This window comes from Peromyscus eremicus, unplaced genomic scaffold (assembly GCF_949786415.1).
Source record: "Peromyscus eremicus unplaced genomic scaffold, PerEre_H2_v1 PerEre#2#unplaced_46, whole genome shotgun sequence".
Classification (NCBI taxonomy): domain Eukaryota; kingdom Metazoa; phylum Chordata; class Mammalia; order Rodentia; family Cricetidae; genus Peromyscus; species Peromyscus eremicus.
The window spans coordinates 1,199,215-1,271,303 of NW_026734297.1; the positions used below are offsets into that span (position 1 = coordinate 1,199,215).

Consider the following 72,089-nt stretch of genomic DNA (forward strand, 5'->3'; position numbering starts at 1 on the left):
AGTATTTATTACCCTGAACAAAACTCAACTCCAAATGGATCATGAATCTCAAAATAAGACTAGATACCCTGAATATGACAGAAGAAAAAGTTTTTAACAGGCTTGAACTCACTGGTACAGGAAAGACTTCTGAACAGAACACCTGCAATACAGCACTAAGACCCAAATTTAGTAAATGGGACCACATGAAACCGAAAGCTTCTTTATGGCAAAGGACACCATCATCAGGCTACATAATAGGAAAAGAACTTAATCATTCAAACCTCTAATGTACAGTTAGTATCTAAAATACATAAAGAAGAAAAATTGGACTCCCAGGAAACAACTAACCCAATGATAATGGTGTTCGGGAATACAAAGACAATTTTTAAAAGATAAAACACAAACTGCTGACAAACTTTTAAAGAAATGCTCATCATCTTTCTTTATCAGGAGAATGCAAACCAAAAGTACTTTGAGATTTCATTTTTCTCCTGTCCAAAGGGCAAAGTTCAATTAAGCAAATGACAACTCATGCTTGTGAGGATATGACGAAAATGGAACACTTGCTCATTACTGATGAGAATGTAAACTTTTACAGCCATTAAGGAAATGACTCTGGCATTTTCTCAGGAAGCTGGCTACTAATCCTTCTCTAAAGCCACCTATACATCTATCTGGCATATACCCAAAGGACTCTATATCCTACTACAATAAATACCTGCTCATACATGCTCATTATTGAGTATTTAAAATAGCCAGATTTAGGGAACAGTTTAGATGTCCTTTAACTGGCAAATATATAATGAAAATATGGTGAACTTACACGATGGGGTGTTTTGCTTCTATCAAAAAAAGGAAATTTACATATAAGTGTAGGAAGCTAGAAAAAAATCCTCACCAATGAGGAGACCCAGATCCAAAAATCAAATACTGTATAATTTCCCTTATATGTGAGTGTTAGCATTTAAGTCTTCAACATGTATGCTAAAATCCATAGACTCTGCATCAAGTAAGGGACTGCTTGCGAGGATCATTCAAGTAAAGGGAAATAGAATATATAATTGTAAAGAGACAGTGGGGGGAAGGGCGATGCAAGTGAGAGGTTAGGGTAGGAATATGGGGATGGACAATTTACTAAAGTCCACGTGAAAAACCATATGGAAACATACTGCTGTAGAATATTTCTAAATACATATGCATATAAAATAAATCCAAATGGAGTCTCCAAATAAAAGAGGAGATAAAGCCCCAATTAGACATCTTTTGCTAAACATGAAACCTTCAGTTATACCTAGTTGAGTCAATGGACAAAGGGGCACCTTAGGTATCTCAGGTAGAAGAGAACTCAGAGATCCTTCTGGGAGTATCTCAATTTTACACATCGCTCATGCATATTAACATATGGGGCTTATTACCACTTTTGTTGTCTTTTATTTAAGTGTAAATTTATTCAGTGATTTCTTCTGGTAGCACAACATACCAGCATTTGTCTTACATAAAGTCTCTTCATGATGACTCTTACCTTGAATTATTTCATTTTCTTCTAGACCATTTCCTATGTTGGATGACTGGGCAGCTTTCTGCAGTGGATTAGGGTAAAAGACACTCCGTCACGTGATATTAGTAGTGTAATTTCAAAAGGTCTCATTTTCTATTTCTGAACATATCATGATATTGGACTTTAAGAAAATTGTTCATGAGAATATATGCAGTATATATCAAAAACCATGGTATTTGAATGGAGAATCTTACATACACAGTCAAGTTTAAGTCTTTCATTTCCCAATTACATACAAGAAATATAGAATAGAGGAAAAACATCCATAGACAGAGTAATGCCTGATGTGTATGTATCAATAGAAGTAATTATTTTATTTTACAATGCATAAAACTAATTTGTTCTTCTTAGTAAAGTTGGAGAATGTTAATGACACAAATGTTCACATCTTTAGTAAGGCCATTCCTCTAGGACACGATTAATATTAATCATGAGGTGTTATACAATGACATTATTTGTGTGGTTAGGCTTGATAGGAGATATGTATTATGTTAAAAGCATTCATGTTATATCATGCTGATTGTGTAGTGAAGAAGGCAGAATGTGCTTAATTTTGGTAAAAGTGAACAAACAAAACTGACATATTTCATTAATTTCTTATAGATGGTAAATCTGGATTAAAATGATAAGCAGACAAGTTATTTCCTATGTTACCTTTAGACAATAACATTAGACCATTATGCAGTTTTAATATTTTGCAAATGTTTCTCAATGAACAGAAATCTTCCCCAAACACCATTTCACATTTTTTGCATGTTTAATAGAGTAAACAAATCTTGCTTTCTCGTCATTCAAGAATTTTAAAAGTTATGAGAATATGTTGTCCACTATTCTATATGTACAGTAATGCCATCCTATTTGACAGTTACTGAGTGGACACTCCCTCATCTTCTAAAACATGTTAGGCTTCATACTTTGATCTCTGATGACAAAATACCATTCTCACTCCTACCCTGTATTAACGACAATCTTACCTAAATGTCTCTCTGTACCATATGTTTTCTTTATGACAAAATGCACCTATCTGAACTAAAACAGTTGCTTTTTACTTGTTTTCTGTTCTATTACTATAGCATATTAGGCTTTCCTCTGAAATTCTCAGTTCTTGATTTCTCAACATAGAGTAGATATTGACTATACAGATTTATGTAGGTTTAAAATATTAAAAATGTCTTCAGAACATACTCATACTTCAGTAAGTACCTAACATTGTGTAAAAGGGAAACTATAGTGTCTTGAATCTATTTGAATTCTCTATATTAACTCAACTCCCAATATATATATTAATTAAGCATATTGGACAATAATGTGGAAATAATTAATTTTCTTCATTGAATTGAGCAAAATAATTGAGTTTTTCCTTCACAATGAAGCCTCTTTTATGGAATCAAAAGTTCTTTCTGTTGGCAGATTAGTTGATTATATGTCCATATTATCTTCTCAAATGAGGACCTTGAAATAACCCAATGACCATAAGGAAAAAATTTCTCCTTGACATAACTGAGTATAATCATCACATAACAAATTTAGTTTCTGCAGGAAGAATCAACTTTATGAAATAAATCCAACTCTGAAGTCACAATTTTATATCATCCACTATTTTAAATAGAGAGCCATAAGACTCTCCAGCTACGTAAAGAGCTTAACATAAAGCACAAGTAATAATCACATAATTATTTACTAAATTACTTATAAAAGACAATGATTAGCTGTGTGACTGGATTCTAAGAATACCCTGTGTTTTATAATAGGTAAAAGACTTTCACTTCAATGTTAAGTCATCATTGATGGACTGAATATAGTAGCCTGAAGTGTAGTTTCTTTTGGTCTATGGTAAGATCATCAAACCAAACAGTAGTAAGTGAGAAATTTAAATTTAAATAGTTACATACCAACTTTTGATAGTCTTCATTCTTATTATAAGCATTTTCGTTTTCCAGTTTTAAATCCGGTATTGTTTCTAATTCTAGTTCTTCTGACATATCCACATATTTTATTTAAAAAATAAATATAACAATTAGATACACAATTTTCTATGACAATAGACTGAAATACATTCATAATTAGAATTTAGAAAAAAATGTACTCTTATCAAATATTTCAATTAAATGTACTTTATACATGAATATTTACATGCTTAGATAAATGCCCAAGTTGTAGAAATACCTGTATATCACTTGTACAGAAACTGCATGTTGCCAGCTTCAAGACATCCAAATACTTGACTAATTCATCTAGTAGTAACACACCTCTCATAAATGACCAAGCTCTCTAAAATCTACATTTTCAGACGTCATCGATTTTTCAGAACATTTATCATGTGCTCATACCCACAAGCACATTCAAAATTGTTCAAATTAAAGAAATTGGAGAAGGATTATGAAATAATTTTTTTATTGAAACTGGCAAAATAGTTTTAGTTATAAGGCCCTATTACTCAAGACTCCACACTTTAGACACAGAATTTGGAGTAATTTAGCTGGACCTTGTAGGGCCCTGGTCTCCTCCCATATTGAGTAAAGCCGTTGCCTGCTTGCCGACCTTGACCAGATGTCCTCCCTATTCTAATTCCCTGCCGGTATCCACCCTCCTGAATGCTTTAGGGAAGTTCCTTGTTTGTGTATCCTGCATATTGGGCGTTAACAGCTTAGATGCAAGAATGTAGAACATTCAGTAGCAAACTTCTGCCCTCCGGGGATCCGCCACTGTGCTGTAAGCCTGTATTTAAGGTTTCCTCCCTCTTTCAATAAACGGCATTCGGCTGGCACCCGGCTTACAGCCGTGGCGAATGACTCGCTGTTTCTTGTCTCTATTTTTTATCCGCAGCCCCTCGCTCGGACATGGTGAACGGGTGACAGTAACGCGGGCGTTACCGTTACAAATGGAGGTCCCACCGAGATTCTACCAAGACGTTACCGAGATCTGAGAAAGAAGGGACGAGCTGACGGACACCCAACAAGGCTGGCCAGCATTTTAAAGAAAAAAGGTACGGGTGAATTGTATTGAAATGGGTGCAGCTAGCTCACAGTCAGTTGATTGGACTGTTGAAGCAGGAAGGCACCGAAGTTAAGAAAGGGCAAGACAGCTAAAGATTTTAAATAAAAAAGGAAATCTTCCCAATAGAGAAGAGGGAAGGAAAGGAAATTTCCCCTTAGAAAAGGGAGAAAAATTTTAATCAAGAAAAAAGGATTTTCCCGGTAAAAAGGGGAAAAATTTTGAAACTAGGCCTAAAGATTGGGGCCCTGTAGAGGAAGGATGACCAAAAGAAAAAAGCCTCTTCCAAGTGATAATGGAGGAAGAAAAGACTTTTTCCAATTGTAGAATTTTCAGGATAGCTGAAACTCTGAGCTCTTTCTGCAGTGCAGCATCTGAATTACAAAGAATGGGCAGGTAGGCCTCATTGCTGCTGGCTGAACTAGCAAACAAGCCCAGAGCTTAAAGTTTTGCTGTCTGTTTGCTTAATTTTGGTTCAAATGTTTTTTATTTCTTTCCCTCAGAATGGGAATAATTCAATATTTAGGATCCCTTCATGGGAAATGTTTTTCTGTTTTTCCCTTATGGTGGGAATAACTCATTAGGTAGTCCCTTCATGGAAGTAAGAGAAAGTCTAAACGTGAGTGCGCTTGTGCGGGGCACGCAACCAGCATGGCAGTAAAGATGTGTGTGAGATAGCCCGGAGCAGCAGGCGGGAGGCTTAGCCACAAGGCCGATGAGGGGAACAGACTCGCGGGCAGGCAAACAGGCAAAGGCCAGGAGAGGGACTAGCACTAAAAGTCTAAACGGGCCTAACTTCTGGTGAAAAATGGTTTTGGTCAGACATGGAATGCTAAGTCAATGCTGTTGAATTTCCAGGGATATTAATTATTCATTGTATAAAGGATGTTCTGTTCTTTTGATTGTCTTAATAAATGTTTGGATTCTCATGGTAGATAAACTAAGGAACAGAATTCATAATTGTGAACTATGTATTAGGTATGCTCTTGTCTGTTGATCATTACTGAAAATTTGGCCCTGCAATTTAAGTTGCTTTCTGGAAATTCTTGGTTTAATTCTATAGAAATATAACACCTGAAATGTATTGGGTTGTTCGCTTATTAAATAATGTTGCTAACATAAACCCATAAATAATAATCTTTTACTGATAAAGAGGTTACAAAATTATTTTTCCAGTAAATAAAATACAGGTAAATTGTTTGGTCCACATTGTTAATAATTGGCAATTTACATTAATGTTACTTGGAATCTATAAAAAAGGATCCTAATTTTAACATTTTATAAAAATACTCAAGAGTATTACCTAAAGTTACCTCTTCAAATCCTTAGAGATTGTATTTAATCCTTTTATAATTGGTATATGTAAAAAGGACCATGAAAATAGAAGCTGGTGATAAAATTGCTCGATTAATATTGCTTTCATATTTTAATTGCAAAATGGCACCTATATGTAGAACTGGAGGCTTTGAAAGTATAGGAAAAAGGTGTTTTGACAAACAGTTATCAATGATAAACAGCCTAAATTAAAAATAAAATTATATGGGATTGAGATTAAAAGATTACTGGATTCTGGTGCTGGGCATATCTATAATTTCACAAGAATCCTGAGATCCCCACTGGCCTCTACAAGAAGTCAGGAAAATGGCGGCTATTACAGGATCTTAGAGCTGTAAATAAAACCATGCTTCTCATGGGAGCAACACAACCTGGCTTGCCTGCTCCTGTGGCAATTCCTAAACATTGGCATTTAATTGTGATTGACTCATATGGATGATATTTTAATGGCTGCTAAAGATAAAAAACTTGTTTTTGATGCCTTTTCTAAATTACAAGAGGTTCTTAGCCTGGCTAATTTACAGATTGCCCCAGAAAAGGTACAGATATCTTTTCCCTATCATTATTTAGGTCATGAATATTTTGTTTTTCTCATTCACCTACTGGAGCGTTTTGGCAAACAGGTTCTATTCTATGGGTACATTCCCCAGCTTCTCCAGCAAAAAACATCACTCCTTATCCACAGGCTATTGCTCAGATTATATTTAAGGGAATCAAGATCAGTGTTCAAACTTTCGGTAAGGAGCCAGATATTGTGGTGACCCCATACACCCAGTCTCAAATAGCATGGTTGCAAGCTAATGATAATGATTGGACCATATTAACATGCTCCATGCAGGGTCGGTTTGATACTCACTACCCCTCCAATGATGTGTGTCATTTTTTTAAATTGCATCCTGTTATATTTCCCAAGATAGTACAGATGACTCCTATTCCTCAGGCCCGTGTAGTATTTACTGATGGCACTTCACGTGGTTTTGCTGTGGTGGTTTCTGGTAACATAGTAAAGAGAATAAAAGTCCAGGGCACTTCTGCCCAAATGGCAGAGGTACAGGCGCTGTTGCTTGCTTTACAGATGTTTTCTGATGAGAGTGTAAATATTTATACTGATAGTCAATATGTGGCACATGCCATTATGCCTTTGGAGACAACAGCCTACATACCATCCATTTCTCCCATTCATGAATATTTATTGCAAGTGCAAGGACTTATATGGTCCCGCTCACATAACCTTTATGTGGGCCATATTAGAGCTCACACTCAATTGCCTGGACCTCTAAGTGAAGGTAATCAGAGGGCTGACGCCATTACTTGTATGGCTGTCACATTAATTTGCTCCACCTTTGATAAGGCTACTCAGTTGCATCAACGTTATCATCTTAATGCTGGATCTCTTCGTCATCATACAGGCATAACCCGGGAACAAGCCATCCAGATAGTTAAATCATGTCCTATTTGTGTTGAATTTTTACCTGTTCCTCATTTGGGAGTTAATCCCCGAGGACTTTTACCTAACCATGTGTGGCAGATGGACGTCACGCACGTGCCTTCCTTTGGAAAATTACAATATATCCATGTGTCTATTGATACATATTCTTCTCTAATTTTTGCTTCTGCTCATTCAGGGGAAAAGATTAAGGATGTAAAGAATCATTGCCTTAATGCTTTTGCTTACATGGGAGTGCCAAAATGCATAAAGACTGATAATGGTCCCGCCTACAGCAGTACGGGATTTTCAAAATTCTGCCAAGACTTTTCTATTGTTAATAAGACTGGTATTCCTTATAATCCTCAAGGACAGGCTATAGTAGAACGCTGCCATCGTACCTTAAAAACATATATTTCTAAAGTAAAAAGGGGGGAGCTAGGGGCTCATCTCTCCTCTCCACATTCTATTCTTTCCCTTGTTTTATATATTTTAAATTTTTTATCGGTGGATTCTGCTGGAGTATCCGCTGCAGATAAGCACTGGAGGGCTCCTGTTGCAAATCATCCTCTGGTGCGATGGAAAGATCTTTCTACTGGCAGTTGAAGGGGACCCGATCCGGTGTTGGTGTGGGCCCGGGGATCTGTTTGTGTCTTTCCACAGGACAATGAAGTTCCTCTTCGGGTTCCTGAGCACTGTGTGCGCCCTGTGGCTGCTGCTAAATCCCGACATGGCAGAGACCTATTGGGCCTTCATAAAAAACTCTCCCCTTCTGATGCCAATGGGGATTGAGAGCCCAATATGGCCAGCCTTGGCAAACATTATTGTAAGCCTAGGAAGTGTAGCCATGTGGTTGGATTCTTCAGAAGGTAATGTATGGTAACTTTTTTCAAAAATGTTAAGAATGTGTCACACCTTGGAGATTAAGGATAACCCCGAAGGTCAATGACCTTCATTTGTTAACAGTAACATGCCAGCTAAGCCTTTTCACATTTTTCAACCCTCTTCAAGCTGGTGTAGTACCTACTTTTCAGGAATGGCTCTGTGCAACATCTATTGGCCTCCTGAAATTCTTCTAGCCTCTTTTGAAGACACCTTAAAATTTGTGAGCCTGAATATAGCCATTTATGAGACCATTAGTTCTGCTCCTTGTTTGCTGTTTTTGTTTTTGTTTTCTTTATGGTTCTTAGTTCTTTTGCAGACCTGCCAGCCTAAGTAGTGCTGGGATCAAGAAAAATGGGCCTTGGTGGTTCATGTTCCTGGAGCTGCGTCCATGCCAGTGGACCATGGCAGTTAGACACAGATGATGCTAACACACTCCAGAAGAGACTGACATCACTGTTGCCGTTGTTGCTGTTATAGCGGTGGTGGCCACTGCTGCTACTATTTCTGGGATGGCTATTTCATAATTGGGTTCTACAGCTAGCACAATGGAGACCCTGGCAGCAAAAGTAGCTACCACAGTTAGTTAATCTTTTATTTTATTGGGCATGATAAATTTAATTCTACATTTATACATTTAAATTGGCTTTGAAAGTTGTAAAAATTATTTAAACTCAAGTTCCATTTGTTTTTGGGATACCACTTTACAAGGACTCCTATTTGCAGTAAGGCTCGTTTAAGAAGGGAATGGCTCAATCGCCTTTAGCCTCCTGGCTATGGGTGGGTTAGGACTACTGTTGGTCTTTTCTGGGTCGCACAGATTGCAAGCCCAGCGCCACTTTGAGATCTTTGGCAACAGTTTACTCTACAGCTCACGTGGTTGAGCCTGTATGATAATGAGTATTCAGAGACGGGTAATGCTTGGGGGGCGCTCACCAACCTAAGACAGAGCACTTGCGGGGCCTGGGCAGGTGTCTCCATGACGGGTAAGGTGACCTGCTGACGTCCCACGCAACCTAAGTCAGAAGCTCATTTTTTAGTAAAAAGGGGGGACCTGTAGGGCCCTGGTCTCCTCCCATATTGAGTAAAGCCGTTGCCTGCTTGCCGACCTTGACCAGATGTCCTCCCTATTCTAATTCCCTGCCGGTATCCACCCTCCTGAATGCTTTAGGGAAGTTCCTTGTTTGTGTATCCTGCATATTGGGTGTTAACAGCTTAGATGCAAGAATGTAGAACATTCAGTAGCAAACTTCTGCCCTCCGGGGATCCGCCACTGTGCTGTAAGCCTGTATTTAAGGTTTCCTCCCTCTTTCAATAAACGGCATTCGGCTGGCACCCCGGCTTACAGCCGTGGCGAATGACTCGCTGTTTCTTGTCTCTATTTTTTATCCGCAGCCCCTCGCTCGGATATGGTGAACGGGTGACAGTAACGCGGGCGTTACCGTTACAGGACCTGACATAGAAACCTGCTCTCCTACTATGAGAACATGCTATGCAAAGTGCCAAGGGAGATAAGCAATCAGTAATCCCACCACCAAGATGTTGAAAGGCCTGGCAAGATAACGCTCATGGTAGGATAGCGACACTTTTATTTTTGGGGTAACCAACAGCTGTCCTATCGGTCCAGAGACCCACTCAATGAGAAATTTATTCCTGGTACTGGGAAACTAATCAACTATCCATGGATGGAGAAATCATAAACACAAGGAGTCATCAATTACTCCCGTTTTCTTATAACAGTATACTTACTGTGTTCTAAATATGGTTTTTATAGTCACGGTTATACCACAGAAGAATGTAGCTGTCATTTCTCCTCAAAGAATTTACTTTACACAGTACATAAAAGTATTACAGTATATACAATTAATCAGACTCCAAGGAGTGACCATAATATGCCGCAACTCCACTTATAAAGTCCTAAATCTAAGGATCAGGAAAAATAGCAAGAATTGGGTAGATAGATTGTAAAATCAAAGTACCAGCACTCTTGAAGCTACACAGCATCTTCTATGCATGACTTAGATATTGCTACCATGAAATTTCAAAAGTATGATATCTGAAAAGACACCTGTATAAGGACAACACTTGATGAAATGCTACTGTGGGTGAAGTGAATCTCACAATGCACAACCCCTAGATGAAGATCTGTAGGCAATCAGTGACTGATAAACAAAGACAAATCAGGTGATTTTCCAGAGATGAGCTCATCCTAGTAGGATAATAGGTTGTGCAATTCCAGTGATCAGTCCTAAACACATGTACATACAAGCAACACACTAAACAAATACACACAAGCATGCATGCACTTACACACACTCACACACGCACAGAGACACAAACACGCATGCACACACATATTCACGCACGTACGCGCGCACACACACACACACACAAAAAAAATAGTGTGTCTTTACTAATAGTATAGAAGTCACACACATAGTTACTAACGACTTGAGCACAGGAAAGGTTGTAGGAATAGCCAGACACCTGAAAATGATGTAAATATAGTACACAAGCATGAAATTATCAAAAGCTAAATAAAATAAAAGGCAACTCTTTTACTGACATTCTTATTTCAAACTTTGGATGAAAGTTTTTCTTGTCTACCATTACATTTTTACTTTTGTTTGATTTAATATGTATTACGTGGGTTATTTTATTTGGCTAAGGTATTTGTTGCCATGTTTTAAGCAAACCTCTCTGCCAAGTGATCTTACAAGTTAAGCATGTGCATTACCTTCTTGTTCTTCTACATTTTCATATTGTTTGGAAGCTATTGGTAAGTCATCCACACCACTTTTCAGACTATTCTCAGGAATATCTTGCTAAAATAATGAAAATAATAATGAGAATATAGTTGAATTTCCTATTTTGAATTCAACTAAACTTAAAAATAGGATAGAATATTTTTGTAGATAACCTTTTGCATGCTGTTGAAATCAACCTGTCTTTTTACCCCATACAGTCACATATTCTAAAATCAAGCCTTGTAGCAGAAATAGAAAAAGATCATCTGCAGAATTCAATAAAGAACTAAACTCATAATATGAAACTTACATTCCTCACCAAAAATTAAACAGTTAAAGGATACATTTAAGTAATAACTGTTAATGTGCTTGCCATATCAAAGTATTTGATTTAAAAATCAATTCCTTGAGAAAATCATTTTAATATTATAATAAGGCCCTTTGGTTAGTATGAAAATACAAACTACGCCAGGTGGAAAAGAATTGAAATATTTTAGAATTAGTTTTGTTTATGAAAAGAAGGATGTACAAAAAATAGTTTTGTTAAAATCTTAGAGAGAAAATAGTTTCATAAAATTAAAAAGCAATTAGTGATTCTTCTTTGTTTATATAATGCATGTAATCTTTCGATGAAATCTTAAACTCTTTCACAGTAAAAAATGGGTATCATTAGAGCATAACAAGCATTAACATGAAGGGAAGCATCAGAACATTCATTCTATGTCTGGAATGTTCCTGGTGCTTTTTTATACTTGAAATAGTAGAGAGGTCCTTATGCAATTACACACTCAGCATTTTTAGTCATTTACTTGTGAGATAGGTAAGAAAATTTAAAGTTCACATAGATTCACTATTCTCTAAATGGCATAACACTAATGGTTATCACTTCATATTTAAGTCATATGAACTGGTAGTTTTAATTCAGAAAGATTCTGTGATGAAACATCAATGTCATTATGTCAGTTGAGGATTTGTAAGTCTTCAAATACTGTTGAAATATATGTCAGTCTGGTCCCAACATTCATAAAACACATGAAGAAAGGAATAAAAAGCCCTATTGACTATATGCTGAAATCCACATTTGAAGAATTTATGTATAGCTTATCACAATAAGACTCGAAGGACTGGGTGTGTGGTTGAGTGGTAAAGAATTTGCCTTGCATTCACTAATTTCATAGTTGATGTAATAAATGAAAAAACAAAAAAGAAAACTACAAAACTCTAATCACAAGTGATCTAGGACACCCAGAAACAGGAAGCCTAACCTCAGAGTGATTTTGGAGATTTAAATGAGCAATGTAACCACTGTGTAGATATCCTTTAAAATTTGAAGTGTTACATATGATGCAAAGAATCTCAGGTTACTTTTAAAGATTTTGAGTGCAAAAATAAGATGAAATTGAAATTTTGCCTTTAGCATTGGTTATCAAAGACCTTATTCTAGAACTTGCTACAATTAGGGGGAAACATGTATACCTCAATTATATGAAGAGTTTTTTCTTCTGTTTTTGATTTAAAAATTTGCATGTACAATATATTTTGAACATATTTTCCCAACCAAAATACTCCCAGATTATTCCCCATCTACCTACCCCCCAAGTTTATAATCTTTCTCTCTTAAATCTACCCCCAAATTGAAAATACAATCTTACAACCAATAAGACAAACATGCCACAAGAGAACAATCAGCCCCCAACAATACCACAAACACAAAATTGAACACTGCTTCCTTTGTGTTGATCAACTTCCCCTGGTCATAGTGTCTTCTCTGGAGTGCCTTTGATATACCCAGTGATGCTTCAAGTAGAACACTGATTTTTCCTTTTGCCAACAGCTATCAATTACAAACTGTGTCCTGGTTATGGATGGCAGCCTGTGTCTTCTTCTGCCTCTTAGTGCTGGCACCCTGTCTTGTTGGAACCTGGGCAAATCATCTGTCTATGGGCGTAGTCTCTGAGTTCATATGTGCATTGGTCTTGGTCCTGTTGTGTCTGGAAGCCAAAGTTTCCTTGACCTTATCCATAAGCACTGGCTCTTATAATCATTCTGCTTCCTTTTCTACATAAAAACTGAGCCTTGATGGAGGAGGTTTGATGAAGACATCCAATTTATGACTAGGTGGTCCAAAGTCTCTCACTCTGCATTTTGACCAGTTGTTGATCTCTGTGTTGATTCCCATGTACTGCAAGAGAAAACTTCTATAAGGAGGATTGGGAAAGGTATAGTGACATGTCTCTAGGACTCATTTTCTTGCTGTATTCATTCAGAAGAAGAGTAGCATTGGGCTTATCCATAGGCCCATACCCTACATTATCACGTTATTGGCCCCTTTGGCAGTGTTAGGTTTGTATTCCACCTTATGCAGTCTTTAAGTCCAATGAAAAAGTTATTTGTTATTCCCATAACATTTATGCTACTATGGGACCAGCATATGCTTCAGACAGGTCACTGTTGTAGGTCACAGGGTTGTAGTTGGTGATATCGATGATTACCTTTCTCCTCTGTGAGCAGGAGGTGTATCTTCTAGCACCACGAACATTAGTTAGAAGGTGTAATGATTCTATTTGGGCACAAATCCATCTACTTTATGTTTGGTTATTTAATATGTGTTTTTTTCACCAATAGGGTCTTTCTATTTGGTTGTGGAGTGAGACCAAAGGCCTTCACCATAGCCTGTTATGTTTGGATAATTCTATGTGCCTGTAGAATCATCAACAAATGGTTCAGGTCAAACTGGATGGCCACATGCAGAAGAACTAAGTAGATCCATATCTATCACCCTGCATACATCTCAACTACGAATGGATCAAAGACTTCAACATAAGACCATAAACTCTGATTAAGATAGAAGAAAATGTCTGGAAAAGGCTTGAATTCATTGTTACAGTCAATGACTGACTTTCTGAACCAGATACCAATAACACAGGCATTAGAACCAAAACTAGCAAGTGTAACTTCATGAAGATGAAAAGCTTCTCCTTAGAATAGAACAGCATCATGGAAAAATTTATGGCATGGAAAATGAATAAACCATTGCCAATTATACATCTGATAGGGGATTAGCATCTAAACCACAAAGAACTAATAAACTGAATATCAAGAAAACAAATAACATGTTCTAAAAAATGGGGTACAGAACAAAGCAGAGATACACAAATGCCTGAGAAACACTTCAGTAAATGTTCAACATCCTTAGTCATCAACGGAAATGTAAATCAATGCCCCTCTGAGATTTCATTTTACCTGAGTCAAAATGGTCAAGATCAATAAAACAAATGACAGCTCAGCTGGGGAGTATGCAAGGAAAGGGAAACACTTGTTCCTTCCTGAAGGAAGTGCAAACTTATACTAGGATGTGAAGAGCCTTCAAACATTCTTTTTGTACCTCATTATATACCCATTGGCAGCCTGAGACAGAACTCATTAGGAACATCCTTGAACTCTTGGAAAGTTCAACCTGCCTCTGTCATCTGAATTTTAGGATAAAGACTGTGCCATGATGACTGGATCCAATATTTTATGAGAATGAATAATGCAAAGCTACAATTATACTTACTTTGAGAGAAAGATTTTGTATTTCTACATTTTAATCACTTTAAATAATACTTTTTTCTAGATAAATTACCAAAATGCTGTGGGATGGTCTTTCTGTATGCTGTGAATATATGTTGCTCCCATGGGTTAATAAATAATGCTGCATTGGGCTATGGCAGGGCAGGATGGAGCCAGGCAGGAAAACCAAGAGAGATAGAGGAAGAAGAAGGGTGGAGTCAAGGAAGATGCTGCAAGCTGTCGGGGGAGCAAGATGTAATAAAATACAGGCAAAGCCACGAGGCACGTAGACTAATATAAATGGGTTAATTTAAGATATGATAGCAATAAGCCTGAGCCATATATCAAACAGTTTATAATTAATATAAACCTCTGTGTTTTTATTTGGGACCAAGTGGCTGCAGGACACAGGAAAACTTCCATCTACACCAGACTTGAAAAATTGTTTTTAAAAGTTAGTGTCATGAGTAAGAGGGTTTTTTGGGTATTTTTATTATTAAGAAATTTTCTATTCAGGTTACATAATAACCACAGATTCCCCTGTCCTCCCTCCTTGCACCCCCAGCCTTCCTCCCCAACCCACCCCCCATTCCCATCTCCTCCAAGGCAAGGTCTCCCATGGGGACTCAGCAGAGCCTAGTACATTTGGTTGAGGCAGGCCTAAGCCCCTCTTTCATGCACCAAGGCTGCTCAGGGTGTCCCACCACAGGCACTGGGCTCCAAAAAACACACTCACACACCAGCGACAGATCCCAATTCCACTGCCTGGGGGTCTGCTAACCAGTTCAAGGCAAACAACTGTCTCACCTATCCAGAGGGCCTAGTCCAGTCCCATGGGCCTCGACAACTATTGGTGCACACTTCATGAATTTCCAATAGTTTGACTGGCTCTCTCTGTACATTTTCCCATTGTGATCTCAATGTCCCTTGCTCATAGAATTCCTTCTCTCTCTTATCAATTGAACTACTGGAGCTTGGTCTGGTGCTTGGCCATGGATCTCTGCATCTGCTTCCATCAGTTACTGGATGAAGGCTCTATGATGACAGTTACGGTATTCACTAATCTGATTATCAGAGTAGGCCAGATCAGGCACACTCTCAACTATTGCTAGTAGTCTAAGGTGGGGTCATCCTTGTGGATTCCTGGAAACTTCCCTAGCACTCTGTTTCTCCCTGTTCCCATGATGTCTTCATTTATCATGGTATCTCTTTCCTTGCTATCCCATTCTGTCCCTGTTCCAGCTCAAACCTCCTATTGCCTTATGTTCTCATCCCCCATTCCTTGCCCTCCATTACTCCCCCTCACCCTCAGTTTGCTCATGTTGATCTCATCTATTTCGCCTTCACTGTTTGATCTATAGGGTCTTCCTTGTTAGCCAGCTTCTTTGGAGTTGTGGGTTGTAGTCTGGTTATTCTTTGCTTTACATTTAATATCCATTTACGAGTGAGTACATACCATATTTTTCCTCTTGAGTCTGGGTTTTCATCCATTTGCCTGCAAATTTAATAATATCATTGTTTTTACTGCTGACTAGTACTCCATTGTGGTATGTACCACATTTTCTTTATCCATTCTTCACCTGAGGGGCATTTAGATTGTTTCCAGTTTCTGGCTATTATGAATAATGATGCTATGAACATAGTTGAGCTTGTGTCCTTGTGGTATGATTGAGCATTCCTTGGGTATATGCCCAAGAGTGGTATAGCTGGGTATTGAAGAAGACTAACTCCAAATTTTCTAAGAAACCACCATACTGATTTCCAAAGTGGCTGTATCAGTTTGCACTACCACCAACAGTGGAGGAGTGTTCCCCTTCCTCCACATCCTCTCCAACATAAGCTGTCTTCAGTGTTTTTTATCATAGCCATTCTGACAGGTGTAAGATGGTATCTCAGAGTTATTTTGATTTGTATTTCCCTGATGGCTAAGGATGTTGAGCAATTTCTTAAAAGTCCTTTGGCCATTTGAGATTCTTCTGTTGAGAATTCTCTGTTTAGGCCTGTAGCCCATTTATTTGGATTGTTTGGAATTTTGATGTCCAGTTTATTGAATTCTTTTATATACTTTGGAGATCAGCCCTCTGTCAGATGTCAGGTGGGGTTGGTAAAGATCTTTTCCCATTCTGTAGGCTGTCGTTTTGTTTTATTGACTGTGTCCTTTGCCCTACAAAAGCTTCTCAGTTTCAGGAAGTCCCATTTATTAATTGTTTCTCTCAGTGTCTGTGTTATATTTAGGAAGTGGTCTCCTGTGCCAATGCATTCTAGGCTACTTCCTACTTTCTCTTCTCAAGTTCAGTGTAACTGGATTTATGTTGAGGTCTTGGATCCACTTGGACTTGAGTTCAGTGCATGGCGACAGATAGGGATCTATACGCAGTCTTCTGCATGTTGACATCCAGTTAACATGTAGTTGACATCCAGTTAACAGTTTTTAAAAGTTAGTATCATGAGTAAAAGATTTTTTAAAAGGTACTTTAAAAACTAATGCTAATTTCTGTGCCCTTCAATACATGGGTTGGATATGTAAGCTACCTTAAGTAACATAATGAATAGGTTAGTCTACATATTTAGAGAAGCCTGAAAATTATGTAAGTCATGCTATAAGAAATAAAAATAAAACTACTAATGTTTATTTGTCCAAATATTCCTGCCCGGTCCCGCGGGCCAGGTTATTTGATGAGACCCGAGGAGGCACCTCCTGAAAGATCAATGGGGGTGAGAGAGAAAGGAGACCAGGCGCGTAAAGGAAGACAGAGACATTCTGAGTTGCGTCGAGGTCTCCGTTTATTGACTGGGTATTGAGGCTTATAAACAGGGCTTCAGGCAGGGAGGGGGAACAGGGGAAGCATGGAGAGAAGGATGGAAAATTCCTAAGGGAGGGTGAGGTCGCTTTGGTCCCAGGCCCCTGCAGCTGGCTGATTAGCAGGTACTCCAGGAAGTTGTACAGCCCGAGGTTAGGCCAGGAACTTCCTGCCTTTGTAAGGTTTGATAAAGTAAGGACACCGCTGTCCGGAATCGGTCCCCAACAGTTCCCCCTCTTTTCTCAAAAATGGACTAAATTCATGTGACCGGGGTGGTCCGAGAGAGTCCCTGTCTTAGGCTACACAGGGGGCTTCCCACGCTCAGCAGCATGCCGTGTTGAGCCGGTCTCGGGTGACCTCTGTATGCTGTTGTCTCCGGCGTGGGCCCTGTACTATTCCCGTCATTGAGTACCCTCTAGCAGGACCGTGGGGACTTAGGACACTGAATTTGAGTCCTTGATGGGGCTCCTGGCCGGCCTCCTCGGAATCTACTCTGTGATAATGAATCGAGACGTGTTGTGGTAAGGCCGAATCAATCTGATTTTTGATAAACTGAGTCAACCGCTGAAAGGCCCAGGGACCAAAGGTCAAACCACCTGTGCTGATTTTCAAAGTCCTTTTTCTTTGAGCCAGCCTTTCCCTTAATTTTTCCATTGATTTCCTGACAATACCAGTATGGTCGGCATAAAAGCAGCATTCTCCCTTCAAGGCTGCACTTAATCCCCCCTCCTTTAAAAATAGTAAACCCAGACCTCTTATGTTTTGTAACACAACCTTAGAGAGCGAGGTTAAAGATTTCTCCAGAGCAGGAATGGATCTTTCTATGGCCTCTAGGTCAGTAGTCATAGCCATTTGTAACTGCATAAGGTGGTTGCTCTGCACGAGGGCAGTAGTTCCTGTACCAATTCCTGCAGTGATGCCCCAATACCTAACAAGAGGGCAATAGTCATAGACACAGGTTCTCGAGTGTATCTGCCTCTCTGCTCAAAGAATTTCATATCGGAGACTAATTGGACCAGAACATAAGAGTTTTCCCATTATCAATGGCAAAGCGAGCTTCCCCTTATTTAGTTTTTGCCATCTGCAAGTGTGTCATGGGTTCAGAGGTGGATATTGGAATTCTAGCATCCTCAGTTTAGTGGTACCCAGACATGAATCATCATTTAGTTAAGACATCAGTGATATAAGAGCCAACAGTAATTAGCAGAAGCACAAGGCCAAAAACCTTATGATGGCTGACAGAGTTCCTTATCCTTAAGGAACTTGGAACTTTATCTCAGGTTCCCTATGACAAGAAATTCCCTTTTGATCTAACATTCCAGGGTGGGGGGAAACAGGGGCGATGTTTTCTCTCTTCTATAATTACTTCCTGCTGACATTGGGACGTTGTTATCAAGGCCCTGGAAAGAAGTTCAGGGCTCACAGTCATTTGCAATAGGTTGTCACCAGCAAATGATGCTTGGATGTATCTGTCAGCCAAGTGGAAACCTGTTGAGATAGATATAAACTAGGAACAGGAGTTAAAACTTACGAACTTATTTGGAACTTTTAGACCCATAGTCTTAGTAATTGTAGTATTATCAATTTGCCCTGAAATCTATAGTGTCTTTTCTATCTAGAGAACCAAATATAGATTGGACTGAAATTTCCTTGGCCCAATGTAAAGCATCTGTAAGTCTATATTTAGAACCTGTTTATCTTTTTTAAAGAGACTTATTAGCTTTAATTAATTAATCCATTGATCAATCAATTACTAAGCTGAGAAAGCTATAGCTAGTCCAGTCATCAATGTCATCAAAGATCTGAGAAGGATAAACTTTACCTGAGTGCAGACTTTTAAGTCTATTTTAAAAAAAACAACATAGACTATCCATTACCCAGACTGTCATCATCCCAGGCTCCTATAGTCTTCATAGTGTTGGCAGGACAGGTGTCAGGACAGCATTGTCCACAATTCAGGTGGCATCTTCTTGTTATTGTTTCATATCTTTTTTGGAGACCTTGGGAGTCATTGCTAGGAGCTGGGGAGCTCAGAGTCTCTGTTTGCTATAGTAAGCTTTTTATCAAATAATGTAAATGCCATATTCATCAGATCTTTCACAGGTTTGAGGACCATTATCTATTAAATGTATCTGAGCCAAACAAATCTAGGCCTAATCTTGAAAATATCTCTGTTTGGTAACAATAACCAGGCCAATTTGTTCTCCTATAAACATATTAGTCAAATATACCTCTCAGTTTTTTTATTTAAATAGAACAGTTTATGTTTTAAACTAGTATCTGAATAGCCAGATGACTAGTATTAACTTGTATTTCTTAACACAAAGGACATACAAACTCAGACATTCAAAACCAAACATACATGTGGCCACATTTTTCATTCATACCTGTAGAGTAGACAGACATTTTTACAACTATGACCCTTTGGAGTCTCAATGTAACAGCAGAATAACAAGACAAAGAAATCTGAAACATGTTTTTGTTCTTTCTTATATATATATCTCAAGTCATTTTTTATAAAAACATTATTTTTTATCTTAACCAACAATAATTTGAAACCAATTCTCTTAAATGATGGCAAGTATTTGTAACCCACTGAACTCAAATGACCAAAACCCATGTAAATTTTTATTTTTCCTGTGGAAACAAAAGCATAATTTTCCCAGTATCTTGAACTGGTAATTTAACATTTCTTTTTAAGCAATATCAGGACAGAGAAGGGCTAACAAGAGAAGCTGCTGGCCAGCAGAAGAGACCTTGAAGTTATCACAGTAAAGGAAGGGAGGGTCAGATTCTCTCTTTAGTGTTCACACAGTTTTTGTCAATTGCAGGCAGTCCCCATTGCCCTGTCCAGAGCTCCCGTCTTTGCCCGCCTGTACCGAGAGCACGCACCCCCACCCTCGTGAGAGCAGCCAGCTGGCTGCAGTCCTGATAGCAAGAGAGCTAGGGAGGGACGGAGGTGGCCTTTGTTATGCCTCTCTCTCCTCCTCTTCCTCTAGGAAAATAAGGGAGGTTAGCAGACAGAAACAAATAACATTTATACAGACAATCCAAGAACCGGAACATCAGCACTGAGATGACGGCCTCATTCACAGCCAGCAAGCCCTCCTGCAGTATGCAAGCCCCACCTGGCAGGAGCTACCTGTTTATCTCAGTTCAATCAGGGAGTGGGGGTGGGGAACTCAGTTCCCTCCTTTGTGGCTCACACATCCTTCCAGTGGGCTAGGCAAAGGTCTAGTAGAGAAGAAGGGAACTGTCCCATAGCGTCCGTCACAGTCAAGTCAACAATGAGAACAATTAATACATTACACACAAGACCAAGGGCACACGAAAAAACTTTGCCCCAACAAGACAACCAACAAAGCTCCAAGAACAATGACAGCCTGACGTGCTCGGGGGGGGGGTAACCCTCCAGGCTCAATCACATCAAAAACAATCCAGACTCGAGGATCTCTGTCCTTGATCATACAGACATCAGGGGGCTTCCACATCCCTGTCAGTCAGACATGCACCTTTTGTTTTGTTTTGTTTTGTTCATACACTTTATTATTCTGTGACAGTTCTCTCTCTACACAGCTTTTATTCTGCTCTCATGTCTAGCTCCTTTCTTGCCTGATTTCTCTATATTTATCTACCTCTAGGTTCTATCTTAATTCCTTCATATAGTTCTGACCCTTCTAGGTTCTCATCTATCTAGTTCTTTCCTGCCCCGGCCAGCGGGGTATCAACGGGGGCGACCCACCTGTGGGAGAGAATGAGAGGGATGGGGAAGACACGAGAGAACGACAGCAAGACAGTGTGTTCTGATCAAGCTGCAAATTTTATTCTCCTCAGCAAGGCTTATATAGCATGGGAGGGGGCAGGAAGGAGGGAAGGGGTGCACGACGTGCAGTACGTGCAGGTGAAGAGGGACGTGCAGGTGAAGGGCTACGTGCAAGTCGTGCAAGTCGTGAGGCTGCTAGGTGGTAAGGTCACTGGTCAGGGCCCATTGTTCTGTTGCTATGCTACCTGACCTGCCTGACCTGTTCCTTATCTTTGGTTTAGGGTAGGGGCTTGTTCTCTGGCTTAGCTAGTACTTTTCCATGGTCCATGTTTGGTCCCTGACACTTTCCCCTATCAGCTCCTCTCCCATCTCCTTCTCTCTCATCTGGCTCTTTCTCATCTTGTTCTTCCCCATCTGGCTCTTCCTCATCTTTCATCTCGTTCCTCTAGTACTCTCTTTAGCCCTTCGATCTAGTTCTTCCCCATCTCAGTTTGTTCCTCTCAAGTTCTTACCCATCTAGTTCTTCCATTCTCTTTTTTCTTTTCCTTTCTGTGCCCTGGAAGTCCCGGTATATAAAAGGGAGGGTCCGAGCTAAACTGTGTAAAGCTATTACTTAACATCCACCTCTCCTAGGCGGTGTCTCCTTGTGGAATTTACCTTAAGTCAGGAGACTTGTATGTGGGTGGTTATCACTGTTAGTCCTCGGAAGTTGAGCGACCACCTGGGCGGTGTCTCCTTGTGGAATTTACCTTAAGTCAGGAGACTCGCCTGTGGGTGGTTATCACTGTTAGTCCTCGGAAGTTGGGTGACCACCTGGGTGGTGTCTCCTTTAGTCCTTGAAAATGGCTAGGGGAAATATCTGATTCCAGAGAAAGCCTTTCCTGGGGCTGTTCTCCAAATGCCTGGAATGTGTATGTCTAGAGAGTGATCAGTGCACATTGTTAGCCCTTCTTAGGGAAAAATCAATTGGGAAAACTATGAAGGCACACATGATTTTTATAACAGAATACAGCTGATATATAACAAGCCAAGTAACACCAAAAACTCCTTAGGATTTGGCTTCCTCTGGAGGAATTCCCTGATTCCTCCAGGTAGTGACTTTGCCATAACCAGCTGAGTTTTTATGATATATTCCTGCGGCCTGCAGCAGTTCCCCTTTTTTCGTTTAGTTAAAAAAATTTTTTTTCTTGGAAGAGAAGGAGAGACAGTAAAGTAACAATGATCACAACAAAACATACAAAAAAACCCACAAAATGGCTCTGACAAATTCCCGGGACAAAATACAAAGTGGCACTTCCTCCCACTGTGGGGGAAGATACCCAAAGATGCTCCTAAACCAAATCGTCACCTCTGAGGTGGCCTTAGGGCTCTGGGACGTCTCCCTTCGCCGCCAGGTTCACTGTCCAGACACGTCTGCCCCAGTGAGAGCCTGCAAAGTACAAATCGATCGACCGGTACAAAACAAAAGTAACATGACAGAGACACAGACAGGACAGAGAGCGCTCTTACCGGTAGATGTCAATAAACCTCTGGACCCTTGGGTGTCAGGCAGGGGGAGTTTGAGAGAAAATCCTCTGCAAGGGCTAGTAAATGTGAAACATGCCCATCTCCCTCTGCTTCCTTTAGAACATCTCTAATCACACCATAAAAACTAAAAAAGGCGTCGGGGACATTTTCCCCGTCTCTGAGTAATTTGTTAATATCTTTTCCAACCTTGTTCCAAGTCAGAGGGTGAATTCCTGGTCCATTAATCACTAACCAGGGACATTTCTCCTCCGCATATTGGAAGAATTTTATCAAATCCTTTTTCTTAACTCTTATTCCTCTCTCCCTAAGATTACCTTTTCATCTCCTTAGAAAAACAGCCTCTTTAGATAAATTTTTGCCCATGATTGATGGGACGACATACTTACCTCAAGACTCTCCCGCGTTGCACGAGTGATGCAGTCCGGGCGTCTCTACCCTGATCCTCTCCGGGGCCCCTTCTGTTGTCCGTCGTCCGGCAGGTCACCGTGCCTCGAGCCCCACGTTCGGGCGCCACTTGCCCGGTCCCGCGGGCCAGTTTATTTGATGAGACCCGAGGAGGCACCTCCTGAAAGATCAATGGGGGCGAGAGAGAAAGGAGACCAGGCGCGTAAAGGAAGACAAAGACATTCTGAGTTGCGTCGAGGTCTCCGTTTATTGACTGGGTATTGAGGCTTATAAACAGGGCTTCAGGCAGGGAGGGGGAACAGGGGAAGCATGGAGAGAAGGATGGAAAATTCCTAAGGGAGGGTGAGGTCGCTTTGGTCCCAGGCCCCTGCAGCTGGCTGATTAGCAGGTACTCCAGGAAGTTGTACAGCCCGAGGTTAGGCCAGGAACTTCCTGCCTTTGTAAGGTTTGATAAAGTAAGGACACCGCTGTCCGGAATCGGTCCCCAACATATTCCCAAATTTCAAATTCCCTCCACTGTGGTAAAACTATACAAACTAATTTTTCTGTGATTACTTATTTCTTATCTCATTTTTGGCTTTTAGAACCTTAAAGTAATTATTATGTTTTGGTACTTTTCAACATCAATATAGTAATATTGTCATAATTTTATAAAAAAATTCTAGCCAATTTTTCATCTAAAGTGATGACATTTTGACAACTGCTATATTATACCATTTCAAACTCCACAAAGAAGAAATTCAGCACAAGAATTTACCTCAAGAAGGCATTGATTACCTGAGTTTTCAAATTAGCTGTGTCCTCCATTGTTGCACACACGGAAATCAGTGATTGAGATTCAAAGTGATGTCTTTGAAGCAAAACACACAACAACAAATAAGTGAGTAGTGGACAAAAGCATTTGTCCTGAATGTTTAGTTATTTGAATAGCAGATGGTGTTTCTGTTGTTATTAGACATCTGTTTTATAAAATTTGTTCAGCTGTTAATTTCTGTCTCCACTTCTCCTAATCTCTGCATTTGTCAAGAAAGAGTTACACATAGTTCCACATCAAATAGTGTCAGTCAATATATTTGTGGAACCTGAAAATCATTTGTTTTGAAAACTGTCCTGATGATTGCATGCAAATTACAATGAATTGCTCACATACTCTTTAATCATTAATTTAAATAAAGGTAATAGCCCCAAATAAAGCAAAACAATAGTGTCCTCATTCTACTCTATTAATAAAGCACAAAACTATATAACTACTAAATGGCAACCTTCATTCTTGAGCATGGAAAATACCCATTGAAAGGAAACCATCACATCCATTCATTGTAAAACAACTAATAAAGTCATGAAAAAGATGTGAAATCCTTGAACATTAAAGTTATAAGTGAACAAACAAATGTGCACACTGAGGTTTGAAATCCTCTTATCATGGGTGTTCAAACATTAAAATGTAATAATTCAGTTATTACATTGATAGAGGCTGATTCAAAAACTACCAAGCACTTAAAAACCTTCATATGTGCTCGGTTGATGGCAGAGACTTCTGGAAAAGCAGATCCCTGGGACTTTTGCCTCTGTTTCCCTCTAGGTTCTCTAGATGTCTTCCTTATATAGGATACCACTCCTCGTTCCCTCTTTTGCAGTCTTCAGTGATGCTCTCTGGCCTTTCAATATTCATCCCAGGAAGGTGCAGATGCCTGAAAGTACAGGCTCAAAGAACCTGAAAGACAGCTAGTTCCCTGGTTCAGGCAAATAAGCTAAATGGAGGGTCAGCAACACACATCCCAAGCCTAGATATGTTACAAAATTCTATGACTATTTTCTGCAATTCCAATCTGAAAAGGACAGGAATTTGGCAAAGGTAACAGGAAAAGAAGCAGTGGCAGTGGATCACAGATATTTTTCATTTCAGCCCTTGGTTCTGAACATTCTCTAGCCCACCCTCTGTGATACCACATTCCTGTTTTCTATAAAGACTTCAGGTTGCTCAAGTAAGTTTCAACAGAGGAATCTATTTGTCATTTCTATCAATTAAGCACAAAAGTTAATATAGTTTCCAAATTACGTTCAACCCTATCCATTCTCAGATGATTTTCACCATCCTGTGTCTATGTAAATAACTTTATTGTCTTTAAAAAACTAATCACGAGGCCAAACTCTTAGTCCTATTGGCCTCCATGATTTTCCTTTCGAAATTGCCCTTCCCCTGTTAAAGTCATTCAAATCATCCACCATTAGGCTACTTTTAATACCATTCTTGGAACACTTGACTCATTCCCATATTTTCCTACAGAAATTCTCAATCAAATACTGGTCAGTAAGGACTGGTCTTTTAGTGAAGGAATGCATGGGAATCTAAATTGGGCCATTTGTATTTCCACATCCATAGAATACTGTGTTTTAGTTTTGGCTTCTCCCTCAGAGCAACTGTTTATGTATAACGTTGGATCTAGTTTTCTGTGCTCAGGATATTTTTATTAGTTTTCAAAATTCCTTAAAAACTACAAATTTTTCAGATCTGAGATTTTCTAATAAAACAAGAAGCAGTACCTGGCAGTCAAAAATTCTAAACTATAGGTCAAGAAACATGAGGAAAAATCAATGTACAATAAAAAATTTCAAAATGCTTAGTGTCATGGGGAAACAAAGACTTGATGAAATGAGAAAAAAACTCTCCTGTACCCAGGCAGTCCAGTAGTTTGAAGAGAAAACAAAACTGAGTATAAGGTCATAACGTCTCTTAAATAGATGCTCAGTTGTATCAACATAACATGGTATATGTGCACATGGACTACCATTCCAATAATGTAATTCCAAGCCTTCTGTCATCTTGCTCATTTCAAACCTATGGCACTACAGACACAATAAAGAGAGGTTTCCCCCTCCAATCTTGATAGCAGTGTAGTGTCTAAGAACAACTTTCAAAAGAAAAACTATGGAGTTATAGATAGGTTTCTCAGGAAAACTCTAATCCAGAGTTGACACATAAGGAAAACTGGCTTTCTACATGAGATCATCTCAGTGTAGTCACAGGAACAAGAGAGTGCACCGGCTGACAGTTCAGTCAAGAGCTGGCAACTTGTTACCTATGGGAATCATAGATTTAATCAAACTCTCTGGATGACCTTTGCTAAAGCAGTAAGACAGTCACAAGGATATGAAAGCTTTAAAACATATGATTATATTAATGCATCATGGACACTAAATAAATCAGATGGAATCAGTGAAGAACACAATATTCAATAAACATTAGTTCTTTTCCCTGGTTCTAATTATAAGTTAACATTCATATTCAAAGACCTTAAAATCTTACCCCGATAAAAAGACATCTTCAGGCTGATTTCCTATAATTGAATGAAAAGTAGACATATTTCAGTCGATTATATTAGTCTATAAAATACCATAGGGTAAATCTTCTAGAGTAAAAAATCTTCTAGGGTAAATAATAACTATGGTACTGGAATATAACAAATGCATCAGGAAATCTTCACCTCCTTTGGATTTATTGAATAAAAGAATGAAAGAAATTATCAGCACTTGATACCTCAAAGTAGGTGACCATGTATACTGACAACAAGTCCAACTAATGGCAAATAGTGCCGTTGCCAGAATCAGTGCCTATCATCAATAAATAGCAAAGAGAGTAGTTTTCTGGAAGAATGGTACCAGGATCAATTTGAAGACAGCATAAATATTTTGTTATAACACAACAAATATTCCCCAGATACACGGCTGCAATCCTTTAGGTAGGGATGAAACAACCTATCAGAGAGAACCTGAGGCAACGATCACTGTACTTATCAATCTCCTCTAAAATTATGGAAACCTATCTGGACAAGGTTTCTCATAAAGACTTGCAAGGTATCAGAAAAGAGAGGTAAGGTGAAATCAATGCTGCCCACCCTCCCAATCTCCTCTGTGGTTAGGTTCTAATGAGCTCTTTTAGATCTGGCTATAGTTTTCATTCTTACCTATGATGCAATAAGGTAGAACCTCAATTGCTATTGTCACCTTTGGACATAACTACTGGTAAGATCCCCTCCTAAAGAATATATCTATTCTGCACATGGCTAAAATACAGAAGATTAAAAGTATGTACTAGGAAGGCTAGGTCAGAGAAAGCTGCTTTGGAGGTTTGTTTATTATAAAACTATAAATCCATATGTAGGTATCTACATATATATCACTTAATAACTCACTTAAGATCTTTCTACTGGGATAGAAACATAGTTCCCTATGGTGGTATTTTATTTGTGCTGAAATGTGATTTTATTTGTATGTTAATAAAGATGCCTGGAGATCAGAAGTAAAACCGAGCCACTAAGCAGAAGTCAGGTGGTGGTGGCACATACCCTTAATCCAATCCCATGGCAGGTAGAGTCTCTGTGTGATCAAGGACACAGCCAAGGAGTGGTGACCTGAACCTTTAATCCCAGTACCAACCATAGAGACCTGGAGGTCTGTATAGACAGGCAGTGACAGAGAAGTCATGTGGTTGGGTTTAGAGACAATGAGAAGGCAGAACAGAAAGGCAATAAAAAGACAAGTCACACAGGAAGAAGGTCTCTCTCTCTAGAGAAGAGACAGCAGCCAGGTATTAAGATAAGGCTGTCTGGGCTCTTCACTAGTGCTCTGATCTCTTGGACTTTTAACTCTGTAGTTGGCTCTGTGTTTCTTATTTACTAAGACCATTTAGAATTTTGTCTACAGTTTTCCTTTTATATAAAATAAGAAAGACAACACATGGTGAGATCCTATTGACATTACCCTTGAGAAAGTATCTTCCCATGGAAAATGAATACTAGAAATGTGCCCAAGTGGCAGAGCACCTGTCTTGCGAAAATAGGGTAAAAGATAAAATGGGATTGTGGATGGATAGTCAAGTATTCTCTGGTGTATGAGTGGCTTCATATTTACTGATAAGCACTATAGATATTAATGACTCACAATAAAAACAGAATTTAAATCTGGAATTAGTAGACTAGTTTCTTCTTTTTTTCCCCAAAGAAGAGGTTCATTATTTGCTTCATCTACAGTATTCACATTCTAAAGGTTACTGCATATGGGAAAAAGCCATGTGAAAGACTTGACTACAGTTTGGAAAAGTATGACCTCTGGAGATTGCCTTTTGGCAGTCAAGAGTCAGTTTGGCAACACAAAGCAGGAAGACAAAAATAAACAAAAATAAAAATAAAAATAGGGTCATTGGAGTAGCAAACACATAGAGCACCTCCTTCTTAAAGTATGAAACCTTGAGTTCAACACCTCACAGATAAGAATATTAATTTCTAATTATACATTTAGGAACCAGACCATTGCCATACATTAGAGCCAGAAGTAATCACCGTGTATATAAACATTTCAGTAACACTATATGATGTATTTGTTTAAATGGAAGAATTTGAATACAAAATTACCATTATTTTAGGTTTTGTGCCACCTTTACTGAATAAGTCTCTTTTTGTCTGTCACCCCCCAAAAACTGCCATCAGTAAACTCACACCTGCTCCAGGTCCAAGCTGACAACCCTCTTTGTTTGTGAGCCACCATTGTTGGGCAATTCTCTTTTTCCATTTCCCATCCTATTATCCCCTACTACTATCTCCAAACCCACATGCCTTGCTTAAGAAATGCAGCAGGCATGGCCTCCATGTTTCCTAGCTACCTTTGCTAGCTAGGTGGCTACTTCATTTTTTCTGGAAGCCAACAATCCTATTCCAGACCCAAAGCTGTGAGCCCTCTGTTGCAGGAATCCTAAATGTTATTTTAATTAAAAAATGGAGCCAGATATTGGGGAAAATGCTGAAAGATCAGAGAGACAAAGAAACAAGTCATAGCCAAGTCTAACCTCGCCAACTCCAGGAATCCTCTGACTGAATGCCTCTGAGTCCTCAGCTGAAAGCGCTCCAGCTGAAAAGTCTCTAGACAAAAGGGGTTCCAGCCAAAAAGCCTTTAGTTCCTGTCTCCTCATGCCTTATATACCTTTCTCCACCCAGCCATCACTTCCTTCCTAGTGTTGGGATTAAAGGCATGTGACATCCCAGTAATGGGATTAAGGGTTGGTGCCACCACTGCTTGCCTCTGTTTCTCTCCTAGACTGATTAAATCTCATGTAGTCCAAGGTGGATATAACTCACAGAGATCCAGATGGATCTCTGCCTCCCGAGTGCTAGGATTAAAGATGTGTGGCACCACTGCCTGGCCTCTATATTTAATCTAGTGGCTTGTTCTGTCCTCTTACCTTCAAGCAAATTTTATTAGAGTACACAATATATCACAACCTTTTCTGGGTAAGTCACTTCTTCCCTGTTCTGCCCCCACATTTTTTGTTTGTGGCTGTCACCATACACAGAAGACTAGGTCCAGATCAATGGCTGCAATAGATATAATACTGAAAATTTCAGCATGCCAATTAGAAAGTTCAGAGAAAAACCTTACCAATATAACAAATCAAACAAAAGATAGAATATGAGAATGTAAAGAAAAAGTAGAAAAATCTATAATTAATTAGGAAATAATATAAAAAAAGAAAAAAAAAACCATGCTAGAAGACCAGGAAAGAAATTTGAGATACTATCAAAGGCTCAAATCTTTGAATTCTATTGGCATACATGAGGAAACAGTATTCTCAATCAATAGCATAGACAAGATTAATAAAAAGATCACAGAGGAATTCTTCATCCAAGTAAGGAAATATATACACACACTGATACAAGAATCAAACAAAATCCCAACCAGACAAGATTAGAAAAAGAAAACTCCAAAGCATATAATAGTAACACCACCAAATATACAGGACTAGGAAAAATATTGAAAGCTTAAGAAAAGAAAGTATACAAGTCATTTGGAAATGAACATACCCAGGGCAACAGCTGAATTATCAAATAAAACTCTGAAAAGCAGAAGAGCCTGAAGCAATGAACTTCAAATACTACAAGTCCATGCATGTCAACCAGGACTCGTGTGCCCAGTGAATCTGTCTGCCATAGCTGAAGAGGAAACACTTCCATGATACAAGCAGCCTGAAACAGTCATAGCAAATAATAAATTCTAAACAGACTACTAAATGTAATACTTCTAACTGAAGAGAGGAGTAAGTGTGAGAGGAGACTTTTAGAAAGAAAACAAGCAAATCTATAATTTAAGGAAATACAAAGGGCATCTAACAACACAAAACAACAGGAAAATAAAACACTGCAATCTAGGTACAACTTTCAATAATGAATCCAGATATCAATGGCCTCAACACTCCAGTCAAAAGACAAAGGCTACCTAAACAAATTAAGAAACAAAATCCAACTATCTATTGTCTATGAAAAATCCCATCTTAGTTTAAAAGTCAAGCACCCTCTTACAATGAATGGATGCAAAATGTATTCTCAAAATGTATTCTAAGCAAACACTGTCAGGAAGCAAGCAGGTATCGGCATCCTAGTACCTGAAAAATCATTTTCAAACTAAAATGAAGCAGAAGAGACAAAGATGTGCACTTCATACTAATTAAAGTATCAACAAATACAAAATAGAATACGTACACACACACACACACACACACACACACACACACACACAAGCAGGTGCACCCAACTTCACAAGAAACCTAATGGAACAAAAGGCACAGATCAACACAGACCCAATAACATTATGTGATTGCAAACACTGATTTTTCCAATTGATTGGTCATCCAGCCCAAGTACATACAATCTCAGAATTAAATGACATCTTCATTCAATTGACCTAACCAATAATTAAATATTCCACCTCAACACCAAAGAATATATATTCCACTCAGCAGCACAAAGAGGCTCCTCTTAAATAGAGCATATGCCTAGAGACAAAGGAAACTTTAAGAAATACAGAAAATTGAAATAATGCCATGTACAGTATGCAACCACTGAGTCATAAAAGTTAAAATTGGCAGCAAAATAAACTCCAGTATGCATATAAACAAATAAATGACCTAATGATCCAAGTCAAGAATTTGAAGAAAAAAAAAACAAGAACAAACCAAACCCCCAAACAGTAGATAGTAAGAAATAATAAAAAGTAAATGAATTAAATAGAAAAAAGAAAACTGTACAAAGAACTAATGAATCTAATAGCTATTTTTCTGAGAAGATAAAGATGACTCCTTCATCAAGATTCTCTTGAGTCTCACACCAGAATGTAGACATGAAGCAGAGATCAGCAGAGTCTAGGGATCCCAGTCTCAGTTGATAAATCAACATTTCAACTCCAGCATCTATAGCTCAGGGAACATCACAGAACAGGCAGATGGAAAGACTGCAAACATCAGGAAGTCTGCTGTGAAACAGTCTCTCATGGAAATGGCTACATTAACAAGATCTGAACAGAGACAATATCAATAGACATGCTAAGGAAGAAGTAGGGAGGAATCTCCGAGGGCCATGCTCCTGGACAAGGAACTGCAGGAAACTAATGACTGCTGAGATAGGGATAGTGAGTCTCTCTCAGACAGGAACCCCTAATTGCTTGACTGATGAAATTGTAGTCAGCACTGAAACCATGTAACTACAAACAAGAAAACTGAACTCAGTAGGTTGTAGTTACACATTTGTGTCTCTGTGTGTGAATGTGTGCGTTGAAGAGTAATTATAAGGGAAGAAGAGACTATCAATTTGAGACCTGCGGGGACATGGAAGAAGCGGGAGCATGGGGAGAGTGCCGGAGGGAAGAAAGGGAAGTGGGAAAGTGATCTAATTGTACTTTAGTTAAAATCTATAGAAAAGAAAACATTCTTTTAATAACAAACAGAGGAAAGGAAATCACAAAAGGATTGAATATTGTGTCTTGTTTAGCCATACAAATCATGTTTTCTATGATATGTATAACAAAGTAATTATGTTCACTTACTGCAATGCATTCATTTTTACTGTGAGAAAATAATGTGTTTTTTTTAATAATGTGTGTGGGTAGCTAAGAAGACAACTTAGAAGTTAACAGCATGCTTTGCTCTTCAAGAGGACCTGTGTTCTGTTCTCAGAACCTATGTGGTATTTTACAATCACCTGTCACTCCAGTTCCAAAGAATACAACACCATCTTCTCTCTCCCACAAGCACCAGACATGAACATGGTGCACATGCCTGGTGTACATGCAGGCAAACACTCACACATGAAATAAATTAAACAAATAAAATGAATTACAATACAGTGTAGTGGAACTATTAATGAAATAGGCACTATGTCAACATTTTTAGAAAAAGAAATGTATGAAGTAAACTAAAATGTGCTGTGGGCTGGGGAGAGGCTGGCATCTCACCACAGTATGGTAATTTAAAAAATATTTTTACATGCAAGTGTGTAATTCCGGTGCAAAACTGAGAAACTTTTTAACAAAGCAGTTTCATACAACTAATTTCTTAAACAATTCAGCCGTCAATAGACACTTGGTTTTTAAAACTGCCTAGGAGGAGCTGGAGAGAGGAATGTAAAGGGGGAAAGGATATTAATTCTATCATAATTTAAATGCATTTTAAAAATAAAAACTGCTCTTTGCGGGGGAAGGGGAAGGGGAACACTCATCCACTCGCCCAAAGGTAAGGGCAGTACAAACATATAACTACTATGGAAATCTGTTTGGCCATTATTTAAGAAGCTGGTTATGGATCTACCTCAAGATCCAGCTACACCATTCTTGGGTATATACCCAAATAATATCTAATTACAGAGAATTGAAAAATTCTAAATGCAACATTTTTAATCTAAAGAAGGGCTACAGAGAAGGAAACTTCAAAAGACTTACGTGTGAAGGTATTTTCTTGTCTCGAGAGGAGTAAGTCGTGCTGAATAATCACCATTTTTCTGCCAAGTATGGAAATGGTGGTAAACAACGTTATTATTTTAATATGGATGGAAAACCATTTATCAATATATTAAATATTTAAGATATTTCAAAGACAATATAAGATTCCATCAAGTCATCTGGGCATACCCTTCAAATTTATTAGTTCTAAAAGATTTTACAAAGTGTCTCATTTTAGAAAGAAAGAACAGAGTGAAATGGTGTAGATTTACTATGGTTCAAATCATCCAGATTATCTTGACAGGATAGAAAGTGCCCTAATATAGGAAGGAGTCCTAAGTATTCTTGCTCTGGGAAAGTGTTTCCTTAGGCTCCAACTTAAGTTTCCAAAACTCAGGATTTCCCTACTTTAGTTTAACAGTTTGCTATGAAAATTTCACCACCTAAAAACAGGCACAGAAATAGTAAAGCAGTATCTAACTTGCTTCTCAGTCTTGATCTGATTAGAATCCTAAATGAAAGCACTCTGTAATTCATGAATGGACCTATTATCAAATGCTACAGAATTCAGAATTTGATATTACTGAAATAAAGAGTAAGCCTATGGTGAGAACACTAATGAATTCCAAGACATAGGTTGCTCTATTTCTGGTCTTCCTTTAGCCAAGAAGGAAACAATGATCTGAGTTTTGTCATAATGATCCTGAATCGCGTGCTTACCATCTACCTACATGGAAGACAAAAATCATTTTTTATACATGTTATAAGTATACTCATGGGCTGTGATGGGGCTTAAATACTGAATACAGTTAATATAATTTAGATTCACAGAATTGTATTCAGTGTCTTCCTTCTGAGGCAGAGTTGTGAAATATCCTGAAATCTTGAGGTAAAGATTCAAGTATCTTGAAAAATGTTCCTTTACACAGAAAAAGCACTTAGTAGGCCAATCACTTTCTGTCATCTTCCCTGGGAAAGGTGCTAGAGATCTGTCACAAACACAGATTGTGCTACAGAGGATGATACAAAGGAACCCTTGCCTACAGATTACTATGAAAGAAAGAAAGCTCTGGCCTCTTTCTGCAAGTGCTTGGATTCATGTGATAATTTAGTATATCTGCAAACCCATTTGATGGCTGAAAAGAGAGACTCCTCCAAGGTATCTTGCCATGATTGTCTTCTAGGATACTGGAATGCTTTGAATAAGTGATAAGGTTCAGATGCCTAGCAACAGCTTTGGAGAAATCTTAAGAGTTTTAGCTGCCAGAGAACACTGTTATATTAGGAGAAAATTTGAATTTTCAAGCACATAGTTGAATTTTCAACTACCCTTTTCTCATGGCTCCATAACTATTATGATAAAGATACAGATCAGTAGGTACAACCTGATAATCAAGTTTATTTAACACTGGACTAAAAGACAGGTGTAATCACATTAAATCCCCATGAATAAATGCTTCCTAAGTTTTCCTCATGTATGCCATATCTATCTGATATATGTAGGAGTTTTTACTTTCTTGGACTGAGGGAGCATGTTAGACTGTTGAGCATTCAGGTAATAAGTTGGATGAAATATTTGGAAGAGAAGTGTCAAGATTTTCTGTCAAACTACACATGTTTAGATTCAAAGAAGTAACTCAAAAACTAAAATTCTGTGCCATGCATTGCTTTATTTTTGGAACGACCAGAGCATGCTGGGATCTTGAAAGACAAAGATATTAAGGCTTCCCAAAGAGACTTTAGCCATGAAGTTGAGTGGTAAAATAAACGCCTCATACATTCAAGTTCCTGAGTGTGATTCTCAGCATCATCATAGATCAGTCTTGAGATTAAGACTCTTGCACACCCGTTGCTATTCTGACAAATCTATCCCTTTGCTTGTCTCATGGCAAGTAGAGTTGACTAAAATGCTTCCATTCCAAAAGCATTTAAATAATGAAGTCACGCTTGGTTAAAATACTACATTGGTAAATATTTCATGTCTAAATTTAGTTTCAATTAGCATTTTAACTTCTGTACTTACGTTTTGCGTTTCCCCACAATGGCATAATAAAGAGCACTCCATCCAAATGTGTCCTTTAACTGGTGATCAACACCTTTCTTCAGTAAAATTTCAACAATATTTTCACAATCCCATCTAACTGCATACATGAGTGTTGTTCTAGAACGACAGAGGCAATTCAATTACTTAAATGGTGAACTGTATACATTTTACCATATAAGTATAAGGCCTTTGTGTGTAGAATTGCCCATTAACTAAGTAGCCTTAAGCATCCTGAAAGCACAGTTCAGATTCCTAAAATATGTCCAAGGCTAAAACTAGAAAACAAGCAGAAAACTTCTTAGCCCACTATGATACTTTATAGAGTAGAATTTGTATTTTAAATTGTTTATGGTGAATAACTGTTTAGAGAAAATTGACCAGAAGTACAGAAAGCTTTATATGAAAAAGAACACCATTTCCTTCCTATTCTATTATAATATAATTCACTGTTAAATATGGAATTGCAATTTGTGTAAAATGATAGTAATAATGTTATCAAATAATTTTAATGTTAAAAATGAATGTTTTCAATTCCTGATACTAATATCATGCCATATATGTAAGTTTACAACTACCATTCATGTATCATCCTTCTCTGCACACCACCAAAAGTATTTGAAGATTAAAGGGTGTTCACAAGGTTGTGTGATTGCAAACTTGAAAACTTTGGAACTGACACTGTAAATGTAAAACCTAAGATAAATGCTATCAACTCATATAAGATCATATGGCAGTCAAAATAAAAATCAAAATAAAATCCTCTCATTATGAAAGGGAATATGAACCTGACTATCATTCTTTGGCATAACCATTTCATGTAATAGATATTTTTTAGATATGTAACTGATGTTTTATTGACTTTTTCTAATCTATTCCCATAACACATTTGAAATGAATGATTTTTACTATTCTAGACTATTTTCAACACAAGTAGTGTTTTAAAAATGCAAAGTGTAGTACCTTTGATATTTATCACATACGTGAAGATTCGCACCGTGTGTGATTAGGTATGCTGCCATGCGGTGTTTCCTTTCTCGGAGTGCTAGCAGCAGAGGGGTCAACCCATCCTGTAATGATATCAATTAATCATTCACAATACCGCATATTTCACAACTAAACTGAAAATCATATATGTAGCCCTGTGATTGTAATGTTTACCATAGACTTGACCGCAGTAGACTTTTCCTTATTAGCCTAATGCACCTTCTAACGATCCTCAAGATTGCAATATTCTAACCATGGCTGCAGTTTTCACAAAGTCCTCTAGTCCATTACAGAACTCATGTGACACCCATGGACCTGTGGTCCCTGTCACAGAAGTTGTCATGGTACTTTGAAGCCATGGCACTCTCCCCTCAGAGTTTATCTGAAGAGACACACACCGACACACAGTGGCAAAGGCGTTAGATCCTAAGTTGCATGGATGAGCAAAATTGTCTTTTCTATGTCAGAAATTCTCCTGTATTTCTAAAGACAGTTATGTGGCAGATGTAGCATTTCCCAACAGAAAAATTCAATTAAGGACGATGACAAAACTATGGAATTGTCCAGTATTTAAAACCTGATTTCTGAAGTACTGTTTGGCAAATCTTCTGTGGGGCAAATATCAGCAACAGCAGAAGTTGTTTCACAGGCACAATTCTCAGAGTATTGTAATGATGTGGTATTTGCTGAGGACACAGAGGAAGCTCTTCGTGATTCTCCATTCAGGAAGGGCCAAGGGTAACAATGTCTGCCTCTTGCTCTGAACAGGTCACCAAAGAAATGACCTCAAAATGAGTAAGAAATCAAAGAATCTTTTTTTTTTTGAACTCACAAAGATCCGCCTGTCTCTGCCTCCCGAGTGCTGGAATTAAAGGCATGTGCCACCACCGCCCAACTCAAAGAATCTTTGATTGCTTACATTGAAATGTATTCTGTCCTGTTACAAGTTGAAAACTGTCTTAGTGTTTAGAAAATCCAGTACATTTTTTAAATGTTTTTATTTATATTATTTTTAGACAATTTCCTACATGAGATCTGTATTTACATAGTTTCTACACCCTCACTCCTCCAACTCCCCCTAACTCCCTCTGAAATTCAGGACCTGTTTTTTATTACACATGTGTATTATGTACAACCTACTGGTTCCATGTAATGTGAGCAGACTCTCTGTGTGCCTCTTTTTTATGTCTCTGCCTCTCCTTTTCTCTTTCCCTCCCCCTCTGTCTCTCTCTCTTCCTGTATGTGTGTTGGTTTGTGTGTGTGTCTGTGTGTGTCTGTGTGTCCATGTGTGTGCATGTGCATGTGTGTAAGTGTGTGTGTTTAAGCATGGCCACTGTGGTTAGATAAACTATTGAGGAGTTTAGAGTGTATCCCTGGAGAAAATTGAATTCTACTCTCAGCAGTTATGGATAATTGGCAACTCTTTATTTACGAGTGTAGTTTTGAAGTTTCCCCTATCAAGTGTTTGCATGTCAACTGGTGTTTTCCTTGTGCATGTCTTATTTAGGCAACCATATTATTAAGATTTCATAGATGAATTATCCCTTTTGTATCTAGAAGACACTTTTCTGCAACAGTCATCCTGGTCACTGGAACTCAGAGTTTTTTGTTTGTTTGTTTGTCTGTTTGTTTAGAACTTTCTTTCTCAGTGTCACCTGAAACTTAAGTGTGGGCATTGTATTGTAGATATAGGATTGTGGTAGGCACCCATGGTCCTTTGGTCTTTGCATTTTCACTAGTTGTGGATCTCTGTTATACTCTGTATTTGCTGCATTTTAATCATCATTGCATCTAACTCCAATTTACTGAGTGACTGTACTGTACTATAGCTAGTGCATACAGATCTGTGTAATGGAAGTTTTAGAGATGGGCAAGGCATTGCTTTCTTTCTGGTTTATATTTTGCTTAGAAAACAACCTAAGCAGGAATCAAAATAGAGCAATAATTTAAAAGTATTTTAAACATTAGAATTCAGAAATGAAGGCACAACTGTAATCCCATTAATAGAGTGCAGGGTATTATTGCAGGAGGATCGTGATTTCTAGGAGAGTCTGGGCTACATAGTGAAACCCTATCTAAAAAATTAATATTGGAAGTCTATGATGATTTTAGGATTATCAATATCAGTGAGATTAAGACGATGTATTGTAATTTACATGAAGTTACGCAACAAGGGGTGGAAAAGCCTTGCCCAACTCCACAGCTAACAAAATACACAGTGCCAGGCAGGTAAAAATTCCCTAGACTTTTTGGGAGTTCTAGAGATTTCCCAAACAGTATGAGCTACTGCCAGTGCTCTTGGATGCCTCCAGTCACTTAAGTGTAAGATCTTGCTACAAAAGACACCAAATCCTTTGGAGAAAAGACTAGCAGGAATAAAGCTGGAACTAACCCAGTGATTCCTATCCAAGTACTAGCTTCCTGTGGTGCTCTGCAAACTGCCAAGGGAGAAAAGGAATCTTCAGACATCCTAAATTTATATCAAACACTAAGAAATAAGGCTAGTAGACTGAAACACCTGTATCGGCAAAGCAGGTGAAATGGGATTTGTTAGCAAATAGAACACACTTGGAGGTTGGATTGTGGAAGTACCTGCAGGGAACCATTCCATCATAGGGGCTCAAAAGCAAAATGATTTGATTTGTTATAGTCAGGATGAAGCATAGTTTTTAAAATTCTCTTAGAGATTGAGCATGCACTGCATTCCTGGAGAAAATGGAGGTTATGAATGGACTGCGCTGTTCCATAGCCCTTGGGTTTGTTTACTAAAATTTTAACCTCTGCTGCATGCATACTAATGGATGTGTGGAAATCAAGTGCTTGTAGTGCAATGTACCATGCTTCAGTTGCAAATATTCAGTCTGTGATAGCATTTTGAAGGTGAAGTATCACCCACAGCCTGAAGTGATTTATATCCCAGCACAGCTTGTCAATATTTTGGGTAGGTGTTGAAGCTTTTGGAATTGGATATTTGATGGGTGTGATATTGGTATGTAGGCAGTTTTGGGGTACACGTACTATTCTGAGTTTTTCAAGAGGCCACTGATTCTGTTTCTGTGGAGATATGAGGAGGAAGGAAGGATTACAAGTTCCTGATACCACAGACAAAGCTATATCCAGCTGCCTATAGGAAGTTATCTTGATGGCTAACCAATGAAGAGAACCCAGCCCCTGGTGGGTGGCACCACAGCCTTGTTTCAGAACATGGCTGTGTAAGACTTTACAGAGATAGCTGCAGAGTAAGCAAACAGGCATCCTGGACTCATTCATTTCTCCCTCTCTTGAGGATAGATGATATGTCAACAGCTTTCTCAAGATCCTGATTCTGTGCTTTGCCCAGTAATACACAGTAACTTGGAAATGTAAGTCAAATAATCCTTTTAGTGCATTATCTATTTTTATAAATATTTTCCATGGCTCCATAAAAGTAAGCTAAATTCTCTAATGTTGATTTCAATAAATTAACATTTACTTCTCCCCCTTTGGAAATAATTTTGAGAGCTATATTCAGTGCAATTTAATCATATTCACCCCTTCCCTTTCACTACTTTCCAAATGCACCCCTCTTCTGTACCCACCCATCTTTCTAACCTTATTGATATAAACCTCCTCTCAAGTCTCTGGGGTCACTGTAGAAGATCAGGTTAAAGCTTGTAAGAGCCAGGTCCACTGGATGACCAAAAGCAAAGAGTGTCTCATGGGCACACCAGCGTAGATGTTCATATGACATCACAGTCACCGTGAAAACATTCAGAAGATGATGGTTGGAAGCTCAAGTGACACAAAATGTCATTATGCAAGCAGGAATTTAGCATGAAGTTCTGCTCTGAGCTGAGAACTTCTTGACAGTTATAGCTGCTAGGACTGGATAGTCATTTTCATTTAAAGGTGTGGCCTGGGTGGACTGAGCATGCTCCAGTGGATCGTCACATACCCAAGAGTATGTGGGCAGCACAAATTGGACTCAATGGGGTAAAAAACAAACTATAACAACATATCAATACTTAGATGGATACCGATCAAGTTATTTCAAAGTGCCAGTCAAGTAATACTTCAACTTCTAAACGTGAAAAAATTGGACCAAGATATGACAACTGTTAAAGCATATAGTTTTCAAATACTTGGGGATTCAATTTAGAAAATTTTTACCTTTGTAGTATCTTCAATGTTTCCCCCAAATTCAAGAAGACTGCTGGCAATATCTGGCCTGTCTACATACACTGCATGGTGGATTGCTGCTTCTCCATTGCAATCTTTAATATTGGGATCTGCTCCATGATCAAGTAGGACAGACACGATCTCTGTCTCCCAGCTTTGTACAGCCTGTGGATATCGTTACCAGGAAAACACTGTCAATTTAAAGAACACACAAGAAACTTCCCCCAGCTTTCACCATGATTTATATTTAAGTGATTTTAATTTTACTTTCATTCTAAACACTTAGATCAACTTAATTACTGAAATTGAAGTCTTTGAAATACCTTCATTAGTGGTGTGGACATTTGATTGTCAAGGGCATTAATCTCACAGTCCTTAAATAACAGTAAACAAACCAGATTGATATGGCCATAGAAGCATGCAAAGTGGAGCGCAGTTCTGTGGGAATGAGAGACATTTTGAAGGAAAACTGTAAGGCACTATTATCAACATACACAATCACTCTGGCATTTATAAATATTATATAGTATTTAAGTCCATAGACCCATAAAAATATTTAACTTTATTCAAAATTTATTTTTATTTGCTCTTATAATTTACTGTATTTAAAAATTTATTGCAACTACCATTTATCGCAGTGTGAATAATACACACAGCTGTTGCAGCCTAGATAAGTGCTCTATTAGTGAACTACGTAGTAAAGAGCAGCCTATTTGAGCAAAAAGAACATGACTATTGGGTGAACTCATTTTCAGTTTGAATCCTACTCTAGACACTACCATCAACCAACTACTTCTCAGCCTTCCTGTGTTGCGAATTCTTGTCCAGAAAATGGGTGTTAAAAGGAATACTTCTATCAAATTTGGATGACTCAATTAGATTCTTTGCAACTATTCAGAAAATATTCTTCAACAACAACTTAACAATCTTTTCGGTATTTAAGTTATGAATGTTAACACTATAATAAACATATTTCAAGTCAATGTTAGTTCCATTATCTCTATTTTGTAAATATATTAAGGAGTATAAATTTTAGAGTCTAAGGATATCTCTTCAAAACTTGAGACAAGTTCTGCAATAAACTTATGCTTCTGCTGCCTCAGCCTGCAAAGAGCTTGGATTGTAGATATGACACACCACTGAGCTTGAGATTTGGTTTTTCACGTATTTTAACTCAGCTAAAATTGAAATGTCATTTACAATTCATAATGTACAACAGTGACTGCCAAAACTTAAAGACAATTCTTAATACATAAGATAGCATGTCATTGTGCCATGCATGGTGTCTCTACTAAGTGAAATGTGATATATAATGTGATATACATATACATACATATATACATATCCATAAATATAAAACATTTCTAGACTTTTACTGGATTTTTTAAAGAAAGCTATGAAATGTACTATTGATAAAAACTGAAAATTATCAACAGCAAAATCTAAATGCACAGCAAACTTGGCTTTGATTTTTAAGGAACTTTAATTCAAAGGAAGTAAGTATGGAACTTCAAGTCAAATACATAAGAATGCCCATTTTTGATAATAGTTAAATTCATAGCATACAGAGAAATTAGATGTATGCTATGTCTAACGTCAGTATCTAATATCAATTTCACGAGGGAGATTTAGGACACTGTGGGCCACTTCGAGTAAACCTAAAATTGGGAAAGCAAGATAGTTTGTTGATTTGTAAATCATGAAATTCACTGCAAGTTCCATTCAACTCTATCAGAAGTAGGTAAAGATGTCAGAAGTAACTTTCAGGGAACTTGGAGCTTGTCAGCACATTGTGTTATTAAAATGGTGGTTGATCAAGGCCGCACTGAATAAACTTTCAGAAACATATGAAGTAATGAGTGAAGGAACTTAAGAGAAATTTACGGAGATGGGAGGGTGATATCCCCAGGAAACTAGTGAGAAACAACAAGAAAATGAAGGAGCAGCAGGAAGAGGAGCACACACCCATCTGTCAAGTTTAGATTATTTCTGTTATTTTCAGTGAGGAATATAAATGTTAGTACACACAGATAAAAGATCCATATTGAATGTTTTTGGGTGATTTTAGGTGGGAGGAAGACATTATGAGGAACACTACTTGATCTCTGTAGTTTCTACAGTTTACACAGCATTGTGTTTATTAGGTACATTGAAATTAATTCCCATTTCTTTATAGCTTGTTAGATTATTCTATTGTGTATTCGATGCTCCATAAGAAAATGCTCCATAGGGGAATTACGGGGTGACAGTAAACCTGCTGGAGCTTTAGTCTTATGGTTCTCCTTCTCCAGAAGAAGATCTGGACACTGGACCTGTGTGATCACGGGTACCAAGGAGACTGTAGTCCAGAAAGCACAGCTGGTCTCTCCTCACCCCTATTGCCCTCAATAGAGCTAGGAAAGGTAGGCTTCTCCCATCACCCGATTTCCTCAAGGCCCCTCATCCTTATCTTCCAAGTGTTCTTACCGTTTCCCTTCATCCTCATCATTCACATGAAATTGGTTCTTCCTGAGGAGTCGCACCACCACTTTGAGCTTTCCCATGCATACTGCCTCATGAAATTGGTTTTCAGGGTCATAAGGCTGGCGGTACCTGTCTTTAGTTCCACAGTGAAAGCAGGACAAGTATCCCTTTGCCCTGCTTGGGCCATCACAAAACCCCAAGGGGGTTTTCGGCTCCTTCTTAAAGCAGAAGAGCTTCCTCAGGGTGGACAGCATAGCTGTGACCACCTTTCTATCAACTCAACACTAAGTAATTTTATGAAATGATGAACTTTTAACCACTGACCGTCTAACAACCAGAGAGCCTAACCCTGCGACTCTCACAAGTGCGAGGCTACGGTTTGACCAGTCAAACCGAAGCATGCAGTTATAGAACAGTCGTTGCTAAGCAACACTGGTAAACAAAAGCATGCTCGTTCTTCCTCAGGCATAACTGACAGTTTATGGAGCAAATGGTGCTCACTGCGCATGTGTAATGTAAATGTGGCGGTCTCCTGCACTCGTATGCACATATCCTCAATCTCTTCCTCAGGTTTGGTGGATCCTTTCCTCCCCACTGTAATCTTGCTTGGTGCTTCTTTTCTTTTGGGACTGCAATTATTCATTATAAAATTTCTTCTTGGGTTTGTGGCTTGTTTTTATTTACATTTTTACTAAGAAGTCATGGATGGATTGCTTTCGTAAGGACATGGAATTTCTTGAAACTTCTCTCTGGTGTTTTTGGTTCTGTGTTTTTGCAATTTTCAGTGAGGTGAAAAGCTGTAAAATAACGATTTTTGTGTGCTTGGGAGTGATGGTACACACCTTTAATCCCAGTCCTTGGCAGGAGACAGAGACAAATGGATTTCTGTGAGTTTGAGGTCAGCCTGGACAAGTGAGCCAGAGCTGCATAGTGAGAACCTCCTCAAAAATGGCAAATTCTTTCTTTCTTTCTTCCTTTCTTTCTTTCTTTCTTTCTTTCTTTCTTTCTTTCTTTCTTTCTTTCTTTCTTTCTTTTATTAAGAGATTTTTCTATTCATTTTACATATCCATATCCACCAGGGATTCCCCTGTCCTCCCTCCTCCCACTCCCCGAGCCTTCCCTCACAACCCCCTCTCCCATTCCCACCTCCTCCAAAGCAAAGTCTCCCCTGGGGAGTCAGTAGAACCTGGTATGTTCAGATGAGGCAGGTCCAAGCTCCTCTTCCCTGCTTAATGTCTTTACAATACAATGTGGAGAAGTTATTATCCAGCCATGGCTGTTGTGGTTCTAAATGTCTTCTGTAGAGCTGGTTCATAAATTTCCTTAGATATGAGGAAATTTCTGCTATTGTTTCACAGAACTTGATTTTTATGCTCTGATTATCTCCACTCTATCTGCAATACCAGATATTTATATTTAGTCTCTGAGGTGTTTTTGAACAAGAATGTCCCCCACAGGTTTAGATAATTGAACACTTGGTCCCAGATGGTGGTACTAATTGGGGGATGTGGAACATCTGGGAGATGGAGCCTTAATAGATGACATCTATCCCTGGAGACAGGCCTTGAATGGTCATAGTCTCTGCCCTTGTGTTTGCTCTCTGCTTCCTGAGTGTGGTTGAGATGGAACCCCTAAGCTTCCTTTTCCTGCCCCCATGTGAGCCATTTGTGCTAAGTCTCCCCACCATGATAGACTCCTATGCCTTTGGATCTGGAAGCCCAAATACACTCTTCATTCTGTAAGATGCTTCTGGTCATGGTGTTTTATCACAGAAACAGAAAATTAACGAGTACAATATCTGAATAGCAGCATCCCAGAGATCTTGAATAATGTGTCAATTACATTTAATTTATTAATGCCTTAATATAATAATATGCCCACCTTTATTCCCAGCCCTGATGTTCTTCTGCTTGATTCTCTCTATTGCTGATGCATTTTAAAGTTTCTATACTTATTGCATAGAGATGTCCATGCAGAGAGTGAAGTCGTTTTCAAATTCTTTTGCCTGAGTTTCACATGCACAATCTGTGTTCTTTTTCTTATATATTCAGCTGTTTATGTTATCGTTGTGTTCTGTAAGCACATCGTCACTACTGTACAATTTTGACATGCTGGTAAAGTTATGTAAAATGCATATCAGAGCATTTAAATTATGTAGCTGGGTGAAAAAGTGGCTAATTCCTCCAATCCACAATGAAAGTTTATATCATCAACATTTCTTCTACAACAAGCAAATTCTATTTTACAAGTTCATATGGCCTCTGACTCAGTATAGGTATGTAAGTGTTATGGACAAGATCTTAGGTTCTCTTCTGTTTTTTATACAGAAGAAAGTAAGGAAGAACTGTACATTCAATTTGAGAAAATTATATTTGAATATTGCTTATCCAGAACAAAGAGATCTTTTTTCAAGCACATACTACCCATACATGATTATCAACCAAATTCCTTTCTGCAAGAAGACTTAGAGTTGATTCCTTAACAGAAGTTGTAAGGATTTGGCATTCTTTAAATACATGAGAGAAAGTCTATAATGAATAATTCAGCAGTATTCCATTTTACAGGTAGTTATTTCTATTGCTCATTATAGTTCTATGTGTATTTTATTAAAAATACTTTAGTTTAGAATTTATAAAATGCAGTTATTATACAGGTGGGTAAGAATGTGCATTTATTAATGCCTTAATATAATAATATGCCCACCTTGATTCCCAGCCCCTTTCCATTAGACAACAATTTGTATTATGCATTACTAACCTAGGAGAAACAGATCCCCCTTATGTGTATACATTCTCTATATCTACTTGTGATGACTTGATTTGGTGGAAAGGAGAATATATTTCTCAAGTGCAATAACAGAGATGAAACAAATTAGAAAACTTTCTATTTTGTGGGAGAAACTTTATGATGAATTTTCACCTAGAGAAAGAAAGGTGTATTTAATGTGTAATAAATAGCTCTTTATAGGTCGGTACACACTGATGTATAAGGAGATGGAGTATTCATAAATTGCAGCCTCATTTACATGTTTACATAACCCCACTTGAAACATCTACAACACAACTCCTACACCTGCATTTCAGTGAACATAGCTAGAAAAGAGGTGGAAAGATAAGGGTTGGAGTATCCAGAAATCTGCTAAAGGATTATGTCTTCCAGCTATGACAGGGAAGCTATGTCCATGAAGTCTCAGCACTATGGCTTCTTAAACAAGACCTGAGCAATGAAAATATCATTGATGTGCTATTTTGGATGAGGAAAATCTCATGCAGAATCATCGCTACATGTTGTTTAAGAAATGTTTCATGACTAATGAGAAAAAATTAGTTTTTCCAGAGATGTGCACCCTGATAGTTTATCCAATACCATGTATTTAGACCTAAAACATATACATATAAGCAATGCATAATGGACACAGCAAGTTGCATCTACATATTTTCTGTATATATGTAAGAATAATTAAATCAAATTTAATAAAAACACTAAAAATATAGTGTAATGAAAAAATATTAAAAGCTGCAAGGGAAAAAACAAGTATCAGATTAAGGAAGACCCATTAGAATATAAACCTGGCTTCTTAATGAAAACTCTTAAGTCAGAAGAACCTGAGCACAGGTGCTACAGAGTATAAGAGACCACAGATGCCAGCCCAGATTACTATATCCAGCAAAATCTTTAGTCATTAGTTTCTGCTCTGAGTTCATGCCCTGATTTCCAAGAAAATGGACTACACTACATAAGATGAAATAAACACTTTGTCCTCTGTGGAATAAAATGCTATACCAACTGGGAAGGCATCTGACATGCTCCTTGGTAGACATAACATGGTGAAGAGAGCCTGAGAAAATAAATAAATCTAAACCACAATAGAACCAGATGTGATTATCAGGAAAGGGAACAGAATATTCAAGAACTGTGGGCAACTGAACAGTGTGCAGTTTTTATGTAATCAGAATATCAGAAGACAAAAAAGAACCCAAAAGAAAGGAAGTATTTAGAGCTGGTTTGCTTCAGACACTGAACCACGGATCCCGGAAGTTGGGAGTGTGGGTGATGATTGGAGACTTAAAAGGAAATCCTGGCTATATAGTAAGAAAAAAAATCATATTCTAGAAATTAAAATATAAAAGAGGAAACATCCAGCAATAACCCCGAGGAAACAAGAATGCCTCACATATGAAAGAACAAGGAAAAGAATTTTCTCCAAGATCTCCTTACAAACACAGGAGAAAGACAGGAAGGAGGATACACAACGTGAGTGAATTCGCCAGCCAGACTGTCCCTCCTAATGAAAAAAGTAGGGCTTTCTCAGACCCCAAACAAGCAAATGAAAACAACAACAACAACAAAAACAAACCCTGAAAGTTTGTTCCCAGTAGCCTGCCATGTAAGAAGTGTCCATTGAATTGTTTAGAGAGCCATCCTTAGTTGTGGAGTTCTCAGCAGGTGATGGCTGCCCAGGGAGGGAGGGTCATTTCTTCACTAGTTCTCCTGCCCAGTGGACAGCCCGACGACCATGCCCATATGTCAGCACTGAGTGGTCCTGGCAGGCTGTCTTAGTTAGGGTTTCTGTTGCCATGGAGAGACACCGTGACCACAGAAGGCAACTCTTTAATTGAGGCTGGCTTACAGTTCAGAGGTTCAGTCCATTGCCATCATGGCTGGAAGCATGGTGGTGTGCAGGCAGACATGGTGCTGGAGAAGGAGCCAAGAGTTTGGAGAAGGAGCCAATCCAGCTCTATATCTGGATTGGCAGGCAGCAGGAAGAGAGAGTGAGCCACTAGACCTGGCTTGAGCTTCTGAAACCTCAAAGCCCATCCCCAGTGACACACTTCCTCCAACAAGGCCACATCTACTCTAACAAGATCATACCTCCTAATAGTGCTACTCACTATGGACCTATGCGGGTCATTTTATGCAAGCCACCACAGAGGCTATTACTATATTAAACATAAAAAGTAGACAGGCAGTTTAGAAGGAGACAGGTTGGTGGGTCCAAGAGAGGGCAGGAATTGAAGGGAAGAAATGAAGGGAGTAACATTAAGATATATTATGTATGTGTATGAAGTGTTCCAAGAATAAATTGAAAACTTTATTTAAAAATTTGTTAGGAAAAAACAAAAAGGATGTAGGTCAGAAATGCAGATTGTCATGCTGCAAAGATGGCTTCATGGTTAGGGGCACCAGCTGTCCTTGGTGAGGACTAGAGTTTAAATCCAAACACCCACATGGTGGCTCACAACCACTGTGACCCCAGCTCCAGTGGATCTGATGTTCTCTTCTGGCCTCCTCAACGCTGTACACATGTGAACCTACACAGGACAGAAATGTAGAGTGCATGAAGGTAAAATAAGTACTTGTTTTTATTCTTAGCTATGATACATGTTTATGCACAATAATAAAAGGAATGTAAGTATGCATGCACATATGCTTAGGTCTGTACTTAAAATTGAAAAAGGAAATGGCTGCATCACAAAACAAAAGGACTAGGAAGATTTTTATGTGAAAAAATTATGCTCTCAAGAAAATATCCTGGTGCTATTTGAAAGTGGATTTGTATTATCTATAGTGAAAACTGTAAACTCTAGAGTAAAACATGGAACACATGCAAGGAGAGAAAATGGAAGCACGTACGTGCTCAGTTGAAATGCTAAGAGACACAGAAGATTTAAGATTAATTAGGAACAGCAAATGGGGACAGCCGGACAACAGCACAAAAGCACAGCGGGTTTTGTTTGTCAAACTTTGTTACCATTGTTATTGTTTGGTCTCTTTTCTTGATGTGTTAAAGGTTCATTTTTCTTGTATGTGTTTGTGCGTTTGCCTGCATGTCTGTATGTGCACCATGTGCATGCCCAGTGCCCAAAGAAGCCAGGAGTGGGCATTGATTCTCATGGAACTAGAGTTAGAGAAGGTTATAAGTCTCCATGTGGCTACTGGGAACTGAAGCCTGGTCCCCTGAAAGAGCAACAGGTGCTCTTAACCATGGAGCCATGTCTCCAACCCTCTTGGTTTTGGTTTTTCTTTCTTTGTTGTTGTTTTGTTTTGTAGACAGGCTTTCGCTAGGTAGCCCTGGCTGGCCTGGAACTCTCCTTGTACACCAGGCTGGCTTTGAATTCCGAGAGCTCTGCCTGTCTCTGCCTCCTGAGTGCTGGGGTTAAAGGTGTAGCCACCAGGCTTGCTGTTTGCTGCTCTTTCACTGAGAACATTTGCATCTGAGTCCATCAGGGACATGGTCCTGTAGTTTTCAGACTTTGTGTCCTTGTCTGGACTTGGCCAGGGTAATATGGGCATCACAGAACGTTTTTGATAAATTTTCTTTACTCTTAGCTCTGTGGTGCAGCCTTAAAGCCTTAAATGTCATTAGCTCTTTAAGAGTTTGATATCAATCACCTGTGAAGTCGTCTGGACCGCAGCTTTTCTAGGGAGACTTTCCACTATTTGTTCAATCTGTTTATCCATTACTGATCTATTTATGTCCTGATGATTCAATTTTGGTAGGCCATACACATTCTAAAGTTCTTTCTTTTTTCTGACTTTCTAATTTGTGTGTGTGTGCACATATGCAGATATGTGTGGATGAACATTTGCGGTGTTCACGTGTGCTGTGTATGTGCATAGGAAGTCAGAGACCAGGCTGGGTGTCATTCCTTAGGTAATATCCACCTTTGAAATAATTAGTTTTGAACACAGTGTTCACTGGCCTGGGCCTCACCAAGGGGCTGGGCTGTACGGTCAGTGAGCCCCAGGAATCTGTTTGATTCCACATCCCCACAGCTGGATTGTGAATGAACACCACTATGACTTGTCTAAGGACTGAACTCAGATCAATGCGGCAAGTACTTCACACATGGATCCATCTTCCTAAGCCGGTTCTCCTCATTTGTTATCATATAAATGCTGTAACGACAACCATAGCATTTGTGGTTCTGTGACAGGGTCTCCATTCCCGTCTTTAGTTTTATTGGTTTGCATTTTTCCTTTCAGTCTTTATTGGTCTACTAAAAGTGTGTCTCTTTTCTTTATCTTTTTGAAAAGCTGACTTTATTTCCTTGTTCTTTTCACACACAGCGAAGGCTCTTCTCACTCTGTCCCCTGTTTGATCTGTCCTACCTCTTCCCGCCTGCTGATTTTGGATTCGGTTCTTGCTTTTTCTAATTCCTTGAAATGCGTCAGCAAGCCGCTCACCGGGTCCATTTCTACTTCTTCACTGTAGACACAGGCACTGGTCCCTCACAGGGCATTGCTGCTTCTGCACCCACAGCTCCGGTATGCTTTGCTTCCCTTTTCCTCTTGGTGTTCTGAGAACATTGAAATCTCCTCTGACTTCACAGTGTGTAGTCTCGGTCCCGACATCATGTGATTCATAAAATACCTTTCGTTGTTGACTTCTCATTCTATTTTATTACGGTCAGAAAAGATACAGGACGTGATTTCAAGTTTCAAAGTTTATTAAGATTTGTGGGCTAACATATGACTCTCTCTAGAGATGTCTCTCAGCTGGTACACAGATTGTCCTGTAGACGTCTGACGAGCCTGTGGTAGTTTGAGGTTGATATTTCCTTATTACTCTTCACTTGGATGACCTGTCTATTGGTAAAAATGGGTAATGAACAGCACATCATGATGATGTCCGAGTCCACTCCTCCCTTTAGCCTAATGGTGTTGGTCCTGTAAAACTCCTATAGCAATGTGAGACACAGATACTCTCATTCATATCTTCATGGTTAACTAATGCCTTGGCCTCTAGAGGAAAGCTCTCTTTTTCTTGCAGTTTTTGTCTTCCATTTGTCCTTGTGACCATAGCAGTTCCTGGTTACCTTGGGGTTCCTGTCAATCAGAACCTGATATCCACTCTTTATTTCCAGCCTGTGTGCATTTTTATTGGTGAGGTAGGCCATGCTTAGTAACTCATCAACATAATCTGTATTGTTTAATTTGAGAATTTATTCCATTTATTGCTGTGGGAGAGACTCTAGGCCTATAGGCTGAAAATGTATGCCCCAACGTTGCAGAGAAACTTTGGGTGACTGTCCAGGCAACCAGACATCTCTTGTTATTTCCAGAATTTTGGAAGTTGCTTATAATGTACTTCCTGTTTATTCAGGTAATATTATATCCTTCTGGGGTCTCGGATGGAGCTGAAGACTAGATAGTTATAATTATACTTTTTCTTGGTTATGATAAGAGGTAAATTAGCTATGAAATTTCAGACTCACAAATACAGAATAGATGATAAAATATTTTCTTTAATTTTGCCAAATACAAATAGACTAGATATTGTAACTGTAATTCTTGCTTGATAACTATTTTGTTACATATTAGTTTACTGTATTAAAATGAAAACCTTCCTTTTTGATTAGACAGAAAAGGTGGAGCACTGTGGGATGTCTTTCTGTGTACTGTGAATATGTGTTGCTCCCACTGGCTAATAAATAAAGCTACATTGGCCTTTGCCATCTTTTGTATTCCTTTACATTTAATGGCTTACTGTATGTTTAGTTACTGTTGTATTGATGTGAAAAGACACCACTACCAAGGCAACTCTTATAAAAGAAAGTAATTAAGTGGGGGCTTTCTTACAGTTTTAGAGGGTTAGTCCATTATCATCATGGCAGGAAGTAGACAGGCATGGTGCTAAATCAGTAGCTGAGAGCTTTACCATCCTGATCCACAGGCAGCAGGCAGAGGATGGGCAGAGGCAGAGAGAGATAAAGAGAGGCAGAGAGAGACAGGGAGAGATAAGAGACAGAGACATTGGACCTAGTATGGGTTTTTGAAACCTCAAAGCCCACCTCTAGTGACATAGTTCCTCCAATAAAGCCACACCTCTTTATCCTTCCCAAACAAATTTCCTCTCTGATGGCTAAGCATTCAAATCTACAAGTCTACGGGGTCCATTCTCATTCAAGCCTCAACACTCTACTATCTTAATTTTCACAGTGTCTTCTCTGTGTAGCTGCCTTCATCGTAGAATCCATGCTTTCATGACACTGGTTCCCTGTTTCTCACTTCTGGACACAGACTCCCACAAGTGTTAATTTTCAAGCTTGTTTGGTGGCCTATATTTCCTTCTGTTCTTGTTTCTCTTGAGAAGTTCCATTTGGTTTTGTTTTAATGGAGCTTAGTAATTCACAAAGCTCTGAAGATTCATTCTTTTTTGCATATTCATGGTTTGACTGCAACATCTTTTCCTGGCTTAGAAGAAACCTTGCTATTATGACATCCAACGGATTACCTGGCCTTTCCTTCCAACATTTGCCCCTTCTCCTTTGGGCATTCCATGACTTTGTATGATTGTTGTTGACTGTATTCTTAAGCCCTTAGATGCTCTCTTTCTCTCTCTCTCTCTCTCTCTCTCTCTCTCTCTCTCTCTCTCTCTCTCTCTCTTTTAAAAATATATTTATTTATTATTTATACAGTGTTCTGCCTGCATGTATGTCTGCAGGCTAGAAGAGGGCACCTGATCTCTTTATAGATGGTTGGGAGTCACCATGTGGGTTCTGGGAATCAATCTCAGCATCTTTGGAAGAGCAGCCAGTGCTCTTAACCCCTGAGCCATCTTTCCAGCCCCCCTCCCCACATTATCTTGAAGGTCAGTTTTCTTTTTTTATTATACTTCTTTTCTCTTTTCTTTTTCTTTCTTTCTTTTCTTTTTTTATTTAAAAAAAGGCTGAAGCCAATCGCCAAACAGTTTTTGTTTTAGTTTGATTTGTTGAAATCTTTATTTCCGGGATTTCTACTTGATTCATTTTCAAAATCTCCACCCCTCTGTCTCTCTCTGTCTCTTTGTCTCTTTCTCTCTCCCTGGTGCAATGAGAATGAAGGGCAATGCTCTTGGGTCCCTATAGTGTAATTTCTTTAATATTTTGTTTTATATCTTGGGATATTTATGCTTTGGTTTTTGGTTTTCTTCATTTTCATTTAAGGTTTTGTTAACTTTTATTATTACTTTTATTCTTGTCATTGTTTTAATAGTTTGCTAAGGCTATACACTGTATATAATGATGCTGTTTTAAAGGCCCCATTGAGTAAAATGAATGTATTTTATGAATAAAATACAATTTCAAACTTTTCACTCTGAGAAACATGCTGTTTTTTCTAATCCAGCACAGTGTGTATTTTCCAGATCAACTTCTATCAGTTTTTAAAAGTTGAGAAAAAATCCTGCCCAGTAGCTCTCTGACACTTTTCCCTCTTCTTTAGTCAGGTGAGGTTTCACACTCCTGTAAACCCAGAACTCACAGGCTTGGATGTATCTCAGTAAGTTCTAGGAAGCTCGGGCTGCACAAGGATTTCCCAGTTATGAGTCTCAGGACTACACAGGGGGATGGCACCTTGGATGTGGATGGCATAGCCTACTCCATGGATAACAACTACATAAGAGAAAAACTAGACATATTGTATCTTTGAGGTCATATATTTAGCTACCAGTTAAGTGTGGTACACTGTATACACATGTTAACAAAATCATCATGTAGACCAAATTAAGGGAAACAAAAATATATTGCTCCAGGCCTCTCAGGAAATAAGAATGTTCATTAAAATTGTATAAAAGAAATCAGGAAATGAAAAGCAATATGCCTCTAGTTTTCTTGAAATATATCATGAGTGATAACAGATCAGTAGAGATAATTTCTTGTAAGACATGCTGGGATATTTTGTGGTGTTTTCTTTATACTTAGGGGTGTTTTACCACCACATACATGCAATTCCTACAGAGGCCAGGTGAGGACAGAGTCCACCTGGAATTTAAGTTAAAGAGGTTTGTTAGCTGTCCTGTGGGTTCTCTGAGACAGCAATAAATGCTCTTAATGGATGAGACATCTCCCCAGTCCCTGCAATTGACCTTTATCCTCCCAGCCACGTGTGCTGTATTAGGTGGATTGAATCACTCCCAAACAAAGACTGAAGTTTATTGAAAACTGTAGGGAGAGGCATGCTAATTGTCTTAGGCTGCTACACATCCATTCAGGGCTCTCATAGGTTCAGGATCCTGCCCCAGTCTCACTGACTGTCAGAATGGAACAGATTTGTTAGATCTCTTCTAGGTTGACAACACCTATTAAGCCTGTCTGATGAAATGCAGAATTGAGAAGACCCTGCTGGGGGTGGAGGTAGGATGAGGAATCCCTCTTGATGGTCCAGATAAGCAATGTTGGGAGGAACCTCATGACTAGAGGGAGTGGATGGAGCCTGCATCAGAGCCACAATGTCTCTGGTGTAGAGTGATTCTGGGCAAAACTATAAAAGGAGAGAAGTGGTTGAAGGTGCTCTGCTACCACAGCAGATCTCGATTATATCGAGAAAGTTCTTCAAGATGACTGATTTACTCTGGTGAAGCTCCTCTGGGATAGATCTGAGTTCTGAGACTGAGAGTGAGGCAGAGATTTAATGTGTAAAGGAAGTAATTCCGTGTGCCTCCAGGCTAGAACTATCACTATCAAGAGCAAAAGGTACCTACTGTCTCCTGATCTTAGTGTGCATGCGTGTGTGTGTGTGTGTGTGTGTGTGTGTGTGTGTGTGTGTGTGTGTGTGTGTTGTCAGTTCTTGTCCCACAATAGCTAAGACATCTGGTTTTTCATTCCTCACTTAAGCTAGATTCTTTCCATCTCATAAAATTACTCATTTAATTTGATTACTGTGTGTTCTATTTGAGAAATTTCAGACCTGTGTTATTTTATTTTCTTGCCCAGTGATTCTGTGCAATTCATAACTGAGATAATGTTCTTGTGAGGACCAAACTACTCTAAAAGTTCTATCCCTGTCTGGTGTATTGGTCAGGGTTCTATGGGGTAACAACTTCTAGAATGCATTTCTATACATACAAAAGCCCACTTTTTAGAATGACTTAGAGGCTGTGGTCCAGGTAATTGAACATTGGCTGGCTATAATGGCAAAGTCCAAGAATCCAGTAGTTGCTCAGTCCACAATGCTTCATGTCTCAGCCCATCAGTAGTATAGTCTGGAATCTCAAAAAGATGGCTCCAATGCCAGTGAAGGAATGGACTTGCTAGCAAGGTGAGAGCAAGCAGTTAAAGAGCAAAAGCTCCCTTCTTCCATTTCTGTATATGGGCTTCCAGCACAAGGCCTGGCTCAGATTACAGGTGAGGTTTTGGGGCTCAAAACGTCTGAGTTAAAGGTGTTTCTTTCCTCATTAACATCCAGATAATGTCTTCCAACTACAAAGAGCTGGATTCTATGTGGATCTTCTCTCTTCAAATTAAGCAAAAATACCTCACAGGTGTGCCCCTCCATTTTTGGGTCTTAGTTAATTCCAGATGTAATAAAATTGATAACTAAAAATATCTATCACAACTTCACCCCATGTCAACTTGACACACAATTATATCTTTTTATATCATGATTAATTTCTAAATGTAAAACAATAACCAGGTCATAATAATGCCTAAACATGATATAATTATTCCAAGTACAAAGCAAACACATTATGTATTAGACCAGCTCAAAAATATGCCTAGCATGATTTAACTATCCCTGTACAACTATAAACACAATAAAAAGTTAGAATAAGTGGCAATGTCCCTTGAGGGACATTTTTTAGTATCTCATATTTAAATATGATAAACATCAATATTCTCCCTTCTTTTAGAATGAATGTTTTTATTTATTTGTTTACTTTTGTTTTTACATCTTAACCAAAATTTCACCTCCATCCTCTCCTCTCAACCCTCTGCCCACCTCCACTCTTCCTGATCCACATCCATTCCTCTTTCTCTTTCTTCTCTTCAGAAATGTGCAGGCCTCCTACAGATATCTGCCTGCCATGTCATATCAAGTTGTGGTGGGACTAGGCATGACTTCTCCTATTAAGGCTGGATACAGCAATTCAGTAGGAGGAATGGGTCCCAAAAGCAGGAATTAGAGACAAGCCCTGCTCCCACTGTTAGGAGTCTCAAAAGAAGACCAAGTTATACAACTGAAAATATATGCAGAGGGCCTAGGTCAGTCCCATGCATGTTCCCTGGTTGGTGGTTCAGGCTCTGAGTCACTATGAGCCTAGGTTATTTAGTTCTGTGGCATGCTTGTGGGGCTTCTGACCCCACTATCACCTACAAAAATTTAATTTTTTATTCACTAATTTAAATGCATTGGTGTTTTGCCGTCATGTATGCCTGTGTGAGGGTGTCAAATCCTCTGGAAAAGAAGTTACAAACAGTTGTGAGCTGCATCGATTTCTTTCATTATTTTAAAAATTAATTATTTCATATGAATAGGGTATGGAAATCTACTGATTGGAATTTAAAATAATAACATATATCCATTTACTTATTTTGAGAGGGGGAAATATATACATACATACATATATACATACATACATATGATAGAGAGAGAATGAACATACAATGCACACCATGCCATTTTGACATTCTGTTTATATGGAGGTCAATGAACAAATTTGTAGGAGTAAGCTCTTTCCTCCCACCCAACTAGGCATCTCATTGGCCCTTCCCTGGTACTTTTCATGATCAACTCGTGGCTTTCTGCCTTAGAGGATTTTCTTGTGGTTCTGAAACTTAGAGAATATTTTAATATTAAAGTGCATTGGAAAATTTGTGCAGAATTTTGTTTCAAATGATTGATACTCTTAATAAAAGTTCACCCTAGGGGTAAGAATTCTTGATGGGATGAGGGTTGCTGTGTGTCTAGCTTGAAGAAACTGCTTGTCCAGAGTAATTCATGGGAAAAAGCAAAAGTGAAGTTACTCTGGCATACAGGTAAGTGAGTTCACTGAAAATAACCAGTGAAAAAGCACCAAGGAAGGTTCCAGGGTGAGTCATTGAGATGCCATGTTCCTTCTTGGCATTGTGCCTTTGAGAGTCTGTCCTATGTGCCCCATGCACTTGTCAGGTCTAAGGTTATTAGTCATTAGTGATCTGAGACCACTGTGGATACTTCAGGTTTCAGCATTTAACCACTTACAGCAATCATCACATACTTTTCCCAATATAACATTCTTACAAGGATCAAAATTTCCAAGGTACTTCTGAACTTAGATAGCCTTTGTTGTTACTGCATGTTTTAGCATACTAATGTCTCGAAGACTCAGAGAAAAACATTCCACTTAGATGAAGTACCTTGTACATTTCAATCTCTAGATACTTTTAAAAGAAGAATCAATGAAAAGTTGATGCAAAATGACATGCACAGAACATGATATACTGAGATGCATCTTTAAATTTATATAAAAGTTACACTTCAGGATCAAATATGAGCAGAGTCATTAATTATACCCAGACTTTTGCTTTATTGCATACTTGTTGGCATTCAGAATATGCTATATCAAAACATGGGGATTGACATAGGAAGTTATTTGAGTGGGTAAATGAATGTGAGGAAGGACTCAGATCTTCTTCTGAAACTGCTCATAAAACCTAGAAAGGACTTCCTGACAATTTCCTGAAGCAGGTCAGAAGCACCACATGTCCCTCCATGGAGGAAACATGCAGCCTCATATCTGAAGACTGATGAAGGCACACAGAGAGGACATGATCCAAAAGCCCTCACTATTTGCCATTCATCTGCTTGTCTCCTATTGCTTTCATTTTGACACACATTTCATATTTCCATCAACTTCCACTTTCACATTCCACTTTCCATCAACTCTAGAATAAAACCTCAGGTCTACTACATACTCTCAGAGGCGCAGTGCTGGCTCTGAGCCATGGTGCATGTCCACAGCTCAATACCATGCTGCATGGGTAAAATGACTGGACCTACCAGGAGTTGAGTATCAGAAAAGCTAAGAAGGGTAGGGATACTGGGAAACATGGGAGATACATAAAGGCATCATTTTGTGGTAGGAAGGAACTCTGGTGAACATGAAGGCTTTAGCCCACTCCAAGGATCAGGACCATAATGAAATCTAGAGTAAGGGCCCATAATTTTGGGGCCATGTGCACCTCTGTGCCTACACATTGTAGAATTTGGAGACAGAAGCCTGATATGAGACCAGATGAGTGTTTGGAAGACTCCCTTTCATTGGTAGCCTTGTCCTGGTTTCTAGCAGCCTGCAGGGTCAGTAATTCCTCTTGAGATGATCTCCACAGCAGGATTGATGCCCTTTCACCATCTCCATGTGCTCCATGGGTCACTCGACCTGCACCTGGGATGTTACCCCACTTCTAAACTAAGGAGTGTTCTGCAGCTGTTGGGACAGTTTTTGGCAGGAGTCTGTGAAGCTTCTGGTGGCTGCCATTTGGAAGAGGCATGTAGACTTCTGGGGATGAATTAATTCTGTTTGCTTGCTCTTCCTGTTGAAACTTTAGGCACAAGTGTCAAAGGCTTTGTTCTTGTCTTTCATGCTTGGTAGCCTGACTAGGGGTGGCATAGACCAGGGAATGAGACCTGTTCAAAGACAGCGCAGGCATGTACATTGGTAGCAGTTGCTCTTATACTTTCATAGGTATCAAACAGTTTTAGTGAGAGATATCTCTTTCCATCTTTTACCTGATAGCTGGAAGCTCATTAAGTTGGGTCTAAGAGGGAACTCTCCAAATGAGTATGGTGCCTGGCTGGGTGCACGGGGGTCTGGGATTCAGGGTTAGAGGCTCCCCAGGGCAAATGACAGTGAGGTGGGGATGGATGGCAGCTGATGATGCTATGTTCACCTTCTCCCAACTCCCTTGCTCACTAAGTGGCTGGGCATCAATACTATATGCTTTTATGATTAAGTAATTTGATACTGATTAAGTGAAGTCAAAATGTTGCTACTAATGTACATTTAAAGTACCTGACTCTTTCAATTGTAAATTAGAATATTTACTTAATATTATGTGAAAATATGCACACTTAAGGATTACTTCTTAAGCACAAGATATTCTATGTAATGACAATTAATTCTGGATGAAAACAATCTTGAAAAAATTATCTCATGTCTAAGCAATTTTGGTTTTTTTTTTCTACCTTAGGAAGACTTGTGCTGTGAAAGTTTGCACTAGGTAAGTAAATATGCTTTTCTTTTGGTAATCTCTGTTTTGTTGTGGAGTCTTTAAAAAGAAACCTAAGATGGGTAGAAATAAATGATAAGACTCTCCTCTTTTTAAAAAAAGTACTCTCCTCTCAAAAACATCTTCTATTAGCCCACCATAATCTGTTTTATTATGCCTTTTAAGGATATCTTGGAAGTTTGTTAATTTGAATGCAATAAGCCCCCATAATCTCATAGGGATTGGCACTATTAGGGAGTGTGGCTTTGTTGGAGAGAGTGTGGCCTTGTTGGAGGATTATGTTACAGTGGGGAGGGCTGAGATGTCTTATGCTCATGCCATCCCTAGTGTCTCAGAACAATTTTTTGCTCCCGGTGGATCAAGATGTAGCTTCATCTCCACATTTTTCTCCTTCTCCAGCACCATGTCTGCCTGCATGCCTCCATGTCCTGCCATGATCATAATGAAGTAAACCTCTCAAACTGTAAGCCACCTGATTAAATGTTTTCTTTTAAAATTGTTGCTGTGGTCATTGTGTCCCTTCACAGCAATGAAACCCTAACTAAGACAGTAGGTATCCAACATAATCACAGAGGACAATGGACTCAGGAAAGAATTCTACTTCTGGACAACCCTTTGAGCATGGACTTTGGTATAAACCAGCTCTGATGCAGAATACCTTGTAAGGGGTTGTACATTTAGGTGTATTTGTTACAAATGCTTTTAGACCTGTATCATCTTTATAGACACCACTGTAGAGCAAGCCAAGGACAATTATTTCACCATGCTAAGTAGAAATCTGGGACAGCCATGTGTCATGCAGTGGGTAAGAGCTGATCTGTTGTTCTACGCTGAGTAGCAGCATCCAGAGTCAGAAATACCTTTCTCTTGTCTTCTGCCTTTTTGCCTCCTATTACTTTAGACATGACCTTTCACCCATTTAACTAGAACTTTCCCAACACATGCAGACAGCCCACCCAAGCCATCTCCTTCCCATGCTACTCACCCTAGTTACCTCTGTGTCTAAAAAGCCTAGTGTAATAAATGTTTCCTAAGTCTACACAGAAACATAAACAAGTCCATGAAGGAATTAACAACTCGACTTCTAGGCAACTAGAAGATGTTTTAGATAGAGAGAGTAGTGGCCACTACCATCACGAAGAATGATACCTCATGACTTATATATATTGAAGACTGCATTATTCAGGTGAGAAAAAATTTAAAAAAAAATAAGATTAATATTAAAGTATTGAAATGATATAAGGTTACAGAAAAAAGTGTTGAAGGAAGTTTTGATATTCATTTCTAGATACTGAAAGCAAAGATTATTTATCATGTTTCTATTTTTTGAAAGTTACATTTTATATATTTTCTAATAAGGCAAAAAAGTGTCTCTGTTGTGAATTAAAAAGTTATGCCTTTCAAACAAACATAACAGGTACTCAGAGTTGAAGGTAGAAAAGAGCTAACACAGCAAGGTGGCCACTCGGAAAGTTCTGTTGCCTCCTTGGCGGGTGTCTGGGAGTTGGGATTTCAGTTTATCTTTATATTTATATACACATGTATATGCTGTTAGATATGGTTGTACATATTATGTATACCATATAGGTACTTATAAAAACATGCACATAACTATACCCATAGCTCTGCGTACAACATGCATACCATACACATGCTTACCTGTAGCTTGAGTTTTTCTGCCTGGCCCACAATCAGGACAAATCTCTCTCATCTGCCAGTCCCACAGCCACTCAAACCCGACCAAGTAAACACAGAAACTTATATTGGTTACAAACTGTATGGCCGTGGCAGGCTTCTTGCTAACTGTTCTTACAGCTTAAATTAATCCATTTCCATTAATCTATACCTTGCCACATGGCTCATGGCTTACCGGCATCTTCACATGCTGTTTGTCATCCTGGCAGCTGGCAGTGTCTCTCTGACTCAGCCTTCCACTTCCCAGCTTTATTCTCCTCCTTGTCCTGCCTACACTTCCTGCCTAGCCAATGGCCAATCAGTGTTTTATTTATTGACTAATTAGCAACACATTTGACATACAGAACATCCCATAGCACATACCAATACCACAAAGATTGTTTGTTTCTTTTTAATTTTGTTATGCCAAATTATTGTACATCTAATTAATTTAATGTATATTTCTATGTGTCTGCATGTGGGTGTGTGGGTGTGTGTGCATGCGAAGGTGTAGACAAAAAAAATGTTTCTAAATGTATGAAAGTGGGCTCATATATGTGAGTATAGTGTGTAAAAAAGCATGTGTGTATTGTGGCACAACAATGATGGTGCCCTCATCCTTTATGATGGGCTAGTGGCACTATTACTTTTGGGTGGGGCATGCTTGAACATGCTGCATTCTGTGCATGGAATTTTCACGCATCTAGAATACTGATGTTGTCTAAGATGTTGCTAACAATGTGTAGATGTTTCAGGTTCTTTCTTAGATGGATATCTACAATCTATGTCACATGTTAAGCCCTTCAGATAACATTTGACACCAAGCATATGTAAGTTTTCAGTTTCTCCTTCCTCTTCTACTGCACTTTCAGATTACAGTAAATCATCACCATCAAGTAAAAGTAAAAACACTTACTGGCTATCTAGAACTTGGTGAAGACCAGGAAATTGTGGGTTCCCAGGATACAATGATGTCCACTGGAAGACTTGCAGGAGGGGCGTTACTGCTGCAACTGTTATAACAGGCATCCAAGCTGAGACAGCAAAGAGACATCCCTGCTGGCCAACCGTGTAAGTTCTCTTCTTCTGGATTCAGCTGCTGCAGACAGGAAAAGTATTTCAAGCTCTGTGATTAGATAGCTGGTTTTATTGAGTCCACCCTCCCAAAATCCTGTTTGGCTTTGAGAATAGCATAATGCTTACGCTGCATCTAGAAATAACAGGAAGACATTCCCAAGAGTTTCTCTTTTATAATTGAGATTTTATTGGTTGAGGACCAGTAGAAAAACATGTTAATTCAGTTTGGTTTTCTTTCTTTTTGCATGCCACAATTCTTAAGTGTAGGATTCCATCCTCATAAGATAGAGGAATGGAACACTGTGATACCTTGACTAACTCCTCAGATCTCTAAGATGCCTCCTTCCCACTATCCTTAAATGTCATATTATGGCAAGAAAAAAGCATCTATGATAAAAATAAATAAATAAATAAATAAATAAATAAATAAATAAATAAATAGGAAACCCAACAAAAAGGAGAGTGAGTTAGAAGAATCGCTGGAAATCTGAGACCAGCCTTGAGAGATAAACTTTCAAGGAAGGAGAGAGTCATGAAGGCAAAGGACAATGGGAGATTGGGAAGGGGTTTTCTCAAAGTGGGATATGACCATTATTTTCTACTACTAATCTCCACTAGCATTTGTTAGAAAAAATGACAACAGCTGAGGCAGAGTCAGCACCTGTCCCAGGACTCCACTTTCCAAAATGGGACAGGATAAACTGCTGTTACACTGCTATCCAGTGAGTGACAGCCTCAGAAGTCATCAACTACCATAATGAGAGGAGGTAGGGACAGCCTCATGGCTTTCTGCTTTCTGGTCAATCCCACTTCAAGTTGTGTTTAATGATGGTGAAGGGACAGGCTGGAGGGCAAATTTCAAACAGCTCTGTTCCCCAAGCCCCAGGTACCGCAGATGGCACAATACAAGCCTCATGACAAGAGAATCTTGAAGACAAACTGAGTCCCAGAAATGATAGACGAGTATTTGAAATGTGTACATATGGCCTGAGACTGCCCCATCCCCAATGACCTTCTTCCACTCTGTAGTGAACTTCTGTGGTAGGAGAGGATGACTGAATGGGAAGTTGTCCCCAAGCAATGATGATAACTGTAGCCTTCAGGCACCTTCCCTAATTACCAGTCCAAAAACATCTGCATAGCTTGACCATCTTTGTGCTTCCCTGAGCAGAGTGAGGCCTGACCTCTGTAACACTCTTTAAGGAATCACTGTCATAATTATATTTGTGCCTTTGACAGGTTGGCAGCTCACTCTATTAAAGTGGCCTGTGATCCATAACAATAATAATGTGAGCAGGAAACAATTTCTGTTAAGTCAGTGCAGACATTCTTTGTGGGAAGACCTGATCGCACGTCAGTGAATGGACACGACAAGGAGCTTTCTTACAAGGGATCACAAAGGCATGGTTCATTGTTCCAGGGGTTTTCAAGGTATAAGACAAATGACATTTTGAGAAGTTTTTACATAGCAAAGACCAGGGGAACAGCCTTATTAGTGCATGCCATGAATGACATACAGGAAAGGACACCATGCCCACACTACATAAAAGGCTCCATGAAGATCTTCATAACCCTCGCGTGCCTATCAAGGCAGCCTCTAGATCAATGGAGGGCCAGCCTCTGTTGTTGTATTAACTGCCTGTGAGATGCCTTCATGGGAGCAGACCACAGAAGGAAGGAAAGGCAGTAGGGGCCTTGTTGGGACTCTAGGTTGTTATCTTTACTGAGAAGCAACAATTTTCCACATGAGCTCATGGTTCCTCTTTACCATGCCCACAGTCACCAATGCAGCAGCAAGGACTCTTCCAAGCACCACTGTCTCGTTCCTACTTCACCTTTCTATTTGTGTAATATGTAGTTTATTTCATCTGGACTCTGTGCTGTGTGTATTGGTGTCTGTACCCATTTCCCTTGGAAAGAGACAATGTTTCTCATAATATACTTGAGAAGAAAGGGAAGGGCAATAAATACAGTCCTCTATCAATATCCACATGTTATTTTTATTTCAGAATGGCTGAGCATAATCCAAGGCTAATTATAAATTACAAAGCAGCTTCAGGCAAACCTGGACTCAAAAGTATCCACTGCTTCAACCCTAAAAAGAAACAAGTACCAGCCACTCCTATCAATGTAACCAGCCTTAAATCTAACACAAAAACTGCCTGGACACAGCCATACCCTGAAGTAGCCCAGGCCAACATGGTCCCTGAAAAAGCCCAGGATAAGAACCTAAAGTGAAAGAAGATCAGGATTAACCATTAAACCATGATGTCAAGAGAGAAGTATTCCAAGGCCTGAGGATGAACCTGATGAAGACCCAGGAATAAAGCCTAAATTAGCAATGGCTTTCCCTCATCCAGAAAGGCCAGGGACCAACCATAAGAATAAAAGTGCCAAACCATGACCTAAGAGAGGCCTGCACCAAAACCTGAAGTTGAATAAGCTCTGACCCAGAGGAAAAACAGAGGTATCCCTGGGTCAGTCCATTAAATGGAAGAGCCAAGGCCAAAGGAGAAAAGTAAAAGTAACAAAATGAAATAAAACAAAAAGAAAAGAACACTCATGCCTAACCTTGGCCATGAAGAATGTTGGCCCCAACTAAGAGGGAAATGAGTTCTACTCTATCCCTTAGACGAAAAATACCTGGACTGAAAAAAGAAAAGGAGAATATCCATGCCTAACATTCACCTGGACTCTCATGAAGATGAGAAGTTGGCCTCAGCATAACTCTGACCCTGAAGACTGGGCCAAATGAAGAAAGGACACAGGCCCAGACCAATCCCTCAAATAAAAGAGTCCAGGGCAAAGCAGGAAAAGGAGAACACAGGGGCCTAACACTTACCCTGACAAAAGCCTGAGAAAAAACAAGGAGAGAAGAAGACCTGGGTCATTCTCTTAAATGAAAGAGGCCAAGAACAAGGCAAAAAAAATTGGTCTGCCTATAATCCTTACCCTGACCAAGTATGGACCTAAGGAAGAAGAGATTTGGGCCACATCATAACCTTAATGCTGACAAAGACCAGGCCAAAACCAAGAAAAGTAGTGGGACAGAGTCCCATTCTAGCTATGAATATGCCTGGGCCCTAATCAAGAAGAGAAGTGGGACTGGGCCATCCCCTAAATAAAGAACACCCAGAAAAAAACAAGAAAACAGCCATGCCCAGCTCTAATCCTTAATCTGAGGACACCAAGGACCAAATGCAGAAGCAGGTCTGGGACAAATATTGACTTGGAAGAATTCAGAGTTCATACAAAGCTCATAGAACAAACCAGGCAAAATCAAAAGTGGAAATGTTACAGGACAACCACAGACCTTGATGAAGAAAAACAACAAACCCTAAAATCAAGGGAGCTCCTGCCAACCCAATAGAGATATGTGGTCACACTTAATGTTGACCCTAGGAAGTCCAGTTTGAAGAGACAATTTAAATGGAGCCTGCTCCAACCACAATGAAGAACTCTTCCTAGGTCAAACACTGATATCAAGTAGCTAAGGACCAAGTCTTATGTGAACGTGTCCAGGCAATCTAAGAAGAGAAACATGCCTGACCATAAACTGCTATCAGTGGAGACCTGCAGCCTATTGAGCAAGAATTAAACTCAGAAGCCCTGAACATTAAGGATGTGAGGGCAGAATATTCTCTTCTTCAACCAACACCCTAACCAAAAGGGAGCCAGAAACACCATGTTCTCAGTGGAGCCAATGACTCTCTTACAGATGAAAGCAAATGGACATCATTAACATATTTGGTAGTTAGAGGGAACCTTGAGGCACTCTGATCCCAGATTTTGATTTCACTTGATATTTTACAGTCAATTAAGGCCTCAAAAAATACACATAGAAAAATATTGGTTGAAAATCTTAGACTCACAGACTTCATGTACAGATAAAAGTTGACATCCTGAGTACCAACTGTGTGGATCACATACATTTCATTTACAACATGTCCCATCCTCAATACGTGCAAGCCAAGATGTGCTACTCACCATATGATCCAAGCTCTCATCTGGGTAACTAATTAATATGGACATAGCATAATACAAAGGGGTTATACTACATGCTGTTGTGGCCTGATAAAACTCCAAATCTTAATTTCAACTGATATTTTTAGGAACAAACAAGTCTCAAAAGTAACACAGGAGTAACTCTTCCTACAAAGAAGCTTGGACTAAGCCAAAATAAGCCTTGTTCAATTTAACTGACATCTGGACACATTCTATCCTCCAAAAAGCATAGTTGGTTTGTGTCCTGATTATCAATACAGGTGCAAGGCACAAAACAGATCTCACAGTAAACGTGGCAGTTCCTTGACCTCCAGGTAACCAGGGCTCATATTGTCTTCAAGGGTGAGGGGTTAGTGCCCTCTTTCCATCCAACCCAGGAAACAATCCCACCACAAATGAGCCAGGATTTAAAGGGAACAAACCTCAGCTTAATGGCCAAAGGAAATAGACATACCCATGACTGTGGCCTCCTCTGATGCCAGGCCTTCTCAAATTATTTCTGGACACTCCAAACCTCATCTGTGACCTAGGACATACCTGTTCACCAAGAAACATGGACTCACCCATAATCATTTCTTCACTGATGACTCATATCAGATCACTGGCCATGAACTCCAATGCTAATCTGGCAGCTCCTTGATCATCAGGTAGGCTGAGCTCACATTCTCCTATGACATGAGCCAGGACCACATCATAGACTTTTTGGGTTCTGGGCTTCAAAACCTTTGTGTCCAATCCCCCTTACACTCATTTCCTTGCTCCAACTAAGGCCTCAAAGGAGCCAGAGGCTCTTGCTGACCACAGAAGATTCTGTGTACCCATACTTCTTAGTTGATCCATAACTATACTACATAACACATTAAGCCTCGACCTAAACTCAGACTTTATGAAAAACTTTAGAGTATGCTATACAGAAGGGACTAAAAGACAAAGAACTCATACTGATACCTATCAGAATGAGACAAAACATCACCATGACCTATATGAAGAGACCACAGGTGCTTCCCCTGTACCTTCATATCAAGGAAACTTGGATCAGCTGAGTTATATGTCCTTTGTACTGACATCATAAGTTCCCTAGCCTCTCCTTATTGACCTTAGCCCTCAATCTGACTTGAATAGAAAATCACAGGACAAATTATGAAAGGAAAGTACACCAGTCAAAATGTGAAACCATAGTAGGCCAGGATAACCTCCAAACCCTGTCCCTGAAGAGCACTGGAATAAACCAATTCTCTAATGATGGTAGGGTTGTAATCTAAAACCAAAGTTCCTTTAGACAATTTCACAAAGACAAGGACTCTGTCATAGGAAATCCTCTTTTGTGTTGAGGGCATGGGACACCAATAGACTCCCTAAGCAATCTAAGCTAATAATAGTGCCTGTGGTCACTTCTCAGAAGTTGAAGGTCACACCCTAGTGACTGAAACATCAAGCACTTGGGACATAAGATTCACAGAATTTGGCCTAGATGTGATATTAAAGACCCCTCTATGAAGAATAGTTTCATAAAACTCGAAGGTGCTACAAAAGCTGCCAGGGAGGGACCTAATTAATTGTGATGCCTATTAACTGCAAAATGTCCAACAGGGTGGTATATCACTGAAGGTGAAATAATGGCACTCATATTGGGTAGTAACTGGTCTATCTAATAGGACTTAAGGCTTGGTTATCAGGGAAGAAATCTTGCCTGATAGTGGACTACGAGGCAACTCAGCATGGCTATTGAGGTCATGGATCTTATTTCAGAACCTCCTCCTGACACTTACCAAACTCTCACAGTTTCTAACTGAAATCCTGTATTAATCCTTGTATTGACAGTTAAGCTTAGCTCTCACACTCACCCATGTAGATAGTTTTGCTGTAGATTCTGCAGCCCATTTCAGAAAGCTACAGCTGGGTTAATGCAGAAGATGTGAGAATGTGGGGAGTCAAAGCCCACTGATACATCTACAACAAAACCCTCAGCTCTTGTACCCTGCGATCACGGAATAAAAGGGGCCAGAAAGATATTCAGAGTCAGAGGGTCTGGAAGTCTTTTGCTAAAGGAGTGTCTCCTAGATAGGACATGGAAGCTGCACCCTGAACCCACAAAAACATGGTTCCCTCAAAAAGATTTCAACAAGAAAACACCATTAGACATGCTAGTGTGGCTGGAGAAACCTCACTGTGACTCTCTCATAGAAAAAGAGCTACAGGCAACTCTAGGCAGTACTGGAAGGGGGAGACTTAGTTTCCCCAAGGATGACCCTGTAACTGGTTATCAGTAATTACTAGACAGCCTGAAACATGCAAGAAACAAGAAACATACATGGCATTCAAACACAGTTACATATTTATGTATAGCTATGTATTTTATAATAAAGGAGAAGGATCTACAAATTTGTCAGAGACTCAGAGAATCATAGTAAGAGTGAGTGGGAAAGAGGTATAATTTTATTTTAGTTTTAGATACTGTAAGCATTAAAATTTGGTGGCCCTTTTATAGAGGCTTTGGCTGGGTTCGATACTAAGCATTATAATATTTATACAATGACACAACTTTCATGTGTTTCTATTTTACTTTAACAGTCCTTCAATCCTAGATGTCTGTTCTCACAAGGATTCACAATCACAGTAGTCACATGTTAGTCATGACAGTGACAGCCGACATAAGCCTTTACAATATAGATGAAATAAGGGCCACTATGCTCTCCCCAAGTCTTCACAGTACCCTACCCTAGTTCCCAAGCCCCTCACATTCAGAAGGTAAAAATACCAGTATTCTCCATAGTCACTGGATCAGAAGAAGCTGGATCTGTCATTTGATTCCGAATTATACAGGTAACTGAGTCTTCCAGTGTTTAGACAACAGAAAATCAAGAGTAATTCTACATGTATATTTTACATTTCCTATTAAATGACCCAAGGTAAGTTAATTAAGACATGACCCGCCACTATTTTCCTACACCTCATATTTTTCTTGTATCCATCTTTTTCATCAACTGGAAAAAGTGTCTACTATGTTTGATTTTGCAAATACACATAGGATTCTTTTCTGCTATATTCACATACTTATTAAAGTAGTTCTCTTTTCTATTTTTTTCTTTTTGGAAAGTAGAAAATTGTTGCTACTAGACAGGCATACATTTTTTGAGATGTTAATCACTGTAGAAAAACAATGAAATGAAACACCCTGGCTAGATCAAAGAGTGTGTGTCTTATTTCACAGTATGTGCAAACTAGGACAGGCAGTGCCTAAGTCAGAGGATACTTCATAATACATGGTTTTCTATGTCTAAGGTTTCAAACTCTTCAGATAAATCACTATTTTATCTACTTCTAATATTTTACTTGTTTGATTTTGAAGACCAGGTTTTGCTACAGAGGTTAGGCTGACCTTGAATTGTTTTACATTGGTATAGATTTTAGTTCATTGATACAAATTTAAAGTTAATTTTGTTATACTGTGTGTATATTTCTACTCTTGTTTAAGGTATTATGTTTGTACAGCTCATTTAAAATTGTAGTGGATAATTAAGAAATAGATTAATAATTAGTCATCTATGATAATCATAGTTGTAGCCATGTTAGTTTAGTTTTCTAGGTATGTATAGATATATTTTAGACAGATAGGTAGTCTTCAAATACTTCAAAGACCTACAAAATATGGCATTTAAAATATTTTTAAAAAATTTAGACTTTCTGGACAATGAGACATGTCTGATCCTGACAGCACTGATTTACTTCAGAGTGGATGGGCATCAAAGACACTCTATATGGAGTTTATCTTCACCTTGGCAAAAATAGCCATTTGGGCAAGAAACTGTTCTTGCCTGGACTGCTTGATTGACTGGACTTACAGGACCCATAGAAAGATGACCACTGAACTTTGCTTGGCAAAATAGTCCTTCAGGTTCCTGCTTCACAGAAAAAACTGTCAGACATTCTACAGGACACAGAGAGAAGTGACTGAGAGACTCTAGGCCTATGGGCTAAATACAGATGCCCCAACTTTACAAAGAAACATTAGATGACTGTCTATGCTGCCAGCTGTCTCTGTCTACTCTCGCAAGACTCCCAAAAGTTGCTTGCATCCTTCTCCCATTTCTCAGGTAATTTTATATCCTTCTGAGTTCATTGATGTAGTTGAAGACTAGATAGTTATAATTTTCCTTAATGATAATAAAAGATAAGTTAGATATAAAACCTTAGACTCACAAATGTAAGATAGGTAGGATATCTTTAATTTTGCCAAATACAAACAGACTAGTTATTATAAACAGACAAGATATTGTAACTGTAATTCTTGCTTGATAATTGTTTTGTTATCCATAATTTTACTATGTAAAAGTTAAAACTTTCCTTTAAAAAAAAAAAGGAAAAGTGCTGTGGGATGTTCTGTGTGTTAAATTGTTGGTCTGATTGGTTAATAAATAAAACACTGATTGGCCAGTAGCCAGACAGGAAGTATAGGTGGGACAAGGAGACAGAAGAATTCTGAAAAGTAGGAAGGCTGAATCAAAGAGACGCTGCCAGATGCTGCCATGACAAGCAACATGTAAAAGATATTGGTAAGCCATAAGCTATGTGACAAATTATAGATTAATAAAAATGTGTTAATTTAAGATATAAAAACAAGATAGCTAAAAGCCTGAGCCATTAGGCCAAACAGTTTAAAGAATATAAGAGTCTATGTGTTTATTTTATAAATGGACTACAGGACTGCCGGGGCTTAGCGGGAGCTGCAGAGAAACTCTCCAGCTACAGTTCTCTTTCTATTTTTTTGTTTTTTGGAAAGGAGAAAATCGTTGCTACTAGTCAGGCATAAATTTTTTGAGATGTAAATCACTGTGGAAAAACAATGAAATCAAACACCCTGGCTAGATCAAAGAGTGTGTGTCTTACTTCACAGTACGTGCAAACTAGGACCTGCAGTGCCTAAATCAGAGAATACTTCATAACACATGGTTTTCTATGTCTAAGGTTTCAAACTCTTCAGATAAATCACTATTTTATCTACTTCTAATATTTTACTTGTTTGAGGTCAGGCTGACCGACCTTGAACTCACATCAGTGCTCTTGTCTCTGTTTCACAAATGATGTTATTCAGTGACCACCATGCCTGGCTCTTTTTCTAACATCTACAATGAATCAGCTATAAAGATCGAAGCATATTAACACATGAGGCTTGGATTCCGTGAGACATGACCTCAATGTTGGGGATAGGGCTATTTAAGATTCTACATGGAAGGGAAGGATAAAGAACCAATGGATAACAGGGAAGGGGGCTCCATCTATGTGGCCATGGAGAAGCCATCATTGATGCTGCTGTACACCTTCCAACACAGCTGCTGTGGGGACATTCTCCCTCCTGACAGTAACTGCTCACCTGGCTAGGTAACTAATCCCAATAAACTCATTGGTTCCTCAGTGTGAACTTGGTAAAGTCACACTTTGATTGGGGAACCTTAAGAAGAGTTGGTAGACATTGTTCTCTACAATTGGAGGAGAAACTCACATCATACACATTCGCTCCCACACATAAAATATTTGTCAGCTATTGTGACATGGTACAATTTAAAAATAAATAGAAGAGAGATAAAAATAGGCAATAAAAACAAACAGAAGTTTCCCATCTAATTTTGTTTTATTTGTATTAATTTTAATGAAATCCCCACCCTGAGATGCCTGTTTTTTTAAAAATCTATATTCCAAATTGTAAATTATGGGTTGTATAAATAAAATAAAATATCACCTCATTTAAAAAAAAGAACAAATGCAATACATTAACACATTCAGAACCAATGTCTTCTGAAAATTTATCTAAAAGTCATACTGATGAGTATTTCTCTCTGAGGGCACTGGAGAAGATAAGGGGTTAAACTATAATGATATTCAGTAGAATTTCATACAAAAAACAAGGTAAATGTAAATTAACAACAAATAGGTTCTACTTTGTATATGAAACTGCTATGAATATTAATTTGTAAGATGATTTTCCTTGTATCAATCTTTTTCATCAATTGGAAAAGGTGTCTACTCTGTGCAATTTTGCAAATCTGATCACTAAGGACATACTAGTCATCTTATTAGAAAAGCATAGAGGTGCCTTTCTGCTCTCATAGTGCAAAGGATGTTTCACTGAACAAATACAATATCAACACCCATGCATTAGTGCTCAAGTCTGATGCTCTGTCCTGTAAGGCTCACAGGCAATAAAGAAACAATAATGAAACTTAATATTAAGTAACAGAGTCACAAGACTTTCCAAATGTTCATGTTTAGTCAGGTTCCAGGGTACTTCACAGCCAAATATTAATTCACCAAAAGAAAGAAAAGGATATGCCACTTAAGATTACCTTTTCCTGAACGTGATGTGAACACCTGTGGAAATGCTCAATAAGAATCACAAGGCTTTATGTCACTCTTCCTAAGGAATAAAAAATGGTTAAAAGCATAAGTGAATAAACTGAACAAGGCCCATCATTTGGATCTGGAGCCAAAATCTTCTAGTCCAATGGGCATAAATCTAAATTGCAGTGAGTGACTGTCTTACTCTATTCTTTCCAAACCTAAAAATTTGTATTAGATTTTTAATGCTATAGATCTGCAAACTTTTAAATAATAGTTTTAAAATTCTTTGAGATTTTTATACATAAATAGTGTATTTTGATCATATTCCCCTTCATTTCTCCCAGATGGTTCCTGATCCACTCTGCTAATTCCAACATTACTAAATTCGTGCCTTTTGTTTTGTTTTAAATCATCTACCTAGGGCATATGCTCATGTGTTAGAGCCATCACTGAGTTTGCTCAAACTACCTGGCATCAGCACCCTAAAGTAAACTGACTCTTCCTCCTCCAAAAGGCACCCACTGCCACCAGCTTCTCAGTTAGGGGTTTGGGCCAGTGAGCCCCTTTCTCTTCCATACTAGAATGTTGTCGGCTTGACCTTGGAGTTCATGAGTGCAGTAGTCCTGTCATGCCCAGAAGATCCTGT

The 72,089-nt window shown here is 38.8% G+C and overlaps 1 protein-coding gene across 2 annotated transcripts; it reads right to left on the reverse strand.

The window, feature by feature from the left end:
* Positions 1-26,118: 26,118 nt before the first annotated feature.
* LOC131901201 (ankyrin repeat domain-containing protein 7-like) lies at positions 26,119-42,671 on the reverse strand. 2 transcript variants are annotated; one of them, XM_059252431.1, is made up of 5 exons: positions 42,384-42,671; positions 40,241-40,355; positions 39,909-40,082; positions 35,736-35,842; positions 26,119-26,310 (listed from the first exon to the last, which is right to left on the reverse strand). In XM_059252431.1, exons 1-5 carry the CDS (start codon positions 42,632-42,634, stop codon positions 26,298-26,300), a joined length of 660 nt encoding a protein of 219 aa, XP_059108414.1. In that variant the 5' UTR covers positions 42,635-42,671; the 3' UTR covers positions 26,119-26,297. The 2 variants fall into 2 exon arrangements, with proteins under 2 accessions (XP_059108414.1, XP_059108415.1); XM_059252432.1 differs by lacking the exon at positions 35,736-35,842.
* Positions 42,672-72,089: the final 29,418 nt, after the last annotated feature.

Coding starts and splice junctions, on each gene's coding strand:
- LOC131901201 (XM_059252431.1), bottom strand. CDS start 42,634: ATGCTGTCCACCCTGAGGAAGCTCTTCTGCTTTAAGAAGGAGCCGAAA. Junction 40,083..40,240: donor TGTCCACACCACTAATGAAG/GTATTTCAAAGA, acceptor CGATATCCACAG/GCTGTACAAAGCTGGGAGAC. Junction 35,843..39,908: donor ACATTGAAGATACTACAAAG/GTAAAAATTTTC, acceptor ATATCATTACAG/GATGGGTTGACCCCTCTGCT.